Here is a 71,845-nt window from a genome sequence, read left to right as displayed (position 1 = left end):
AAAGCCTGGAATGGCCTGGAGCATACAGGAATTTTGTGTCTTCTGATTGTCTCCAATGTTGGCTTGCATCCTCCACAGCCCCCCTCTTCCTTCTCCTTCCCCCAGCACTCACACAGAGCAGAGGGCACTAAACATTTCCTTTGATCCTCTTAAATTTCAGTGTGAGTGAGCTTGATGAGAACTCTTCGTTATTCAAATCAGTCACTTGAACAGTGATTGGTCATTTTGCTTTGTATGTACAAATCTAGGTAATAAAATTTATAATCAACATGAATGCCTTTTTTTCTTGTTAAGCTCTTATTCCTTCTCAATCCAACTTGCATTACAGCATTACACATGTGTGCATGTGTGGAAGGGGTGAATTAAGACCGGAGATCGTGTAATTGAAAGGAAGATGGGGTTTAAGAGTTACATTTCCTACATTGTGAACATGGCCCGGCCGAGGACATCTACCCTGAAGATGGCAAACAAGGGTGAGCCATGTCTGGCCGAAGAGCAGAGATGTAGGTGTCAGGGATGCTCAGCTTACAGTTGGCAGTTAGCTAAAAAAGGCAGAAACTCCTGCTGAAGACTTTATCGAGTCTGTGAAGAGGGAACAGCCAGGGCAAATCCTGATGCAAACTGGCATTTTGAGGGTGGATGTAAAGCTCAGAGAACATGCTAGGAAGCTCAGAGAACATGCCCCTGCCCTAAGCTGGGACCATTCCACTTCCTACACCATAACTGTTATATATACATACACAGATATATACATATACATATACATATACATATACATATACATATCCTACATTCAGAAAACTGCAATTACCTTCATATCTTTCGCAGCTGGCACCTGATGTCCATCAGATTCCACACATCTTCTGTCAACATTTCAATGAACATAAGCTTACTATTTACATTTGCTTCTTCCCATTCATTTTTCACTCCTCTTAGACAACAGGAAACATAAGGTTGTTGCTGTAACAGAGTAATGTGCAATCTTGGCGCTGTTTGAGTGTTCTCTAACCAGCAATTTGCAGTGTTTCTTGGAAACATTCTTTCTGGAGCTTAGCTTTTCAGCGAAATATAGCGCTTATTTGTTGAATGACAGGAAGGAGGTGGGTAGACTTTCAGACAACGGGACAGCAGGGTTCTGATGCTCACATATTTTTAGTGCTGCTGCTATGTTCATGTTCAAAATTCATGGGAAGGAGTCACCATCACCTAGAGTCGGTGCATGTTCTTGGTAAAGACTCATCAACATCTTTATCAAACAATATATAATCCCGAGACCCAATTTCATAAAGATCAGGTGCAAAACCAACATTAAAAATTCTCATGTCATGCAGAAACACACTTTATTTAAAGTTGTGGATAAATAGGGAGAATCATATATCACTTCCAGTAATACAAATTTAAGTAGCAATAGATCACAATTTAGAATTAGGTTGGCATTAAATACAAAGTATCAAACGTATGAATCAACGTAGTGTAATTAAGAATTCTGTTCTCAAGGAACTGCTAACAGGAACTTTAGGGAATAAATGTAAATGAGTGAATATCTAAAGTGTTTAGTGGAATGCATATACAAAGGGCCTTCAGAAGCTTCTTGGAAAGTGTGCTTTAATTACTTTCATATTTCCATGAACTTCTTGAAGTCACCGCATATATATACATGTCCACGCACCAAAAGCATGCCCAGAAACAATACACACACACATACACATATATATACGCATACACACAGTATTTGTAAAACTTACCTTCTGTCACGCACAGTGAATGAAGGTGTGTGGCTCAGGGGGCTGATAAAACCAAAGATTCTCAAGGGGCTTGGGTGCTGCGCTTGATGTGAATCTCCCCCGAGAGGAGAGATGCCTAAGCCCTGCTTCCGATCCCGCTTTTGCCCCATCACTACGCCTGGAAAAGCACTAGGGCTCCTGCCACCTGTATGGAGCCCAAGACAGAGTCAGAGTTCCTGACTTCAGCCCAGGTATTCCACCTAGCTTAGCCTGCTGTTGCAGCCATCTGATGGCTCTCTGTCTCCCTCTCTGTCTCCCATTCTGGTTTTCAAATAAACAAATAAGTTTTTAAAGAGTCCAAACCTTAATACCTTTGGACTACCATTAAACACAGTTAACCGACACTTTAGAAAGCAAACCCACATGATGGTTTAGGGCCTCGGTTCTCATCTCAACTCCAGGAGTCAGCAGGCGGTGGTAAAATTGTTAACATAATTTCCTTAGTATTTCAATGATAATACTTTGGAGATATTATCTTACAAAATTAGAAACTTTGGCAAAAGACACCCTTCTAGGAACAGTTGCTGTGGCCCACTGAATTAAGTCAAAGCTTGCAGTGCTGACTTCCTATCTTCCAGCCCTGGGAGCTCTGCTTGCAATCCACCGTCCCACCAAGTGTGACTAGGAAATTGCATGAGTACATACATACTGCAGATCACGCATAAGACCTGGCTGGAGTCCCAGACTCCTGACTTTGGCCCTAGTGCTGCAGTGGCTGGGGAAGTAAACCAGCCAGTGGAAGACCTCACCCCTCCAGCTTCTCTCTCTCTCTCGCTCTCTCTCTCTCTTTCTCTCAGTGTGTGTGCACATGCGCATGCCTGCCCTCTGCCACTCCCTTTCTCTCTGTTGCTCTGCTTTTAAAATATAAAAAAAATAGCAAAAAGATGATCTTCTTCAAAGAGCAACAAGTTGGCAGAACAGTGTAGAAATTGCTTCTGCTTCCTGTTCTCAGCATAAGGGAGGGGTCATAGAATGTGAGATGAGTGAAAACCACATCGCTTGGAATTTCAGTTGGAGCCCAAGAATCACAAGCTGCAAACCTGTCAATCAAAATGAAAATTACAGCTCTGAGCTGCATTTCTAGCAGGGGAAACCAAATGTTGTGATTCCTGCACTGAAATCAAATTTAACCAAAATGATTCAATAAAATGATGGTGTCATTATGAACGCTGCACTTTTGCTTAAGGCTTGATTAGTCTAGACACCTGAGTTGAGAAATGATGTTGCTTGGCACTTCAAAGCGCACTTGGCAACTTTGATTAAATATTTATGTTAGATGTAGATGAATTTAATGTTCCCATCAAGAACATTGTCCCTGGCAAGCAGGACAGACATCCTTGTCAATTTCTGAATATGAGCTTGAGGTAGGATAGTGTGCTTTTCCACGACCTCAGTGAAGGAGGGCTCAGACCTGCAGCACTTAGAGGGCTGTGGCAGGTCAGAACCCTGGTCCCCTGGAAGTCGGAAAGATGGGTGAGGAAGCCACGTTGGCCCCCCACCTTCACCATGAAGTCTCTCTCATCAAAATATTTCAAAACACTTTTAGCGCAATTCTGACTCTTGAAAATGCTTTCCATTTCAACTCTCACTCCTAATCCCTTTAGAATTAATATGTTTCTTCAATTCATAATGACCCTGTTGTATTTTCTTCTAAACTGGGCTACATCCTCATGTGTTTGCATTTATATTCAGAAACAGAGGACATTGTCCTTACTAACCTATGAAACTCAAGCTTCAGCTTGGCACCTAGATCTTGAGTCTAATTTGACTTCTCTCAGGTCTATAATTCTTCAGTTTCTGGCTTTTTAATTCTGTATCATGTGCTATAGCGATATGCAAATAGCTGCATTTTCCTTGTATTTCCTGGAAGAAGATCCATCCTTGCTTTATAAAACTCCAGCTTCCCAGGAGTTAGAATTTCCCCTACAATTTCTTGTTGCTCTGCACCCATCATCCTAGTCTCTCTTCACCCAGTCACTCTGCACCGAGTCACTCTGCACCCATCATCCTAGGCGTCTTTCCTCACAGTTCCCTCGCAGGCAGATGAGCACTTGGTGGCGTGCCTGAGCATGTGACCCTATGTGCTGCCCCAGTGTACTCATCCAACCTGATCTTCCTGTTCTTTTCTAGCTAGGGCCTTTTCTTCACAAAGCAACAACAATGACAGGAACTCCAGTCAACCCAACTGGAAACCCATCAACACTTTCTTGCAGAATTATCAGGTTATACAAATACAGAAAGTTGAGTTATGACAAATCCTGTGGCCACAGTTACAGTAGGAGCAGCGTCATTGTCCTCTGTCATGTAGTGGCCGCTTCTGTCTTCTGTCGTTTCTGATGTCCTACAGCACAGACCCCGCTCAAGAGTGAACACACTTTATACACACTACTTCTTATTTTAGCTCATCTGTCTGTACTGATGGGAAAATGGGTCCAGAGAAGGAGACATCACAGCTGCTGGTGGAGGAACCGGCTTTTAGCAGAAGATTCTTACAAAAAGGACAGAGGGAGAGCAGCTGGGAGGGGCTGCTGCGGAGGGAATCAGTCCTGGAAGGGAGGGGACCTGGAGGTTAAGATGGCTGCAAAGCTCATACCGGGTCCTGTGCAATGTGCTTATCCTGCCTTCTGCCTACAATTCCTCCTGGCTGTGAGGGCTACAGCAGGGGAGCAGCAAGTTCTAGCCTGGGGCCTATGGGGGCAGCAGTGGGCTCTTCCACCCTCTCCTGGTTGGCCAGGTCCAGGCCCCTGGTCTTCTGGGTGACCTTGACACAGACCCTGCTTCAACCAAGTCAGTGAACTCTGCACAGGGAGAGCCCAAGGTGGGAGACACAACCCAGGGCAGAAGTGGGCACCCACACATGGTTCTCCCACCCCAGGACACAGGAAATGAGAAGCACCCAAGGGCCTCAAGCTCTTTGGGGTCTGTCAGGGTCAGCAGAGTTATTCCCCATAGTGGACGAGATGCCAAACTCTGGTGAGTTAAGAGAATGAAGAGGGTTTACTTTTCTCATAAGCTCAATAGATTTTTAGCATTTTTAAGTGAACTAGCATTTTGTTACAATAGATGAGTTACACAAAAACCAACAGTAATTACATAAGTGCCATGAGTGTCTCTCCTCTGCCAAGTTCCTGCTCCTTGTGGCTCTTCTGTGCAGTCAGGAACTGGCCTAGCACCTTGGCCTGCCTTCTGCCCCTTTCCTTTCTTCTGCTTTACCCTCACACGGATGCTGCCACTTCATTCCTCTCACACAAAGCATCACAGAGGTGCTGAGAACACATACCAGATCCACCGGCACTCCAGAGCAAACAAGAGGACGTTGCTGATACCTGCATCACTCCACGTGGCATAATCTCATTATCAGCCATAAGTCACTGTTTCCAGGGCTCTTAGAGTGTCAGGAGACAATGACATGTGTTCAACTATTTTGCAACCAAGGCCATATTAGTTTCATATCCTCTCTTGTAATTGCTAGTTTAGAAAAATATTAATTAAATTATTTCTTGCACTGGAGATGGATTGGTACTGTGTAATTATTCTCTTTAGCAACATTTTTTAAATTTCTAAATAACTGGAGAGATGCTTATTTACATCTGAGCACCTGAGAAGGGATTGCTATTTCAGTGATACGGGTTGAACAGCCCATTAATTTGTGACTATGCCCCCAACTGTGTCTAAAACACTATTAATCTTCGTTAAACATTATGAAGAGTGTGTCTGACTGAATGCTCTATCAACTACCCTTTGAAAAATAATGCAATGGACCAGTATTTTTCACAGCATCACATCATATACAAGGGACCAAACAGAGCTTAAAATTCAAGGATACACCAACATCTGTTGATGGGGGAGAGGAGGGTCAGCCAGCCCATGTGCATGAAGTGTCCTGCAGGCAGTACGATAGCCCCCGGAGCTCACATCATCTCTACCTATGGAGGAGGTTGCAGGCTCACAGGTTCTGCCCCGTCTGAGTGCCTGAGTTCCAGTCCTGGCTCTGCTTCTGAGTCAGCTCCCGTTGAGGTGCACCCCAAACAGCAGCAGGGGATGGTTCAAGACCCGGGGGACCTGCCACCCACACGAGGATCCCTGGACTGACTTCCACGCTCTTGGCAGCCCAGTTAGTTGTTGGCATTTGGGGAACAAAGCAACAGATAGAAGAGTCTCTCTCTCTCCCTCTCTCTTTTGTGTGTGTGTGTGTGTGTGTGTGTGTGTGTGTGTGTGTGGGAGTGCACATGTTTGTTTTGTGGGCACCTAAGGTAGCTCAATACGTATTTTTAAAATCGAATGTGATGGCATCTTCAGGGCCAGCACAGCCGCCCTTGCAGGGCTTGTTAGCTAATGCATGATCGTCCTGAACAACATGGTAGCCCAGCCACAGCTGCTTCCACAAGAGGAGGCTGCCCCATAGGAACTTTCCTCAACATCAGCAGACACCACATCCTTACAAGAGTCCAGGCAACTTTTTCTCTTTCTTTAGAGAAACCAAGCAAAAATATTGCTGAAATGGTAAACCTTTTGTCCCTCCTCTTCCCAGGCTACTTCATGGGTCTTTTTACCATAGGGATTCTTTTCCTGTTTATCAGACCACGGGGCTGTGTTATGTGGTGGTATCACACGTGGGTGAAAACCTGAGGTCCACTCAAATGTAAATCACTAGCAATGTTGACTCCTGTTGTGTTATGGCTGGCATGTCAAGAAGCTGAGACTTAAAAGAAATATTGAAGTATAAAACATTTTTCTTCAGATTTTAATACAGGAAGTTGCAGATTGTTTGATAAATTATGTATTGGCTATTGGGTACTCAATAAAATAGAAGTTGCAAAAAAATGCTTCATAGCAAATTGAAGCAGATTTAATTTAGAAGTATAAAACACGTGAATTCTGCTTGCATCTTAACTGGGGAGGTTTAAAAAATTATGAATGTTATCATTTTGCCTAAGTTAATGATGTTTGTGGGAAATACACCACTTATTATGCAAGACCTAATGAATAGAAAAAGAAAATGTCAACAATCAACATGTAATTATCTGGAAAAGTAAAGCAGACCTAGTAGTTTTACTCAGTATATATTCTGTCTTATTCAGATTAATGAATAGACCGTTCTGTTTCTGGTCACTTAAGGATGCCATTAAATAAATAATTTTAATTATGTGTGCTTTGTATGGCTTTTCAACAGCATAATCATTGGCAGTTAATATCCAAGTCTTTCTCGGGCTATGCTTACCTCAGACAGAGTGAAAGGAAACAAAGGTCACCCATGACAACATGCATGAAACTGAACTCTCCAGGCCCTGAGCTCCTGCACAGAGGCCACATGCTCCATCCTGAGGGCGGTTCACATCAGTTAAGCAAGTGGATCAATAATGAATGCTTCCTGTAAATAATGCAAGGGTTTACACTGCTGGCCTCTCCAGCCTGGACTCCCCAGATGCTCACATCTCAAGCAAGACAAATTCTTAACTATGAGAATGCACATGTAATTTGTATAAAAGAAAAATCACAAATAATCAAATACTTTCACTTGTGACCAAAGACATCTTATCTCACAGATCCTCCCAATGCAACCCTGAGCCATGCTGCTTTACTGCACGGACAGGTCACAAAATAAAACATCATGTGACTGGCCAGGTATCATGGACACACTCTTGGGCTTGGGGAGGGTATGGGCACGTGTGGTCCAGGATGCCCAACTTGTTTGAGCAGCAACAGCAGAGAGTAATACAGGGATGGGATCTTGGGCTGCCCTGGCTCTGAAGTTTCCAACAGGAAGAGCCCAGCCTGGAGCTCCCTGTCATTCATGGGAAGGCATCCCAAAAAAGGTGGTCTAGAGCACCCCATCCCTGGGAGAATGAAGCACAACAACAGGCCTACAAATAAACCTGGATGTGGGAGGCTGGGCAGCTGAGAAAAGAAAGTGGAGAGGCCTGCGGCCGGGGTGTGGATCAGACACAGGTGCAGCCGTGTCCCAGCTGTGAAAAGGAAGTGGAAAGGCCTGCGGCCGGGGTGTGGCTCAGACACAGGTGCAGCCCGTGTCCCAGCGTTTGCTCCAGATGGAGCCTCCCCACAGGCAATTGCCACAAAGACTGAGACACATGGGGTTCTCAGCCCTAGTTTAAGAACGGAGCAATGTGACTGACAGGGAGACAAGTTAGGATACCCACACAATGACCACAGTTCCTTCTTCACCCCTTAGGGGCTGCTTTCATGCACCCTCCTCAGAGCCAGGCATATCAGAAACTGAGAGCCAAAGTCCAGTCACTGGTCAACCTAGGCCCACACTCAGGAAGTGTGCGGCTCTGTGAATCACACACAGCCTAGACGCTGGTAAGAGGGGTTTGCAGGAAGGCCCAGGGAAGGTTTGTCTTGCTGTGGGGATGAAGTTTTTCTGCGCTACCTCGGCCTGTGAGAATCCTCAGGGAAGCTCCCATCCCAGGGCAGTTAGAGGAACAACTCACGAAGCGTGAAGGGGGAGAATGGTGTCTTAGATGACGCTGAGATACTGAACTACACAGCTGCGGACCCATGTCTCCCTGTACGGCATAATGCCAACCACCCGTGCCACCGTGCATGCCTCTGATTTGCACGCAGACCTTCTTACCTGTGCCTTAGGAGGCAGTGAGTCAGGGCAGGGCAGTGTCGCCAAGCACAAGGATGATGGTGCGTGGATTCCACCTGACCAGTCACTGCTGGTTGAGTCAGCAACGGACATGAGCAAGGCTGCACATCAAGCACTAATTTAGAAGCAGTGTGTGGGAAGAGTATAACACAAGGAACATTTCAGCACTTGGAAGGCATTGTTGAATATTCATAAAACCCTAGTTTATGGCTTAGTACAAATAATCTTTAAAGTAAAATACAGCGTTGTTGCCATGGCAGTAACAAAGCACCAGGAAGACGTGACAGGCGCAGCATTGGGGGAAGGGGGGTCACAAAGCTTTCAAGAATTTAAGATCTCTTCCAAGGGAGTATTTTTGAATACACAATGAAAAAATTAGCTATTTTGCAGTTCTTACAACAGATATAATGAAATAACAAGAGCTTTTTCTGTCAGTACCTGAGGCCTATGAACTAACTAAATCAAGTTCATCCAGTATAAAAGCTGAGTAGGTTTGAAAACATGAGTGATCAATAATGAATACTGGGCCGAGTTGAGACCTGGCAATAGACAGGGAATTAAAGTTAGCTCTGACACACTTACATCCTCCAGACAGCTGGGAAGCACTGACCAGGCTACACCCTAAGGTAACATGCAGGTGCACACCACGTCTGTGAGGGTGAAGTAAGATGAAGAGTGGAGAGAAGACGTTACTGGATTCAGAAACATAACAAATGAAAGCAAGAAGTGATGCCACAAAGTATGTAGGAAGCCAATGCCAAACTTTCCAAAAATCAGCATTAACAGCTTTGAGAAGGATAGTGTACATAGGGATGTGGACCAGAAGAGACACGTTCTTTAGTTTGCAGTTGAGAGGGTAGGCAGGCACTCACATGGTGGTTGAAACAACAGCCAGAGGACATGCATCCCTCTCAGAAAACACAGGTTTAACTCCTGCTCTGGCTCCACCTCCAGCTCCCTGCTAATGCATGCCCTTCCCAGCAGTGCCGACGGCTCCCAGAACCAGATTCCTGCCATCCACGTGGGAGGCTCAGATGGAGTTTCCAGCAATGGGCTTCTACCCCAGGTTAGCCCTAGTCACTCAGGGCATTCAGGGAGCAAACAAGTGCGGGAGCTATGTCTCCCTCTGTCTCTCTCTGTAGTTCAAGAATAACAAAAAGGATAACAAACTTTTCTCAAAGAGCAAGTATGAGTACTATGACACTTCATGTACCCGTTCTCCAGGCTGAAGCCCCAGCAGAGTCCAAGCACCTTTATTCCATCAAGTTCCCAGTCATGGCATCTCAAGGGCCACACCTCTCCAAGTGGCCAGCGACTACCATGCCACCTCATTGCCACAGGCCATTCCAGCCCCTGCAGCATCTCAGCAGCCACATGGGCCTTACAGATCAGTCTATCTCTGGCCTGTGACACCAGTGCCCTTCCTCTCCCTTCTAAGAGAACTTGGACACAACCCGATGTCCCAGTGGTGCTAATGGAATAATACTGGGAGACAACGAGACATTAAGAGGTGACAATGGGGCCCGGCACGATAGTGTAGTGGTTAAAGTCCTCACCTTGCATGCCCAGAATTCCATATTGGTGCCGGTTCTAATCCCAGCAGCCCCAGTTCCCATCCAGCTCCCTGCTTGTGGCCTGAGAAAGCAGCCGAGGATGGCCCAAAGCCTTGGACCCTGCACCCACGTGGGAGACCTGGAAGAAGCTCCTGGCTGCTGTTTCAGATCAGCTCAGTTGACAGAGAAAGGGAGTGTTTACATCCAGAAAGTGAAGCCTGGAGCCAAAAACTCCATCCTTGCTCCCTATGGGGGTGTCAGCAGCCTAAGGACTTGGACTGTCTCCTGTTGCCTCCCGGGCAAGTTAGCATGACACTGGATGGGAAGCAGAGCAGCCAGAATGGGAACCAGCACTTGGATGTGAAATGCCTTGCAGTGGCTTAACTTGCATGACCTTGGGAAGTCTCATGTTGAGAAACACTTAAATCTTTTAGGTGTCACTAAATGCCTTTTATCCACATGGACTTGATCTGAGTGTATGATGCTGTGGCAAAGGGAAACTGCAGGAATTCTTTGCAGTTCAGCATGCTTATGCCTAGAAATTTAGTAGGCGTGGCAAGCGGGGAGCAGGTGTGAGGCTTCTTGTCATCTCCAGGCGTTCTTTCCCTCCAGGCTTACCCTTGGAGCCTTATCTAACACAGGGGAACTCCCAAGCTCCAACCTGGCCAACTGTCTGGTAGCAATGGTGAGAAACTTGTGTTCTACAAAAGACCTGTGTTTGCTGGGGCTGTCAGGGGAACCTGTGCAGCTGACTGAGTGGGGAAGGTCACCACCTGCAAGCCACTGCCCGGACCATCAGCAGAAAGCATGACTGCTGAATGTGCCACTGTGCTCTGTGATCTCTCTTGCTCTCCACTCTCAGAAAGGCCTGTGTCCAACAGCATGTGATGTTGAGGTTGAAAAACCCTTGGACATTACAGACCAGTACAGCAGATTCTCCAAGTTTCACCAGAGGCTACCGTTGGCAGGCTGGCAAAGAAAGGCTCTCAACTTTAACATCTCTGCGCCTGGCATGGTCTCTGCTCAACCTCACAACAGTGCAACCTGAGAATATAGTTATTCTTTTCACATTACAAATCTTCAAGCAATTTGGTGTGTTCTGGGCAACATGAAAAAATATCCACTACTGTACAGACGAGCCACAGCTGGGCTGAAACATCCTATAACAAGAACCAGAATGGAGTGAAAGCCAGCCAGGTTAAGCCACTGTTCCTGCTTGGACAGGAGGTGAACTGAGAAGAGCTGGCTCAAAATCCCCTGGTATGCGCATAACTTGGCAAAGGGAGAGGCTCAGAGGGAGGTGCCTGGGCAATTCTTCTGGCAAGATACAGACCCTCCAGGTTAGCGCAAGAAGCACAATAGGTAACAGCCCAGAATAGGCCATGGAAAATTTCCCATGAGCATACATTTGGCACGGGACAGGGGCAGACCAGGCTGAATCAGTGCATGTTGTCCACTGGCAAATCAATACACCAGAACAGAGTGTGGGTTGGGCCGGGTTTGGTTGCGACAAAACCAGCGTACAATGTGGAATGTCAGGGCGAGGTTACCGGTACTAGATTTGACTGCAGCGCCCAACCAGCACACGTGAGAACCAGGAGGGGCAGAGCCGGCATGGGAATTTAGGGGCTGGTCCCCTCACTGGACAGCTACTCCCACTGGAGAGCGTGGGTTGGTTTGGGGACAGACCACACTAAGCAGGGTTACAACACCTGTGCGCCGCATGGGAACTAGACCAGGGAAAAGCCAGACTGAGCAAATAATCCCCTACTGGGGCAAGCATAAATTAGAATGGACGAGGGGTGTAAGGATTTAGCCGCTACACCAGCTGGCAGAAGCTGGCTCTGGGGACTAATTCTGTTAAGTCAAATCGCAGAACCACCCTAAATGTGCATAAACCGGGACAGTGAAGGACCCAGGAGGGAAACAATGGGTTCCCCCTTCCTGGGTCACTGCTCCCGTGGGAGGACATGATAACTTGGAAGGGGGCTGGGGTGGCTAGACAGAGAGGAACTCAACAACATCTGTGGGGGCTGGATGGCTGAGCTGGTTAGTTAAAACTAAGCTTTAAAACCCAGGGACAAATACAAGAGCTAAATGGGATGTGGGACAGACTGGACTAGTCTGCTATACACACAGGCAAACCAGGATAGGGGACGGGCCTAGTGGGGGTTACTGTGGGTCACCCCGACTAGGCCGCAGCCCCCACTGGCTGACGCAAGTGCCGAGTACGTGCTGGGCAGAACCAACCTAGTCTGCAGCACCCACTGGTTCCAGAGCAACTCCAGTCCGAAAACAAACCAGCTCAGGAATTGCGCCTACAAGCTGATTGTGGCGATGACCAGCTGGACTCAGAACCCTAGCCAAGAAAAGACAGAAGACAGAACGGGTCAATCAACCATCTCAGATATATGTTGGCAGCGAAAACTGGGCGAATGAAGACTCTATGATGGACAGTGTCAACCAGTGGACTCTGCAACGACCTCATCGAGCTGGGAGTGGTGAGACTGGCAGTGATTCATAACTAGAGAAATATTAAAACCACTAGGGGTTGATCGCAGCTAAATAGTCTCCCCAAGAAGCTCTTCAATCCATCTGGACAATGAGCAGCTGGACTATGTGCTTGGCATCTGTTTGCAAGGGAAGAATCTTGATTGAATTTGAACTGTAATGCTGCAACAGGGTGGGGGGGATCCACCGTGGGGGAGGGGCATGGGGAGGGGTGGGGGGGGGAATCCCAGAGCCTATGAAACTGTCACATAATGCAAAATAATTAATAAAAAAAATCCACTACTGCATCTTCCTCAGACGCTAACCCCTGGGTCAGCAGTGTCCAGGTAGGGCTCCCTTCTGTGTGCCTGGTAGGCTCTCGTCTCAGTCCTAGCTGAGCTCCAGGAGAGATCCGGTAACCTATAAGGTGCAGGAGCCTGCCTTGCTCAGAGTCCTGGAGCTCAGAAACCAAGATGGAAGCAGCAGTGAATCTGTGTCCAGCAGAAACGGCTCTGCCTCTGGACACTGCTTCCTCACCATGTCCTCTGAGAGGCAACTCCCACAGGGCCTGGACCCTCTTCCCAGGAGGACACTTCCCCAAGTGAGCCCTGAGCACCATGACACAGATGACGTGAGAGGACACAGTAAGAGCACAGCAGCTAGTTCCCTCCTTCTTTAAAATCGAACCCAGTGAGTTAATTATCAAGACTTGCTTTTCACACTGAACATTTGCTTCAAGTCTCTCTCCTGTCAGAAATACGGTTCATATCATTTTCCTTTTAAGTTGTGTGGCAGAACTAAATTAACAATCAAATTTTGTCAGAAATTTCCAAAGCGCTTCCACAGTGAATGAAAACACGCTCCTGTCCTGTGCTGTGTTGTCCCAACTCAACACATGTGAAATTCATTTATTCACAACTGTCGTTCAGAAAATAATGTACAGTGTTGCTGATTTGCATTTCCACACTTTGCACCCACGAATTTTTTTATTTGTGTTTTATGACTTAGTTTTACTTTGTTTAAAATTGTTCTCTACTTTGAGGTTTTTTTTCCATTCCCCACCCCCATTCTGATCTACACACAACTGAATCTCCTTCTCTCTTCTACATCCAGAGTTCACTTCCTCGTGGAGAATACACACTGCTCACATTTACGTACTAAAAAAATTGAGATTTGTATGTTTACCCTCAAGGGACATTACACATAATTATCCCATAGCATCCCCAACTTTGAGTTTTAAAAACAACTTGAAGATTTGGTATTCACTGTTTGCCTTTTGTTGAAGATTGAAATCTTTTCTGTTTTATCAATAAAATTACATTTACCAATTGACTGTTGCTTTCACCTCTGTTTAAAATGATTTTCACTTTTGCTTAACAACATCTCCCTGTAGGCTTCATCCCATCCTTACACACTTCATCCCACTTTCTAAAACATGTCCCTGGGGCTCACTCAGCCACGTCAGGGCAACATAACCCTGCTGTACTGAAGACTTCTGTGCTCACACTTCCCCAGATGCCCTCCAGCCAGCCCCCCTTGATCTCCTTGTTACCAATCCAGTGCTCGTTTGTACTTGTCCTCACATCCAACCTGGTCACTGTGTTCACACCCACCCTGATCGGGGTGTTTGTGTGTGGAACGTTTGTCCTTTTCCTTGGAGAAATTTGCTCACCAAGTGTCCAGAGCTCACTCTTGTTCTGACTGGGTCTCCTTGGCTGGTTCTTGGCCCAGGCAGCAAACATCACCTTCTTGTACAATTTCATCAAGAAAATGTCTCATCTTGGCATGTCCACAAATATACTTATTTTGTCATCACATTTAAATAATTACTTTATCTACACAAATTCATTTTCCTCAGTCCAGACCAATGCTTGGACTCTGAGACCATTTATCCCTACACACAAGTTATTTAATGACTTTGTGTCTAAACTCCCTTCCCTGACAAATGGAGCTAATAATAAATGTTCATCTCATCAGACTGTGTACAAAGGACCGAGAACAAAGCCTTGTTAAATGTGTTAATTATCATTATTATTTGATGACTTTATGCATGAAAATAGCAGCTGTCACATGCGCCTTGCTGCTCTGTGAGTAACCTTTCCAGGTCTGCTAGGCTGATGGCTTCAGGCTCCCTCAGGGAGCTGACTCTCAACACAGGTCCTGTTATCCTCGTAAGATGTTTCAGCGATCAGCTCTCTGGCATTTTCTTTCTCGCCGTTTTTAACAGTTTTCTCCTAAAGCGTTCCTGTTGGGCAGACATGGAAACTATTTGATGCACATTGTTTCACATCTCTCACACCATTTCTTATCATCCTTCTTTTATGCTGTGTTCCTGAAATCTCATCACCGTCAGATTATTAATTCTTCACTCATTTCAATGTTGCCAGGGAAATGTACTCTGTTGGAAATTTTGGTTGTAGTTTCCTAAATAACTAATATTGCTTTTCTGTTTATTACCCCCTCAAGTGTATCATGTAGAATAAACTCTTTGGAAAATGCTTCCAGGATATGGCTAACACTTCCATTCAGTGATCCTCTTTCTGTTGTCAGAGAGAAGGTACCCCTGCTAACGGAGACGATGCCTGTTGACTGTGGCTGCGAAAGGGTTCTTGTCACAGGATGCCGCAGATGGCAAGATCTGGGATCGCAAAGGCAAATGTCAGCTGTGTCTGAGATGGCAGAGGCAGCTTGTGATGAGAAGACAGCGTGGTCCTCCAGGCTAGTCACTACTGGAACTCTTACGGGCGGGAGTCTCCAGACACACTGCCTTCCAGGAGCCGACGGCCTCAGTGCTCAGGGCACCGACTCTGGAGGATGTTCCTTAGTCTCATCTGATGGTTGAATTACTTCCTTTCCTGCTGTTTATGTGTCACTAACCCAGAGAATCCTCTGATGTCCATGAAGTACACATGTACACATGGGTAGAGAGTACTGTGCACATGGAGATGGTGTGTCTATGTGTACTTGCAGATGATGTGTCCGTGTGTACAGTGAGAGACAGTGTGTCCATTCATGAATTCAGGGATGATATGCCTGAGTGAAAATGCTTGAAACATTGGCCTCACCACTCATTGTACCTTGGTTTTGTTACAGGGCACCAAACAAACCCAAATCCTCCCATGCTCTAGTATAAAATAGCAAAACGTTTGTACATAACCTGCACATATCCTCTTATGTATTGTAAATTATCTCTGGATTAGATGGAAGACATAATTCATTATAAACAATATGTTAATTATTTGTATACCGTGTTAGTTAGGAAATGCACAAGAAAATGTTTTCTTATCTTTACTACAGATGACGCTTCCCCCAAATATTTCTCATCCACTATTGATACACCTGCACTACTCAAGATCTGAAGGATAGGGGGAGCAGGGACCCCAAAGCTTAACTGCTCAGCAGCTCTGAAGGACGGACTTGCCAACAGCACACTGCAGCATTGACATTTGGAAAAAGGTGTTCCTGTTGTGAGTTTCTGGTGGTCAGCTTAGGGAGGTGGCTCTGCCTCTTGCAGGCTAACAGTCCACCTGGAAGTTCATGGAATCCCCACACATACCCACAATTTTAGCTGCAGCAGCCTGATGTTCCTATCACAAACAACTTTTAAAACCTTAGGACACAGAGAATTCCCTTGAAGAACTGAAGCAAGCAGCTTCCACAAGTACAAAAGCCCAAACAGGCAACTTGCCAGAGAGGTGAGGCAGCCCAGCAGTGAAGAACCAGCACCCGGAGTTTGGGATGTGTTTGCAACCTGGAGCTCTATGTAGGTCAGGAGTCGCCTGAAAAGGGAGGTGGGACACCTCCTGGTACTGCCTGTCCCCAGCCTCTCCCTGCCACTCCCCACATGCCAGAGCTGCCAGAAGGGAGGTGGGAGACTTCATGGCACCACCAGTCCCCAGCCTGGCTCTGACCTTAACACCGCTGGTCCCCAGCCTCTCCCTGCCACACTCCACATGCTGAAACTGCACCAGGACCCTGCCACCTCCTCTACCCAGGGGTGAGGACTCTGACCGCTCAGTGTGAACTGCTGGAGAACCACGGAGACCTGGAACTCCTCTGTGACACCTGAGGGACTACATTCCAGCAGATTTCCAGAGAGGAAGCAGAGCTCTCTGGGACATGGCACAGAACTCAGTGAGAAACTAAAAACCACCCCCCAAGATATGAATGTTTTAATGATGAAGGAATTGATCCACCAGAAAGATGTTACATTTCTTAATCAGTATAAGCCCAGTAACCTGTGTGCATAAGTATAGTTAGAGCAATAGAAAGACAAAATCCACATTGGTATCATATAACCCCTATGGACCTCAATTTAACATGTACATAGAGGACAGTTTAGTGTTAAGTATAATACTAGAAATTTAAAAGAAAACCAAAAATCCATTAGTATAGTATTTATCTCAGGAAATTAGAAACCATGGCAAACATAATCCAATGAAAATAAAAGAAGAGAAACAATGCCTAAATGAACCTAAGAAAACAAATTATAAGAAAATCCACAGAACAAAGTTTGCTCTGTGATGAGACTAATAAAACAATTCTAAAGTTTACAGACTTGTAATAAAACTGCCCAAAAGAGGCAGAAATCACCAGCAGGAGGAATAAAAAGGAAACATCATTATTGATTTATCGACATTATATCATTAATGAGCTCACGAACAATGCTGTTTACATGAAGCAATCTTACCAAAGCAAAATGAGAAAACAAAGAGGAAGTGTGAATAAATTCTTTGATCTTTGAGTAATAAAATCATATCTGTCCCCTGGAAAAAAATCTGTCGTCCCACAAATCCTCACAGGTGTGTTCTGCAAAGCACTGGAAAAGAAGCCCACATGACCGCTCTCCACAGTGACCATGAGGGTCAGTCTGGCCTCTTGTGAGCCTGGAGCACACCTGACAACAGGGAAGAAAACTCACAGGCCAGCCTCTGTGGTGGATATAAAGGACTAAGAATAGAGTCCCAAAGTAACTTATAGGTATATTGTAAGTATACCTGATAATAGCATCACCTAAAAGTAAGTGGTACAAAGAAGATTTCAACTCAAACATCCAACAATATAGTGTAAAAATATTAAAATCTGGGAAAACCAAAGTATCTAGTTAAAATTGAAAAGACTAACATGATGAAAATATGTAGATTTTGCATGTGTCTAGTGACAGATTTAAATTAAAACAAAGACTAAAATACTTGATCTTGATATGAACTACATAGTATACTGTAAACTTTCCAGCTCCACAGAACTTCACAAATTAACCTTGTATGTATAAATACAGATTTAACAACGTGAAAACTAAGCCCATAGACAAGATCTAATAACTGCACAGCATCCTTAGTATGTAAGACAGCCATGTGTGTGTGCCTTACTTTCAAGTATTCTTAGAACATGGAGTATGTGAATGCATGACAGTACCTAAAGTAACTCCAATAACACTATCTATCACCTTTCAATTCAGGGAACCATACCAGACACAAAGCCTGATCACTGAATGCTTGGTGTAGTCATCATTCTGAACTGATGTTGGGGAAAGCATGTCAACCCTGTGTGACCAGGACAGTGTCTTGTGAGTGAGATCCATATGGACATCTGACACTGTAAGTGTTGTGGCACACACAGCGACATCACTGTAGATGAATCTTAAACATGCAGGCACTGCACCATGGACTGCAATGCAGCTGGACAATCGCTTCAGGCGTCTGATTGAGGTAGATTGCCATAGCTGATGGGTTGATGTAGAGAACAAGTGTTTTTGAAAAAAAGAATTGCCCTGATGATTAACCCTTCTTCTTTCAACCCACTAAAGCATAGATTTGACACTTAATGTTATGTTGCTTTGGTGGGCGAAATGGAGAGATATCTGAACCCTGTGGACTCTCCCCTCTCAATAGTTGTTGAACACCAACCATAAGCATTTAGGAATCCGGTAACTAAAAATGTCCCAGGGATCTCCATTAATCACTATCAATGTTTACATTTATCAGTGACATACAATGTCATAATTTAAAACATTTATATTTAAACAATACAGAGAAAAACAAAACATACAACAACTGGTCAAAAATGTGACTAAATCAGTTTCGAACTCTCCAGTTAATATATTCAGTTTTTGCCTCCCTATCTATCACCCTACATACATGCCTGCCAGAAAATTGCTTTGTCACACTGTAGTTGTCAACAGATGCTGAGACGATGTGGTACCCAGGAGGAAAGATCCCTGCACAAACTCACAGCCATGAATCTTTGTCTATCAGCAGCACTCCGATCATCCAGATTTGCTTACATTATCTATTCAAGATCATAGGTGAATAACCTTAGAATAAGATGACAGAACAACACAGCAAGGCCACCTGTGCATCACTGGAGTTTATGATCCTGGACCATAGACAGCAGGAATACACTGATGCCCCAGCACACACGTGAGAGCCGGTACTCCTTGACCAAGGTTTCTTTGACTTGGAACAAACCAAGTGAACCCTGACTGAAGCAGGCACAACCGGGTTACATCAGCCATTGGTGGTTCCAATATCCAGCTCCCTTTTAAAATAAGAACAGAAAAGTCGATTGTAAGTCTTGGCTTGGGTTACAAAAATCAACTGAGCTTCAGGACATGTAAACAAGTAACAGCTTCTCAGATGCTGAGGTCTAATGAAAGATGTAAGAAAAAACTGAAAAGAACAATGTACTCTCCAGTTGTTAAGAGGAGAGGCTGGAAAATGGCTGGAATTGCTCACCTCTGTGGAGGCTTGTAGATGAAATGAAAACAGAAACATCCAAATACCACTTGTCTGGGGGCTGGACTCACAGTCAACCCCCGGTGAGGTTAGCAATCTGAGAAGTGAAAGGAGGAAACATGAACCACATCTCTCATTAGGCTGAGGGAGCCATGTCCAGTGTCCAAGCAGGAAAGTGCAGATGCCTGGGAGGACGTGGCCGTGACCTCAACACCACCTACACCCCAGGCTAGCACAATGACTTGCGACAGATAACAGACTGTAGCCCTGCAGGCAGTGATGATGTGGCTTATATACATGGTGACCCAGGAACTAACAGAAGACTCACAGAGAAATGGCACATGGCAAGACACATCAGGGGTTCCCTTGAACAGACAGGAGGCTCAAGCACACTTCACAGTTCCAACAAGTCTTTGAGCAGACCTCACCGTGGGATGCTGTGGGTTTTCTGATTATCTGGAGCTTGCAGATGCTCTTCATGGAAACTGCAAACACAGTGTCTACTCAATACACATTTGGAAAAGAACTTGACATACTTGGTTCAATTACCACAGTAATCATACCTACCAGATGCTCTTTTCAACTCTAAAGAGGAGAAAAATTAAACATGGAAAATGCTGAAACTTGACCAAACTCACTCACTGAATCCCATTTGAATCAAACTAAGCAGATTTGTGACCCAGGAAGTCAGGTTTCACCACATGTCCACTGAACATACAAATTCCTAAGGGCACTGAATTAGACTGAGACGTAAATACACAACAACACTTCTAACAAAGTCTGGGGCCCCTGAGAACAGATATTGCTAATAAGTAAGTATAAACCATTCCATTATAGTTTATATCTACTTATTTAGTTTCTAGATAAACTATATAAAGGTAAGAGATTATAATTTCCATCTCTAATAAAACTCATGTTTTCTGTATCTCATTTAAAGTTCATACAGTTTGTTTTGCTTAGTCCTGGAAAACTCAGTCCTTACATAAGAAGACACTTACATAGACACATATTTTCAGAAGAGGATATGTGTGTGTGTGTGTGTGTGTGTGTGTGTCCACAGAGGAGGGGAGTACTCTGTGTGTGTGTGTGCACAGAGGAGGGGAGTACTGTGTGTGTGCATGTGTGTGCAGGGAGGGGAGCAGTGTGTGTGTGTGTCCGTGCATTGTGCACGGAGGAGGGGACCAGTGTGTGTGTGTGTGTGTGTGTGTGTGTGCATCGCGCAAGCGGGAGGTGAGCATCTACTCTGTTCTGATTTCATGTTTGACCTGCCTTTCTCCTTTGATTAGATATAAAAGAAGCAAAAACTTTCTTCTATCTTTTCTCTCACTTCCTCTCTCTTCTCTGATTTCTTTAATTTTACATTGTCTGCCTTTATTCTCTTACTTACCTTATCTTTTCCCAGAGAATAAACATACCAAAGTTATTAATATTCAGCCCTTCAAATTTACATAAATTATTTGAATTGTTGCATTTGGAAATACTGAGAATTTCAGTGACACTTTTAACATTTTTATTTGAGAATCAGAGAAGCAATAGAGACAGACAGACACTAATAGAGAAGAGGTAGCCACATATTTATTCACTCTCCAAATATCCACCATAGTCAGGACTGCCACAATGCAGTTGGGAGCAGGGAAGTTGATCCTGGTCTCCCAGTGGCTCCCAGGGATCTCCCAGTGGCTCCCAGGGATCTCCCAGTGGCTGCCAGGGTCCCATCGTCTTCTGCTTCCAGATGCACATTAGCAGGAAGCTGGGTATCAAATACAGGAACTTCCGCGTGAAAAACAGTGTCTTGACTGGCAAGCTAACGATCAGACCAAAGTCCTTCCCATTCTTGGCTTCACTATCTTCTGAGACATGTAAACTTCCAGCATTTGGCAACTTTACGTTTTGTATGAGTATTTCTTTCCTTTAACAAATTCAGTTGACTTATACTTGATTTAATTTAAGTAACAATCTGAAGGTATCAAAATAAGTCATTGACTTAAGAGCTTTAAAATTAAGGAATAATTGTTGATTTGCTTAACACTGAGGGATCAGTTAGCTCATGGGAATTAACTAATAGAGTTAATGCACTCTAAAACTGTTGATCATCACAAACGAAATTTTTCTGGTATGTCGCTGTCCCGCAGCGACGGACTTGGTGCACGGAGCCGATAATAACACGCGTGGACCCCTGACTGATGGTCAAAAGCCGAGGTTTATTAGTAGCATCAGACTTTATATTCTGAGGGTCATATATGATAAGGGAGGAAGTGTTGAGCTTATCAACAAAACCATTAATGCTTGTTTGGAACTCCTTTTGTCTTGTATATTCCACCAGGTGTTCTCATATACATATGCAGATGATATCCAATAAGGTATACAAAAGGTAGCCATTTGGTTATTCTCCTCCAAATATTATCCAACCAACTGTAATCCTGTGCTCACTGACCTATTAGGGTCACAATGTCCTCCTACAAATCCCCCTTCTGTGTTTTGTAAAATTAGGCCTGAATGATGTATGTAGGGGAAACATGCTCTTGGGAGAGCAGAAAAATGGGGAGAAACAATATTATTTAACCGAAAGCAGAGTGGCACAGGAACAGTGTAAAGACCAACATTGACATACATAGCAGCTGAGTTCAAACATAACATCAAAGTTCTTTACAGTTACATCTTGTTTAGCATTAACAGTTTTAAATTGATAAAAGCTTTTCAGGGAGATTCTTAACCCAATTTAAATTTTGCAGTTTATAGAGGTTAAGCACAGTTTTGCATTTAACAATTGAAGAATAGAAAAGTTTTAGGTAGGTGAGCAGGGAAATCCCCAACAACTTAGTGAGTGAGGAAGAATTTAACTCTACATGGGACTCACAAGCAACCCTGATGGTTGGTGTAAGAGAGGGCTGAGAGCCAAGGCTGGAACTAGTTAAGAACTAGAGGAAGCTCCTCCTACAATCCTTTTGTCTCTGAGTGCCTCCCGGGGCTCCTGGCTTAAGTTCCCAGGTCACCAGACCCTATGAGCAGGGTACTGGGCTGCTTCAATCCCTTGTGAGAAATCCAATAGGAAAGGACTGACCTCAGAGTTCTCGGCCTCCAAGGGCACTCATCTTCCTTGTGATCTCCTTGGCAGTCGGGATACTGTTCTCGATGTCCTTGATGAGGCAGATATCCACTGCTTCTGCAGCGAAAGCACATGGGAGGCCTCCGGGGGTCTCCGGGACTAGGATAGAGGGCTCCTCTTATCCTCCTGCTCCACCCTGAGATCCCCCTTGCTCTATACACACAACCTCCTTTAAGAGGGTGTCAGAGTCGTCCTTGGATGCCACCACAAATTTCTATGGCTTTTCTAATGTCTAAGGTCATTAAAATCTATAAATAACAAGTTACACTTAAAGTCTTCCTCAAATATTCTAAGAAGGTGGAGAATTTCTCTGCACTCCTGACCTGTAGTGGAACCAGAGGAATATTAAACAAATTTAGCTTTTCAGTTCTTAGAGGACGCTCCACTGGGGGTTCCATCTTCTCCAGGGGCAGTGTTGAGTTCAAGGGAGCTGCAGCACTTTCGAGGTCAGATGAGCCATAGTTTTGAGGATCCATCAGGAAATTCTAGGGACAAGAGCATAACCTTTCCCACGGATTATTAGTGTTTATCAAATGCATCATAATGTCAAGGACAGTTGCGCTTGATGCACCAATCTCTTAGGATCCCTCATGTCACCCGGTGTTGGGAGGGGTCTGGCCTCCTCCTCCTCCTCCAATGTCTGCTTGATAGCGATGGATCTTTCAGGATGAAGTTGCGAAGTTGTCTTACTGCAGGCGCTTCCTCCAGTGAATGGAGTCCAGGGCTTTATATTACCTGCTGGCACCCACACAGGCTGCAACTCAGTTTCTGGGAAAACACAAACAAACCCTCTTCCCATAGTTAGCAAGGTGCCAGGGCCTCTCCACTTGTGAGTGGCTGGGTCCCTCCATCAAACAAAAGGTGTCCGTGTTGAGCCTGCAAGCAGCCTCCAGTAACGCAGAGCTGGTGCTTACCAGGAGGCAAGATCTGAAGAAAATTTAAGGTGAGTAAGGCCAAATTAATGCATTTACAGGGGTAGCATATTCCCCCCTCTGCTTTTAAAGCATAACTTTAACATCTTTTTGATTTTACAATCCTATCAGAAAGCTCTGGGCGTGGCTGCAGGTTGCCACAGCCCCAAGGCAACCTGCTCTTGATAAACAAACAGCAACACATGATAACAATTTGAAACAACTTTTTACAAAGGACAAAATGTTAAGACATACATGTATGCGCGCACACACACAGACACACACACACACTTTTGGAGACTTGAAAATATTATTCTCAACCAAGCTTAGTAGTAGTGTTCACCAGAAACCAGTAAGTGAAGCACCATTAAATCAATAGTTTTGAACCAAGAAACTCAGACAAAAACATTGATCATGCTATGAAATCCCTCCAATCTAAAATTGCAAATTTCAGTCTTCCCAGCAATACAGCCATGCTAAGAATACATAATTAGCAACGCAAACTAAAATTAAACCTTCACAACTCCATGGATGTATACAATGTTTTGACACAATAAAATTTTACTCCATTTGTTATTTGGCAATAATCTTAGTATAATCCAATAGCCTGGTCAACTGTCTCCACAAAACGGGAGATAAATCCGTTGGCATTCTTGAGGCCTCATAAGAATACCAAGGGAATCCCTAGGATTTGAAACCTTTGAATTCTTAAATGCTTTTTTAAGGATAGCTAAAAATATCTGAAACAAGATTTGTTGTTGACATTAGCATAACACATGATAGATTACAATTGGTTATTGATGCGAGATCATCACTCAAATATCTTTAAAACAAATACAAAACCTTGACACATTAAAGGCAGTGAGAGATTTGATAACCAGCCAAAAACACAAGAATTACATTAATACATGCAATTAATACATGCAAACACTTTGTAGACAATGAATATCACATTAACTTATACCTTGAAATAATCAAATAGTGTTCGAGTTCAATTTTATACCAAATTATTTATGATAAAATTTCACATTTTTATTAAATGTCCCCCCAAAAAACCCTCAGGATTTACAAAAGCCTAGTATCTTCTTTGAATTCCAAGCTCCCAAAAGTTGCAATGGATATACAGATGAAGTCATTTTGCTAAACATCTACCACAACAAAAGACCTTGAAATTGGTGATTATTGTGAAAGCTAGCCACTAAACTGAAGGCCAGCTTCCTCAGCATTATAAAATATTCCAAAAGACATGCGGTTACAATTTGGGTACATTAACAAACAAAACAGCAAACATTCACTTTATAATGATATAATGACATCACCCAAACACTCCTTAAAGCAAGAACATCGCTTTTGTTAATTTTAAACAATGAGAACGTAATGAGGCAGTGAACATAAAAATTAACTTAATATAAAGACTTGTACTTAAAAATTAGTATACATGATTAAGCAATGCTGTATAGGAAAGAGCACTATATGAATAACATGCATACACCACAACTGATTGGCATTTCAGCCTCCAGGATTTATACTTGCAGGGTGAGGAGCACAGGTGGGGCAATGAGACAGTGGCAGTTTTAAATTTGTAGCTTCTCTGCAGATTCCCATTTTGTAAACCTGTGAATGTTTGGGACCTGGGGCTGACCCCTCCCAGAGTCTTCTGGCCACAGGCATCTGCCATCAAGGTCAAATTTGGATTTACATTCTTTTTTCCAGTGTAGGCCTCTTTGGCACTTAGGACATATTCCAGGGGAGTGACTGTTAAAAGTATCCGCAGGGTATTTTTGAGTTGAAGGAAGCATTCTGCAATCTTTTCTAAGGTGTCCTGGCTTGCCACAATTAAAACATTTAGCCTTCATTTGTTTTTGAATAGCAAAAGTTTCAAGTGCTGCTAGGCGGGCACAGTGCTTAAATGTCCCTATGTTGCGACAGGCTTTCAGGTAACCCAGAAGATCCTCTCTTTCTTTTATAGGACGAATAACAGCCTGGCAGTCCTCATTCGCATTATCAAAGGCCAGTTGCTTTAACAACAATTTCCTAGTGCCTTCTCCCCTAACTTGTTTTTCAATGGAGTCTGTCAAACGTCTTACAAAATCAGCATAAGATTCTCTGGCTCCTTGAATGACTTTTGTATAACTGCCTGCAAATTCAGACCCAGTTTCAGTTTTCTCCCATGCCCACAATGCTACGTCTCGTATATGCATGAGCGCAGCTTGAGGTAGCTGTATCTGTTGCTCTGTAGTAACCCACTGTCCATCTCCAACCAACATATCATAAGTCAATTGTCCCCCACCAGGGAGTTGCCGACCTGATGCTCCTAAGGATCGCAGTTTTTCTTTAGCCATATTGCTTCTCCACATTTTCCATTGTAAATATTGAGAAGGAGAAAACCCTATTTTTGCTATTACTTCAAAATCATAAGGAATCCAGTTTGCTCCCTGGCTCCAGCCATTTAAATATTCCCACACATAAGAGGAAGTAGGTCCGTAGGACACGCAAGCCTTTTTAAAAGCTATGATGGCATTAACATCTAGGTTTTCATAGGTAGGTTGATTATTTTCTTGACTAAGAATGATTGGAAAAAGCAATCGGAATTCATGAGGTCTCCGGAAAACATCAGGCATTTGTAAATGTCTTTGATCAGATTTAAGAGCAAGACGGCATGGGCTGATATTTAACTGTTGCTTTATCCCAGCCTCATTTACCTCACTAGAGAAATCCTGTGGTTTAACACTGAAAATTTTCTTTTTCTTAGTTCTGATTTCATTTTCAGTCACATTATGGTAACATCTTCCAAGTTTTCTTTTCCTAATTTCCACATCTGAAGTATAAGGCCTTTCTCTTTTAGCTGCATTACAGTGGCATCTCCTCGTGGGAGGGTCTCTCACACATTCTTTCTCATCTTCATCTGTAGTATAAGCCATTTCTTTCCTAGCCACATTACGGTGGCGTCTCCCGTTAGGGAAATCTCTCACGGGCTCCTCTTTGCTGTCCTCCTCATCTGTACTATGAGGCGTGTCTTTTTTAGCCATATTACAGCGTCCTTTCCTGTTAGGTGGGCCTCTTAAGGATTCCCTTTCTCTTTCTTCCTTGTCCGTACTATGAAACACTTCTTTTTTAGCTACATTTTGGGGGTGTCTCCCCTTAGAGGAATTTCTTGCAGATTCCCCTTCTAAAATTATGATAATAGCTCTAATTAAAGCCGATATAATCCAAAAACTAACTTGAATATCTTCTATCCTTCTGGCCTTTTCACCATTTTTCTGAGTAAAATTCTTAAGTCCAGTTTCTAGTGTCCATTCATCTGGAGACCAAGGATTATATTCACTAACAAGCTCTAAATAAGAATGCAATTGCTGCCTAGTTATCTTCGTTCCACTTTTCACTAAAAAATTCTGCATAAGAGAGATAAAAGACTGTGCCCTACACTGGTTCTGGCCCATTGTCCCACTCACCACTTTCTGTGGGGGTCTCCGCTGCACTTTCTCTTCTTCTTTCAAGTCCCCGTTCAGGCGCCAGTTGTCGCTGTCCCGCAGCGACGGACTTGGTGCACGGAGCCGATAATAACACGCGTGGACCCCTGACTGATGGTCAAAAGCCGAGGTTTATTAGTAGCATCAGACTTTATATTCTGAGGGTCATATATGATAAGGGAGGAAGTGTTGAGCTTATCAACAAAACCATTAATGCTTGTTTGGAACTCCTTTTGTCTTGTATATTCCACCAGGTGTTCTCATATACATATGCAGATGATATCCAATAAGGTATACAAAAGGTAGCCATTTGGTTATTCTCCTCCAAATATTATCCAACCAACTGTAATCCTGTGCTCACTGACCTATTAGGGTCACAATGTCCTCCTACACTGGTATCTGTTAAAGCTTAAGAAAAAAGCAATTATAAAACTCATTCTAGTCCTCTTTAGTGACCTCAGGATTGTTTTTCCTTCCTAATATATTTAATTCATGTGCTAAGAAAACTATTTATAGAGAGGCTGAGAAGCATTAGGAAGATCAATACTCTACTAAAGTTGGTGTTTTTCAGCATGTTCTTCAGTTGATGATTTATAAGGTGCCAGAAGCATTAATGGGATTCTTAACTCTTTGCCAGGTTTCTATTTTCAGTAATTATCTACATTTTAATTATAGTCAATTGCTAACACATTAAATAATGTTTCTGGAAATTTCATACAAAGATTCTCAACCAAGTTGTGGTGGTCACAGAGTTCATTGTGGCCAATATAGACAAAGTACAAACTGTGAAAAAAAAGACTCAATGTAATGGCTATATGACTATTTACATTTAAAATATTAAAAGCAAACATTTCATACACTATGATCTGAACCTACTGAGGATACAATAGTAAATGAAACGTCACATCCAAAAATCAATCCACATTAATTCAAACATGGTACTTAGTAATTGTAATAGTTTCATAACTAATAGAGGAAATTCTAAGACAAAAATCAATTTTTCACTTCTGTTCAAGTACAAGTTCCTAAAATAGAAATATTTAATCTTAATCATGGGATGTGATACACAAAACACCACTGCAGCAGTGTGAAGGTGACACAACAGTACACAACCACAAGACACCAACTGTTAGTGTTAACAGCCTCACATGTCCTACAATCAACATAATGAGCATGACGATGATGAAGTCACACGCACAGTCAAATAATGACCTACCCAGGGAAAAAATGAAGTTGGAATGCTGGCCATATACAAGATGGCAGAATTAGGTAAGGACACGTTTAAACAGATGGAGAAACATTAGCCAGAGTGAAGCAGAGAGGGTACATTCCAGGAAATAGAGGGCAGAACGACAACAGAGGGGCACCTGGAGAATGACAAACACTGAAAAGCAGCAGACACAACTGTGTGGTGCTACAGTGACTGACACCCCAGCGGCACTCAGCAAGCAGCAATCTGCATTGCACTAGCAGCCAGAAATATACCAGCAACAAGGTAGGAAGGGACTTTCACTGGGAGGTCAGGTGGTGAACCCAGAAAAAGAACTGCCCATCCTGCTAGTCTGTTTGATTTGACCAGGAGCAGAGGCACAGTGACAGGTCTGAGACGGGCAGTGTGAGAACAGGGTAGATTTCACAGTCCGGTCTGCCTCCTAGATCCATATCAGATGCCATTTTATTTAAGGAGGCAAGGGCTATGGACAGTACTGTGTATGCACCGAGCTGGGAGTGAACTCATTTCTGGCTTAATGAACTGCAACAACATGGCATCCCAAAGATTCCACCCAAGAAAGTTCCAGGGAGCCCTCAGACCTGATGGCCAGCAGATCAAGAACTCTAGTAGTGGCACATCAGATGCCATTTTATACAGTGTGGAAAAACTTTAAGACTTCAGGGACAACAGTAAGATGTGCATGCACTGAACTGGGAGCGAATTCACTGAGCTCAATGCACTGCTCAGGTCCCACAGGGAAAATAATACTGACTTTGGCATCATATGGGTCAAAATAGACCCAAGTGACCTTCAGACCTAACGACCAACAGGTTGCAGCAAGATCAGCGCCACCAACAACCTAGCTATATAGGACACCTAGTGTCTGCCTAATCCTGGAACCTGCTCCAACCACAAGTGGAAGAAAGCTTGTACAGACAATGGTGCAGGCTTAGCACAGTATCACAGGAGGTGGAGACTTGTGAGCCAGCAGCTGGGGCTATGGAGACCATGGTGGACATCTAACATAAGAACCCAGACCTGAAAAACACTGGAGGGAGTGGCACAAATGACGGGAAACAAAAAGCTGTGTACCAATGGCAATAAACAAAATCGAACTGTAGACCTGTGGGTGACACAGTTTACAAGTCTGCCCCAAGGTAAAGAATCTGATAATTAGAAATATTATGACCAAAAGCAAATGAAGAGACAAAAACACAATGAATATTACTGAAGACTCCCCTGCAAAGGAGCAAAACCTTTTGCCAACCTCAGAATTAACAGAGGAAGACATCAAGAAAATAGGGGATACAGAATTCAAAACACTTATTATAAAGCTTCTTGTCAACAATGAGAAGCACAGAAAGCAGCCATTCAAGGAATTTCAGGAATATGTCACACTGGAAATGAATCAAATGAAAGCTGATATCTCAGAAATGAAGAATACAGTGGAGCACATTGAAAAGCACAGTGAAGAGTCTCCAAAACAGAATGAAACAAGCAGAAGAAAGAATCTCAGAATTGGAAGACATTTCCTGTCACCAGGGGAAAACAAATAAAAAGCTGGAAGCAGAGCTGGATCAGGCCAAAAAAAGTATTCAAGAATTAAGAAACACTATTTAAAGGCCAAATAAAAGAGTTATGGGAGTCCCAGAAGGTGCAGAAAGAGAAGCTGGGTTTACAAATACATTTAATGAAATATTAAAGGAAAATTTCCCTAATCTCGATGAAGAATTGGGAAACAACATCCAGGAGAGTCACTGAACTCCCAACAGAGTTGACCAAAAGCAATCTTCACCATGACACATGATAATCAAGCTCTCTTCAATCGAACATAAGGAAAAGATCCTTAAATGTGCACATGAAAAAAAATCAATTGACATATAAAGGAATGTAATTAAACTCATAGGAGACTTCTCACAGGAAACTCTACAGGCCAGAAGAGAATGGAGTGATATATTCCAGATTCTAAAAGCAAAAACAAAAAAAAAAAATTTGGCCCAGGATAATGTATCTATCAGAACTTTCCTTTGTCTTTGAAAAAGAAATGAAATTCTTCCACAGTAAAGAAAAGTTAAAAGAATTTGTCTTTTCCAAACCTGCCCTAGAAATGATACTCAAAAATGTTCTCTTGACAGATAAAAGGAATAGTGCCCTCCAAAACCAAAGATAAATGCGAAGAACATCCCAGCAAAATAATAACAGAAGACTAAATCAATGAACGATCTATTGCTAAAATACAGGACCAAATTACCACCCATTCATATTAACTCTGAATGTAAATGGCTTAAACTTATCAATCAAACATCAAAAATTAATAGACTGGATTAAAAAACAAAACCAATCTATTTGTTGCCTACATGAGACACAAAACTATATCTCATGGATTTTGATTTTTTTTGTTGTTGTTAGTTTCATCTTTTCAAAACACTTTCTTCTGATTAAATTATTTGCTGACTCATAGTTCATACAGTAGCATCATTTTCTTCAAGAAGTTTCTTGATTTTCATTTCTTCAGCGACACATTAGTCATTCAGTGGCATGTTATTTAACTTCATGGTGTTTTTTAATTTCTTTTTTCTTCATGTTGTTGATTTTGAATTATGTCTTTTCATTTAAAGGGATGTACAGTAGCTGTATAATGGAGACTATCATATCCAGTAACATGTTATTTAACTTCATGGCATTGTGAATTTGTATTTTTCTTCCTGTTGTTGATTTTGTATTGTGGCTTTTCACTTAAGGGGATGTATAGCAACTGTGTGATGGAGACTCTCATATTCAGATGTGAAGATACAATGCAGTATGCATCTCTACTTCCAGATCAAAGATGGACTCCCAATGAAATTGTTTACTGTATCTTGACAATAGGATGCTGGACTCTCTGCCATTGTCCATGCCCACATTGATGGACATATGACTGTGTATGAAGAACCATAATCTAGTAATGATTTAGGAGAACTCAGTGTGGGGGAAGTGATTTGGGGAGGAACTAAGGGAAATCCCAGGGCCTATGGAACTGTATCATGAAATGATAATAATAAAAAGAAGTAAAATTTTAAAAAATATATTTATTTCAACAAGAAAACACAGCAATCATAAATATATATACACGCAAATGTTATTATATTTAATGAAAGAAACACCAATAAAATAAAAAGTTCCTGGTTGTAGAAAAAAAAGTAAAAAAGAAAAGAAATTGGAATTCAAAATCATTTCAATAAAACACCAAATAGCACCACTCATTGAGACAGAAAACTCTCCTAACCACCCATGGATTCCTAATGGTTTCTTAACCTCATGCTGGGATTGCTTTAAGAGGGAACAGTGAGGATTCTGAATGCACCCTTCACTTAGCCAGGCGAGCCCTTATGTTTTCAGAGCCTGAGCTGGAGTGAGTAGTTGCAACTATCCTACAGGGTGAAGACAAGAGAGGCAGGAGGAACCATCCACCATGAGGACCCAGCCCTGACTTCCACTCTGAGAGTCTCAGAATGCTAATAAAAAAGCACGGCTAGTTCTGAGAACAGTAACAGAAGAGTGGAAGGTACCTACTGCTTCAACAACTGTTCTTCTTGGGAGGACACCAGTATAGCTGGGTAAAACGTTATTTGGGACATTCATATCTCACACTAGAGTGCTAATTCATGTCCTGGCTACACCACTTCTAATCTAGCTTCCTACTAATGTACCTGGGAACAAAGCAGATAATGACCATGTACTTGGATTCCTGTCACTTCTGTGGGCGGCCACATGGAGTCCGCAGCTTCCAACCTCAGCCTCGCCAAGGTCTGGTGGTTGTGGGCGTGTGCAGAGTAGACGGCAGATGGACAGTCTCTATCTGCCCCTCTCTCTCTCTCTAAGTATATACATAAATCTCAAAAAGGAAACAACATATTAGTGTTTGACAGAAAGACTGGTTAGTCTCCATTTAATCCATGAGTCACAACAAGGCTCAATAGGTTTAACTTGTCTAAAGGTCACTACTGGAGGTGAAAGGCTGACACATCCCACCACCGATGCAAATTCCAACTAACTCATCAGCTTCTCACAGTCTTTAGAACTAGTTCTGAGTCTGCCTGTGTGCTCCTGACCAACAACTGGCCAGCGAGCTCATATGGTCTGAGCACTAGCACTTGCAGAAACATATTTTTACTATGAGATCAAATGCCCAAATCTTTCCCCATATTGTCTGTGCCACTTAATATTCCCCCCAACAAAAGTGAGAGATTTTCACTAGCACCTGGTGTCACTGCTGTTTCAAACACTAACCACTAAAAATAGATTCTTAGCAGGACTCATTGTGGTTTCACTCTGATGGGTAATGGTGCTGAGTATCTTTCAATAGGCTGTCCTTCAGGAAGAATCTATTCAAAAGTCTTTCATTTTAAAAATTGGAGCCTTTTCTTACTGTTGGGTTTGAGATTCTTTATAAAATCTAGACAAAATCCTTTGTCAGAATTTCATTTGCAATTTTGTTCCCAATGTGAAATTTGTCTTTTCAGCCTCTTAACTGTGTCTTATTGCAGAACATGTTAAATTTTTGGCAAAGTGTAATTTAGTATTTTCTTTCACTCTTCATGGTCTGTATATCCTGAGTGGAGTTGAAAACTTTTTCTAGGCATAATGTCAGCAAGATGGCAAATTAGAACATTCTGTGGTTCATCTCCCCACAAAAGTATTGAACAGGTCACTCACACACCACCTGTCACGAAGACACCTTGCGATGACAGTGCTCAGATTTAGCACAGAAAAGAGAGAAGAAACTTACATACTCAGCATTCCAGACTGCCACAGCTCAGAGCTGGTCCCTGCAGCCCAGGTTCCTTGGATGCTCGGACACAAGACCAGCTACAGCACCCACATCCATAGTCCAAACACCAGGTCATCCCACACAGAAGTGACCTTTGGCCAGCACCTGTGACCTATCGCTCGGGTCAGTCTGCTTGGACCCAGTTGCCATCTGCTGGCTCAGACAGCAGACCCACATGGACTTCCTGCCCCACATCTCCAGTGGGCTCACTCCTAAAGGGCTTGTGCTGATCAAGCTAGCCAATGCAGTCCAGACCAGACACCTCCTTCTTCAGGTACATGGACGCCAACACAGAGCCTGAACAGGATGCACATCACCAGAGCATCACAGCAGTACTAAATGAACACAATGAAACAAACATCAGTAAGATGTGCCTGAAAATGCCTAAAATGGCATTCTAGGGTCTGATGCAGTAGCATAGTGACCAGATCCCACCTTACATGTGCTAAGCTCCCATAGGATCTCCAGTTTGTGCCATGGCTGCTCCACTTCCCATCTGTCTCCCTGCTTGTGGCCTAGGAAAGCAGTCAAGGATGCCACAAAGCCTTGGGATCCACTCTCATGTGGGAGACCTGAAAGAAGCTCCTGGTTCCTGGCTTTGGATCAGTGCAGCTCCAGCTACTGTGCCCACTTAGGGAGTGGACCAGCAGATGAAGGATCTTTCTATCTGTCTCTTCTCTCTGCAAATCTGACTTTCCGATAAAAAATGAGTGAATCTTAAAAAAAAGTCACCACCTACACCAAAAAAAGGCATTCTAACAAGCTGCCTAAAAAGAATTTTTGAATATGATCTTCAAAATCTCAGTACGATATAATCCTTGACATAGACAACAACGAGCATCATGAAAACAATACACAAAAAACTAGAGTTTTGATAAAAGGATGTAAATCACAAAAGTAACCAGAGAGCTAAAATCACATGAAATAACCTCAAAATTCATAGAGAACCAAAACAACAAACTCTACTAAGTAAAAATAAAAATCAGTGAATACAAAGAAAGGCCTTTGTAATTATCCACAATTACAAACATAAAGAAAAAGAGCAAAGAATAGTAGTGGAAGCATGCAGGAGTCCTAGCACACTACCAGAGGAATCAAACAGCGTTCCTGGGAGTCCTGGGAGTCCTGTTCCTGGTCCAAGCCACACAGCAGATCTTATTCAACACCACATGGCTCTAATCTGCACACTAGAATGGGTTGGGGTGGGGACAGGCTTCCCAGTCCACAGACATCTACTCTCTCATTGGCAAGACCTAGAAACAACGATCTGCATGAAAGTGACCTAGTGCAGGCCTGGCACGGTAGCCTAGTGGCTAAAATCCTCACCTTGCACGTGATGGGATCCCATTTCGGCAGCCCCACTTCCCCATCCAGCTCCCTGCTTGTGGCCTGGGAAAGCAGTCGAGGATGACTCAAAGCCTTGGGACCCTGCACCTGCGTGGGAGACCCGGCGGAGACTCCAGCCTCCTGGTTTGGATCAGTGCAGCTCCGGCTGCTGCGGCCACTTGGGGAATGAATCAACGGACAGCAGATCTTCCTCTCTGTCTCTCCTCCTATCTGATTTTCCAATAAAAATAAGTGAATCTTGGGGGAAAAGTGACCAAGTGCAGAAATGTGAAGAAGAGGATGGAGATGCTGGAGGCAGGACAGGGCTCACTGGGAAATCAACGCAACCATGGGGCTTCCGAAGCCCTGGAGAACCTCCTGACCCTGCTGACCCAGCGGGCCTCTGCGCCAGGGCCTGGGTGGGGCGGGGCAGGGGATGGAGTGTGCACCTTGAACTCTGCTGAGACCTGAGTGCACACAGCCACAGGGATCTGGCCTCGGGTTTGTGCAGACATGTGCACCAGTGTAGAATCTGCCTTCCCATGTTACTTCCCTTGAGTGTCTTCTTAAGCTGTCTAAACTGGATCCATGCCCCAGAAACACTTTGTTTTAGTCAAACAAACCAGTGTTTCTGTTTTCTGTCTGCTGACAACATTTGTGCCAACAGCATGTGGGCACCTTGCAGCAAGAAAAGTCATCACAATAAAATTTCTGGATCTGGGAATATATTTTGGCCAATGGAAAAATCACTTAAGAAGTCTAGTGCACATTTTCCTCCATCAGCTAAATTGCTCCCAAACTTTAGGAAAACAAAATGGCATCAGCTGTTGGCATCTATTATACAGCTTTTTGAATCATATCAAAATCACAGGATTGGAGTTGCCATGAGTTGCATTTTATCAGCACAAATGAGAGGGAAAAAATTGCCAAACATTAGAGTGAATATTTCAGTTCAAGCTATGATAGTTCTGAGGAGAATGACTCAACATATTTTTGGAAGCAAGGAAGGAAGGAAGGAAGGAAGGGAGGGAGGAAGGCAGGCCCACAGTGAGAGCCTAGCAGCTGAATCCTTGCCTTCCATGCGCAGGGATCCCATATGGGTGCCAGTTCATGTCCCGGCTGACACATCGTCAGGTCCTAGGTATACCTTCAGTTAGACACAATGAGACACATGTCAAGGCAGGGTCTGTGGTGACTTTGGGGGGCAGGCACAGACTGATCGGGTGGTGGGACAGCCTGTGGCTGTCCTTCATGCCCCCTTCCTGAGCCCAAGACTGAGAAACTGCACCAGGAGGCCACAGAAGCGAAGAGCACCAGCAGCTCCAGCAACAGCTACCAAAGAGAAACAATGAACTTGGAAAACACAGAGGAACCATCACAGAAAGGGAGCATCCAAGAGAAAGATTTAACAAGTTATTTTATAAAATGCATTTCTAGAAACAGAGTTCAAGAGTATCAAGTGAATAAAATAAAACAGCTTAGAAAATCGCAGGACTCATTGCACATCACAAGTATAGACATTGAGACTTCGCATCAGTATTTAAGTTCTAACATTTCTATACAGACTTAGCTTTCGCTAGGTTTTCTCTCAATCATGACTAATTTGGCAAAAATGATACTTGAATAGATTAATAGTTAAGGGTCCTATGGGTTTTTTTTTCCTCTCATGTGAAGAAACTGATTTGATAAGATTCTAACCAATATGATAAGCCTCCTTGAGTGTCCTCGGTTGTAGAGCCTCTCCCTTATCAATCATTGCTTTATGTAGATGCCCATCGGTTTCTGTAACTTCAACCCTGAGCTCCACGACAGGGTAAAGTTTTATCTCATCATTTCAAACTCAAATGATGAGACTTCTCCAATAAAATCATCTCCTGACCTTTGTCTCCAAGTGATAATGCAGACAAAATAGTGATGATGTCTCTGTTGATGGGAGGGAAGGCTGCCCCCAGGAAGAGATACAGTGTACAGGGAAAGAGAACGAAGTGGCGGGGCGGTGCGCTGCCACACTGCCCTCTGAACAGGAAGTCCACTCAGCCCCAAGCTTGACTGGGCCATTTGTGCCACCGCATACCCACCCAGGGCCTTGCTCTGTGAAGACCAGCGTGGGTGAGGTGTTGATAAGCACCTGTGGATGCAGGCATCAGCGATGGTTACCCACATGGCAGCGTCTAAGGAGCAGCTGAGTCCTGGGACAGTGTGCGAGGGCCACAGCTTGCAAGCAGTGTCTGGGCAGAGCTTCTGGCCACAGATGCTGAGCCATGCCCCTCACCCTCCTGGTGAGGGTGGCTGACGTCCACCTAGAAAGGCTACCCTGGGCCCTTGCTTGCTGACTCTCCCAGAGCTGCTGGACAGCATCCTTGTCTGGTCCCTACCAGTTCCTCTCAGTCCCCCAACAAACACCCCTCTAGCTTCCCTCCCCCCCCCCCCACCCCAGTGCTCACAGGTCCCATGACTTTCCGTCTACCCCTACGTCTTAGGCTTCTTCTCCGGAGACAAGCTCCAGGTGTAACTTGCCAGGGGCTCAGCAGGAGGGACTCGTAGCCCACTGGGGCTGCACCTCCTGGCCCTCATTTCTTGGTGCAGGAAGGAGTTTATTACTTATAAGGTGTCAGTGGAAGCTTACTAAACAAGATCCAGACGCTGTGCTGTCCCAAACGCTGTACTTCAGCATTTGTGGTCTGATCACAAGACCTTCAAGCCGGTGAAATCCGATGCAGCAGGCACTGGGCATGTCTGTGTTTCTTCTGCAACCCTGACAAATGCCTGCCAAGAAGTAGTTTAGTCCCTTGCAACAAACCTTGCTGGTTTGGGGGACAATCTTAGTGATAAAATGTAGGTCTGTCTTAAATCCGCCTGCTTCTTGGGACTTACCCAGGGAGATAGATGAGGCATTATACCTTCGGCTGAGGTGTCTGGAAGCCAGGAGGAAAACAGCCCTTTCTTCCTTGAAAAGTAAGGCTTAACCACTTCCAGTCTTAAGGGACATGATTTTGCCAATATCTGACGCACTCTCCCTCTAGGATGAGCCAATCGTTCTCATGCGTATTTTCAAGATAAAATTTGTAAATGGATTAAAGGATAAAGGAACAATTTACAGATAACAAAGCAGAAATGTGACTAATGGAATGAAGAAACAGGCTCTGCCTCAAGTACCTAGTGTAGAAGTTACCCCTAAGAGGGAAATATATTGAAATAGAAACATTATTTATTGCTCCATATGCACCATTCTGAGTGTTTTTATTAATCTGACTATACCCTGCTCATTTACTGGTTCTTGCAAAATGCCAATTTTCCAATCTGCAGAGGCTATATTATGATTATACTTATCTCAACATAGATGGAAGATCCCAAAAAGAACACCTAAATAACACTAAAGAATAATTCTATGCTCCTTAGTACAGTGCTATAAGTAGCATAGTTCTTTTGGGTAAATAAACGTTCATGAAAAATATACTTTGCTGAATATTGGAAAAATATAAATGCCCCATTTTGACTGATGTCACCATGGAGAAGTCCCTGAACAATTTGAAAGTGAAATGCATAATGAAGTAAATTTAGCACTGCATCTCACTGTTCCAAGCATTCAGTTAACACTTTGAAAAATAAATGAATGCATCAATTAAGATGTTTAATCAACAATCTCTCTTTTGAATTTAGTATGAGATGTGGTTCAGCAAAATTAAAATAATACTTTAATTTTATTTTCCCCATCAGTCCTGGAAACTTACTTCCTGAGGTGCTCATCACTACTCTAATTATCAGTCCTGATAAATCAGTCTTAAGTGCCCATCAAATGCAGCCTCTGGAAGCTGGAAGCTGTAAAATATTCCCATGGGCCACCACACAGCCAGGCTCTGAGGTGGAGCTACCACACTGCCGGGGGGGTTAGGAACCTGAGAGTCTCATGAGCAAAATACAGTATATATTTTAATATAGGAAGACAGAACTTCTTTACAACTAGTCTTGCACACAAAACAGAGTAAGTTTTGTGGAGCAATTAGAAGTGTTCTTGCTAGAACATATACTGACAAGGCAACAGGCATGATGGAGGGAGGACATGATAACCATTGCCGAGGCAAAATATTCTCAATCCAACACAACACTAACACTGGGGTAATTAATAAATTACTTGGGAGGATTGCATGAATTGGCAGCAAACCTAACTGGACATACACTTGCAGAACAAGTGTTTAGCTCAGCTGTTCAGGTGCTCCCATTTCCAGCTCTAGTTCCTGATCCAGCGGCATTCCGGTCAAGATCCTGGATGATAACAGAGGTGACCCCAACAATTAGATTCTTGCCTACCCTCAGACTCAGGTCCAGCATCAGCGTTGCCCCAGTCCTGGCCGCTGGGCATTTAAGGAGTGACTCAGTAAATAGGAGCATGAATCAATCTCTCTTTCTCTCTCATTTTTTTGAATATTAACTGTATTGTAATTACATACTTGGAAAGCATGTTGACTGAATTGAAAATAGCACTACAAGTATGTATAGAGTAACATACATGGCTACACTGACCAAGAACACATTTAAAGACAAGACGTTTTCTGAGACGCTACACTAAAACGTGCTTCAGATTCATTGCTGAGCACAATTAAATGAGCCCAATCACCTGTGAGATAAAATTCAAATCCTCTGAGCTACAGCTACCAGGCCACAGCAGCTCAGCAGTTGGAGAGAATTCTTGTTTGATGTGTGTTCAGGAACGCCCTGACTCCTTCATCTCCCAAGTGCTCCCAAATGCTGTGGAATGTGTTTATTTGGAAGCATGAAGTAGATTCATGGTGAACATTTGGTGCGGCGAACACCCATGCATCCTGTTGGAGTGTCTGTTCCAGTCTGACCGCTTCACTTCTGATCCAACGCCCTACTAATATAGATGCCAGGAAGTAAGCAATGATGGCTCAGTAACTGAGTCTGTGCCACCCACCACATGGAATACCCAGATAGAGTTCATTTTAGGAATGGATTGAAGTGAGCAAATTTGCTGCCATCACTTATAGACTCCATTAAATACACATGGGCAAATGTAAACACTAAGAAGCAAACATGAGCAGGAGGATCAACTCTCACTATGCCAAACAATAACACAACCTTTAAAGATAATATACAGGGTAACAACACCCAGAAAACCAGAATTATCACAATCTCCACCGGCATGGTGCTTACCCCCTCTCTGTCAGCTGTATTCCACCAGATCAGCCCTACACTCCACCTCTCAGCCTCCTGGACAGGTGAGGGGGCAGGCCACTCAGCAGCTGGGCCTGCAGCCCCACTCTGTCACAGCTGTGACCCCAAGCCCACAAGGGCCTGGCAGTGAGGAGTAAGGTGCTCTGGTAATTGTCCACTGAGAGTGAGAGGAACCAGAACAGGCTGACATGTGCAGTGTTGGCTTTGAACAAGGTTCTTCCCCATGAGGCTGCCAGGAGTCCCTCCCACCCCCATGTCCTGGGACATTGTCCCCATCTCCCTCCACAGCCACTCCCTATTTGGGGCCCAGTAGTGACACGACACATGCAGGAGACGCTAAACATTCTCCTTCAGTTTAATTTTGTATTACAATTGCATCCTAATTAAAATATGAAATAGTTGAAGTAACTAATTTGCAATGCTTCGGTGAAAAGTTTGCCAACCCTAATTAAGTCCTCCGGTCTCACAAGATTTTTCAGTTGGCCCAGAAACATGTCTGTAGGAACTGTGAAGAGAAATTAAGCCCTATTAGTGCCACAGCTGGTAACAAAGAGGCAAGCAGAAAAACTAACCCTTTACCAAGAGCGAATTTTAACCATGGGGCTGAAGTAATGGCTGTGTGCCCAGAATATCACCCTCATGCGCAATTTATTAGCTCATGCTGCACACACATTCTTTTCTTCAAGTAAATCATGCTTTAATTTCTGAAATTCCATAATATTTGAAACAAAAGTACAATGACCAAAAGCAAATGAAGAGACAAAAACACAATGAATATTACTGAAGACTCCCCTGCAAAGGAGCAAAACCTTTTGCCAACCTCAGAATTAACAGAGGAAGACATCAAGAAAATAGGGGATACAGAATTCAAAACACTTATTATAAAGCTTCTTGTCAACAATGAGAAGCACAGAAAGCAGCCATTCAAGGAATTTCAGGAATATGTCACACTGGAAATGAATCAAATGAAAGCTGATATCTCAGAAATGAAGAATACAGTGGAGCACATTGAAAAGCACAGTGAAGAGTCTCCAAAACAGAATGAAACAAGCAGAAGAAAGAATCTCAGAATTGGAAGACATTTCCTGTCACCAGGGGAAAACAAATAAAAAGCTGGAAGCAGAGCTGGATCAGGCCAAAAAAAGTATTCAAGAATTAAGAAACACTATTTAAAGGCCAAATAAAAGAGTTATGGGAGTCCCAGAAGGTGCAGAAAGAGAAGCTGGGTTTACAAATACATTTAATGAAATATTAAAGGAAAATTTCCCTAATCTCGATGAAGAATTGGGAAACAACATCCAGGAGAGTCACTGAACTCCCAACAGAGTTGACCAAAAGCAATCTTCACCATGACACATGATAATCAAGCTCTCTTCAATCGAACATAAGGAAAAGATCCTTAAATGTGCACATGAAAAAAAATCAATTGACATATAAAGGAATGTAATTAAACTCATAGGAGACTTCTCACAGGAAACTCTACAGGCCAGAAGAGAATGGAGTGACATATTCCAGATTCTAAAAAACAAAACTCATCTGTTTGTCCCCTACAGGAGACATATCTCACCAACAAAGATCAGCTAAAACTATATCTCGTGGTTTTTGATTTTCTTGTTGTTGTTGTTACTTTCATCTTTTCCAAATACTTTCTCATTAAATTCTTCATTGACTCATACATAGATCATACAGTAGCATCATTTTCTTCAAAATGTTCCTGATTTTCTTTTTCATTTCTTTTCTTTTTTTTTTTTTTTTTCCTGAAGGCCGCTGACTTTATTGAGCTAAAAAAGTTTTTGAGGACAGTGACTGCCAAAAAGAGAGCCCAATGGCAAAGAGACCAGAGGGAAGGGTGGGGGGAGGGCAGGGGCTGGGCACCCACTCAGGAAAGCAGGACACTCTCCCTGTGGGACTGGCAGCAGACACTGAAGGGCGACGCATGCAGGTGTGAGAATCCCAAAAACGTGGACGTGGTGAGGGCAGGGCACCTCGCGAAGGCCCTGCAGGCACCAGGGGGTCAACATGGCAGCGACGGCCCACTCCACCCTTCATCTGGGGGCGCTGGGACAAGTCCCCAAGCGGCCGCCAGCCAGGAAGACTGCAGGCTGGGGAGAGTCACAAGACGGCGTCGCACCACTCTCGCAGGCAGCCGAAGCAATCTCGGGACTGCTTGGCAATGGCTCCGCACGTGTCCTTCAGCCACTCCCGGAAGAGGTCTTCATCCTTCTTCAGCACCAGAAACTGCCCGAGGACCACGTAGGCCTTGTCCAAGCCCCGCTCTTCCAGCTTCTTGCCCAGGACCTCGCCGATCCCTGCTAGGCTCCCCACGGGTTTCTCGCCCATGGGCTCGGCCACGAAGTCCCGGTGCTTCTGTGACGTGGTCATCTTGATCAGGGTCACTCGGCAGCTCCGGCTCCTGCAACGGCTCCTCCCGCCCACCTGGCCGCTCCGGCCGCCGTCTCCAGGCCACTAGAACTTTCCTCTTTCATTTCCTCTTTCATTTTTTTTTCATTTCTTCAGTGAGTGACACATTAGTCATTCGGTAGCATGTTATTTAACTTCATGGTGGTTTTAATTTCTTTTTTCCTTCATGTTGTTGATTTTGTTTTGTGAATTTTCCTTTAAGGGGATGTACAGTAACTGTATAATGGAGACTATCATATCTAGTAGCATGTTATTTAACTTCATGGAGTTGTAAATTTCTTTTTTTCTTCCTGTTGTTGATTTTGTATTGTGGGTTTTCATTTAAGGGGATGTATAGTAACTGTATGATGGACACTATCATATCCAGATGTGAGGATACAATATAGTATGCAACTCTACTTCCTTATCAGAGATAGACTCCCACTGAAACTATTAACTGTTCTTTGACAATAGGATGCTGGACTCTCCGCCATTGTCCATGCCACATTGATGGGCTTATGACTGTGTATGAAAACTATACTGTACTAATAATATAGGGTAACTCAGTGGTTGGGGGTTGGAGGAGGGGCAAGCAAAATCCCAGGGCCTATGGAACTGTATCACAAAACGATAATAGTAATAATAATAAAGAAGTGACATAAAATAAAATTCTTAAAAAGAGATAGCAAGAAGATGATAAGAAAATAGACCTTCACCAGACACTAGATATATTGGTAGTTTAATCTTAGACTTCTCAGCCTTCAGAACATTAATAAATAAGTTTGTTTGCTTATGAAAAAAGTTCTCATTTCCAATCTGCTAAATGCTGTTATTCAAGGAACTTCAAAATATCTGCAGAAAACAGAGTTAAAAGCAAGTTACTTAATGTTAAAAAAATTAAATTCGTGAGACTCTTCAAAAAGCTCATGAAAGTACATATGACAATTTTTGTGTGTCTCACCAAAAAGTTTGCGCAAAAAAACATTTTCTGTTTTAATCCCGTTTTCCCACAAACTTTATGAAGTGTCTTTCTGTTGTAAACAGGACGCATTAGTGATACAACTGAATGTGACTTCAGATGGACTCTAAATCAGTATTGCTCCAGACCGTATCTGAAGAACATAAGTTATCTGAGGCTTGTTACAAATGTGCATTTTATGGAAACTGTGCCAATAGAACGGTAAAGGTTGACTTTCCATAACATTGAGTAGCCTGACCAACAACATGCATGGAAAAAAATCTCTCCATTTATTCTTATCGACTTCACACCCTTGAAAATTCTAAAGCCCTATGAATACATTAAGCTAAAGCTAATTCTAACTATTGAATTTATCATTATTTCCTTTTCTATACTTTCAAGGTTTTTACATAGGTCTAGAAAAATGCAAGAAATTCACTTAATTATTCAATTGTCTTCAGTAGTTTTTCCATAATCTTTCCATTTTTTCTGACCCTTCTCCATTTTTCTTTCCAAATATCAAACCTCTTATTCTTCCCTCTGCTCTAAAACAGGCTTGGACTTCCAGCACAGTGCCAGAGGCAAACACAGAAGCGGTGTTGGGTTACAGGAAGCAGTCAGCTTTCTCCCCCAAATGTGATTCGGAGAGGTCTTCAGGAAGCATCCTTAGCTCAGCCTGAGATTCCCAACTCCTAATGGACATACCCCCTAAAAGCACACCACCATTAGTGTAAGCTTTTTAAGATTTCTCCTTAGAACCTGGAATCATAAATTAATTCTTCAGTGCAAATTAACATGGATTCTATTGAATCATTTATCTTGGAAATTAATCTAGTGAGATGCATATCATTGTTTCACAAATGTCATAAAGATATTCATTAAAATTCAATAAAACAGCAACTATAAGAGGTATAGGAATAAAAACATGATAGAAAAAAGCCAGTGTCATGAATAGATATGCAAGTGCTCTGTAAAGGTCATGGAAAATGGAATTACAAGATGAAGCTTTTTTGCTCAAAAGAATTTTGAAACTGGGTAGCTTGGAAACACAGATACCACCTTTTGCTATTTCCCTAAAATTCATGTAATAACCCTAATCCCCAAGAGGATGGTGTTAAGCTGGGTCTTGAACCCCCCTGAATGGCATTAATTCTCTCTTATGAAAACCGTGATCCTTTCAGCCCTGATATGGTGGCTGTTTGAAGAGTGAACCAGCAAAGGGAAGATCTCTGTCATTCTCAGTCACTGTACCTTGCAAATAAATAAAATAAATGCCTTTTAAAAGCCTTCTGAGAACCAATCTCTAAATTTTGCAACATAATATTTAGTAAAAATTGTATTCATGGAGCAGCACACATATAAGTTTAACAGAAACATTTTAAAATATCCCAGATACCCCACTGACAAGAAAATGCATAAATTGTAGTACACACAATGAAATATTAACAACAACATGAGTTTTGGTAACCCACGGTGACAGGAAAGATTTTCCATGTGACAGTGAGTTGAAGAGTTAAATCTCAGAACATCACATAGGGCATGGATACCAGTTTTATGATGCTGACATATGTGCTGTTAAAACACGGGGACCACAGGGCTTTTGTGGCCATCAGCCTGGTGGGATTCCTAGGGGCCCTGGATGCAGGACAGCACACGTGCAGATTTAAGCTGCTTACAATATTCCATCCGTGTGTCGGTGGTGATTTCAAGATGCTGAATAAGAGAAGGCGACGCCTTTTTTTCCTGAACTGTTCAGTGCAAAATCCTGTAGGAAGGCTAATCAAGGTGGGTATCCACCAGTGAGTAGTAATGTGGGGAGAGCAGCAGCCCAACAGGGGAGCTGGGTACAAGCAGTGTTGAAAGGCTTCCGTTGCTGGGGAGGAGGCCAGGAGGGACAGGAGGTGGCAATGGGAACAGCCAGCGCGCAGTGTTGGAATGGTGTGCGGTGAGCCATGTTCACAGTCAAGTGGCTCATCACAAGGTGATGAAGACTGAGAAGATGAGGGAGGCTTTCAACATGGAGCAGAGAAAGAGGAAGAGAGGGAGTGAAACAGAACAAAGAAACCCTTTGCAGCAAGATGGCACTGAATGCAAAGAAAGAAACTCCTTTGCCTCCCAAAGCCCATGTGAAGGCTCTGAAGGCCAGGAAGGCGGTGCTGAAAAGTGTCCACAGCCCCAAGAAAATAGCTCCACATCACCCACCTTCCAGCCGCGGCAGCCCAAACACCCTCAGAAGAGCGCCCCCTGGAGAAACAAGCTTGCCCAGTCGGCCATCAACAAGATTCCTGTGACCTAGTCAGCTGTCAAGAGGAGAGAAAACAGCATACTAGCGCTCATTGTGGATGTCAAGGCCAACAGACACCAGATCAAACAAGCCATGATGTGGCCAAAGTCAATATCCTGAGCAGACCTGATGGAGAAAAGAAGTGCACCTGGCTCCTGATTACTATGCTCCGGATGTTGCCAACAAAATCGGGATCATCTAAACTGCATCTAGCTTTCGAATTTTGTTTTTCACCATAAAAGAGAGGCGGCAGACCATCCCCATGGCATGAGCAACAGAAGGGTGATTAGAAAACCCTCAGTATGTGGAAGTCTAGCAAAAACTTAGACAACCAAGAGGTTAAAAATGGATCCAAATAAAATGCAAAATACTTTTAATGAAGTAATTTCACAAAAATCAACATACCAGGTTTGTGGATATGGCTGAAGTGGTGGTTAAGAGGAAAGGTATGGGTTGTCTTACACGTGTATTTGATAAGTTGGAAAATGATGCATACTGACATAGTTTCATGTTTAGTTAGTAAAAGACTAAATATTAACTGATATGGAATAACTATAAAAATAAGAGAAAATGGATTAGATTGGAGATAAACAACACAGAAACTACAACAGGAAGCTAAAAATTTTGTTTTTAATCAATAAATTCATGGCCAGACCGGGGCTGAAAGAGCAGGAAATAAAGTGGAAATTACAAATTGCAGGAGCGAAGCAGCATTGCCTCCAGAGAGCATGCAGACAGCAAACTGGCAACAGGACAATATTAGCATCAGGCCAAAACAGTGGCACCCAAAGACCCAAGGTTATCCCATCAAAGAAACTGGAAAACAAATCCGACAGCATAGATGAAGTGAAAAACATATTCTCTGAAAGCACAGTTTTGGAAGCAAACATACTAGAAAATAAAAGGTTTAAATATTGCTCTATGTGTACGTAGGTTGCTTCTGAAGATGTTTTCATTGTTTAGAAGTTTTATTGATTGGTCCGAAACAACAATGAGAGTGGGAGATGAAGGGCTCTGCTTCATTTCTGTTTATCCTTTTTCAACAACTGTTAACACTATGACCTGACATTTCTCAGCAGGACAAGTACAATTTTAATAGGATGTATAAAGACCATGAAATAATCAAACATATTCTTAGACCCTTTAAGGTTCTTGAAATTCATCTGCTACTTTTCTTTAAGATTTATTTATTTTTATTGCAAGTCAGATATACAGAGAGGAGGAAAGACAGAGGAAAATCTGATTCTGAGGTAGTCCAATCTGTCACTGAGTGAACACATTGAGATCTCTGTAACTATGGCTTTATCTCTTTTCCATTTTCCCTTTTCTGTTTTTCCTTCTCTGTATTTCAATGTTATTAAAGGTGTAGAAATCCATTATTGTATCAACACTTTCATTACCATAAACTTCTCCTGTTTGTTTCTAGAAACATGTTTCACCTAGAAGTCTGATTTTTCTGATAGCAGTGTCACCACAGAATTATTTCAACAGTTAGCACACTTCGTTGGTTCAGCAATGCTTGCTTTTATATGGTTATATTGAATCTGAGTTCATCCTTAGCGCTCAGTTGTAGATAAATCCTGTACCTTGGTTCTTGGGGATGGTAAGGCAGACGTCAAAGAGCCTCCTGGCACAATCCCATCCCCTGATAAACATGGTGGCTTCACACATGTCTAAAGACACTTCACCTTGTGTATTCCACTGGCCCATGAGCCCTGAGATCCTGGACAAGCGTACTAACACAGGTGAGGACACTCAATCAACGCAGGACTACATCATGGAGTCAGATAGCCAAGAAAACACCACAGGAAATCAGCAAGTGTGGTGAACCAGGGAGCCGTGCCCCATCCTCACATATCCTTTGATGCCTCTGGGCCACAGTGTTTTCTGAGAAATTTTTGTGTATGATGATCTTGGCAGTGCTGAGCACCGTTGGCCAGACCATCGTAAAATGTCTCTTGCATCTGACAGTTTTCTCAAAATCAGACTTGGGCAACGAGGAAAGAGGGCCATGGAGGTAAGAGGACATTCTCACCCACCATATCAAGAGTCCGTAAGAATGAATTCACGTATATTTATCTTATACTCTTAGCTTCACTGCAATAGACTTCACTGGCTTCTTTTCAGATTGTTCCAGCGTTTACTATTGAGAACCTTCCCATGGGACCTGGATCCCTCCAACATGTTGCCACTACAGTTTATTGCTGTTTTGTTCTCCATTTCTGGTGCATAAGATGCCTTAGGTTCATGCAATGTTTTTTGTGCTTCAGTTCCAGGGTTTTTCCTCCCAATTCCCTGGGTGACTATATTGAATAATTCCATTAGAATCTTTATGTTCTGAGGGACAGGCAGGTTGGTTAACACTGTGTTACTTTTGTGTCTGGACCTTCTGGGCTGCAAAGCAAGGACATGCGCACATACACCAAGTCCTGTCTGCTCTCACACCCTTGCTCAAGGCTGTCTTCACCTGTAGCAGTGCTAACCAAGTGAAGACGAATGCATTGGCTGCCTCAGTTTCCCTACTACACGGGTCCCTCTTGCTTTTGCCTGTATTCATTTGTTAGTCTTCCACCCCAACCATGAGAAACCTGGTTCCCAACCACCATCCACACATTGATTTGCACTCCCGTGTAAATAGCTGTATCAGCTAGTGAACAGCATGCATGTATTCTTCTACTTAATCCTGTTGATTCCAGTCATTTCCAGGATGTGTAAGTCAGTGTCATCCTTTCTCCCGGCCTTACGGGGAGAGGTTACTTCACACGTTGGCCACCATGAGCGAAGCTTCTCCAGCACCTTTGCACCCAGGTCTGTGAGCACATTTCTGAAGCAGGTGGCTCAGTACCTATGATGGCAGTTGCTGGTCCAATTGCTTTTAGTGGTAAACAGTATTTTCATGCAATATAAGCTTTGAAGTTGTGTCCCACATTAGCTGTTCCATTTTGCATTCCCACAGGCAAAAACAGAAAGTTGCCATTGGCCTGTTTCCTAACCAGTGATCCGTGTCTTTGGTTTTCTCAGGGCATTCTGGTAGGTGCAGCAGTGTGAAAGACCTGTTTCAGTTTGCATTATCTGCCAGATGATAAACGATGCTGACAAACTAAGCAAATAAGTGCTCAGTTACGATGTTGTATTCTCTTCAGTGTAAACTGTGGACATCCTTTTCACCTTCACAATATTTATTTTCAGTTGTTATAAAATTGGATGATTGGTTTTTCCCTCCAAATTATGATTTTGACATTCTTTTTAAAAATTTGTCATAAAACATATATCTTATAGGCATTCTGTGGTTCATTTTGTATTTATGTCCATTTTCCTTTGGGAGCTGAAGTTTGTGAGTGGTGCAATGTGTATTTCTGCACAGGGAGAGCTGTTAAAGCGGCATTGGTTGGTAACATTGCCCATCCTCACTGCATTGCATTGCACCTTTGTTGTTTCATATATTTTTAATCACTGAAGTGGAACATATTCCAGTACCTCTTGAAGCAATAATAATAGACCTAGTTCTGTTCTATTATTTAAACAAGCAGCTGTTTGACTCAAGAATGGGTCAGGCATTGAATAAAAAAAAAAATCCAAGTCCTAAATAGTCTTTTTGTTTGTACTGTGTTGTCACTATTCCTTTCTTACCTGACAGACACTAAACTAGGGACTGAAGAAAGTACTGAGTGAAGTAATTCTGCATAGAGTGAAAGTTTATCATGAAACACAGATTAAAAACCAATTGCCAAACAGTATCGCAAGTTTTATGAGGGAAATATTGGGTGAATGGAGACAGAGAACAGGAGTATTCCTTCAGAGTAGATAGAAAGGGTTTTCTGAATGGATGTTCAAGTGTTATCTTTATCCTGATCAGAGCAATCCAGGAGGAGGCTGCAACTGGACGGATGGCTGGAAATGTCCAACAGAGAGAGAAGCATCTCCTCACACCTCCCAAAACTCAGAAATCTTCTTTCTTATCCAAATGTGGAAAGGGAGCGTAGAACTAGAGGTGTCGTTTTAGAAATAAGGCTAAAAAGAGAGGTAGGACTCTGGTCCTGAAAGCCCTCACCATTAGAATAATAGCTGTACTGACAATGTGGAAAGAATCAGGTTTTCAGGTTTTGCAAGTTCCTTTTACCTGCCTCCTAGGAAGACATGTAGATTCAGAATCGCATCTCAGGCCTGTGTGGTAACCCAAGTAAGAGATGATGTTGAGGGTAACAGCTGAAATGTAAGCAGTAATACCAGATAAACTAACAGAACTTACTCAATCAGTACAAAGAGAAAAAGCTAAAAGGAGGCACGAATATTTAAGGCTCTCTTAGTTACAGACAATTTTCTTTTTCTTTTTTTTTTTCACTGTCTTCTTAGCTACTTTATTGTATTTTTATGTTTTGGTAAACTTAAAATGCACCCTACACACACACATTTTCTAAGCATTATAGAAGGTTGAATCATGCCAAAGTATAATTAAGAATAATACATACAATTATCACTCATAATTCCAGTCACCTATGGTAAAATACTACATATCTTCTTAACCACGTCATTGCTGTGTTAACAACCAGCAAAACTGGTACTCATCTGGGAAGAAAATCAAGAGGTAAGTCCTGGGCAAGTTGAGTTTGGTGTGTCTGAGGAATAGTAAAGTGGATGCTTCCCAACTTAAGTGGTCCTGGATCTCGGGAGAAAGGCTTTATGTTCAATATTTCAAACTGAGAGTTATCAAGAACATAACTGAGATTGTCAAGGACTAGAGAGAGAATGAAGAGGTGGCTAGGGACAGAATTGCTGGTGGTCCCAGCACTGAACGGAAAGTACAAAAAGAGCTGCTAGGAACAGTCACGGAAATTGGGGAATAAAAGATTAGGAAACTGTGGTGCTCGGAAGTCAGGGGCAAAAAGAGCTCAGAAGCAGGAGGCGGACACCAGCGTTAGGTTAGGTTGAGAGACCAGATCCAACACGGCATTAGCAATGTCCACTGATTATATTTTTCAAGGAAACTTTTAGTCACTTGGTAAAATAAATTTAAGTGAATTTGTGTATCTCAATCCAGCTTACACTGGCTTGTATTAACAAATGTGTGGGGACTGAAGTGTCCCACATGACATTTTTTGTGCAAAAAAATAAAAAATAAAAAATAAGAGGGACCATCCTTACACCAGTGATCTGGAGGTCCCGGAGCCAGCAGTTTCTTATGCAAGTTCTCATGCATAAGCGACAGAGACAGTTACCGCTAGAATCATCCTAAACTAGCCAGTGGGGCAACACGATACCAACAGTCTATGCAGAGTGAATTGCAGAACGTCAGAAAGTCAGAAACCCAGACCTACTATGCACCTGCCGAGCAGGTCTGCCCCCATCTTTGTCTTGTCCTTCAGCTTTGCTGCCCCTCTCCTGTCTGGAATGCAGATGTGGCCGTGTTGAGCCACACTGAGCAGAATTTAATTCTAGCTGATAAGCCTGTCTCCTCTAAATACTTAATATAAATTCAACTCTGCAAGTGAGTGTGTATTTGGTGGCAGAAGATCAGTTGGGCTTTTCCTCTGATAATTTCTACTTAACATTTGCGGTAGTATTAGAACGTATTTGCATATCCCAAAAGGTGAGATCTTAAGGTTGTAAGTTTGAGAAAGCTAGTAAAAGCTGAGAAGTTTGGAGAACCAAGTAGGAAAATACTGTGAAACTAATAGCATTACAATTATTGTTGAGAGCCTATTTGAAGCTGGCAAAAAAGAGAAAATAGGAATGTTCAATGTTATTTGTTGAATACTGATTTTAAATGTCTTGGCTCTTTAACCTTTCATTAAAGAAAACTGCAAAAACCCTAATTGTCCTGATCAGACAGAAAACCCCCAAATAAACAGTCCCCAAGCCAAGACTGGAGCATTTGCTCCTTCCCCACATGGCTCCAGCAGCAGTGTTGAGCTTTAACACCTCACCGACTGACACACTCCCATGACTGCTCACTGTGTCCCACTGCTGGTGCCCAGTATGCACATAGACCTTATCAGTTTTGCTGAATACAGCTGTATCCATTTATTTTCTTTTGTGCTTCAGGTTTCATTATTTAAAGACTACAATGTATGTATCTGTTCTGCTATAGAGAGCTATCAGGCTTATCTCCACTCGTGAGATTATTGTGAATTAAGAAAGGCAATCAATGTGATATCCTTCTATGAGGTCATTGGTGTGCATGTGGGCAAATTCCTGTGTAAATAGTCTTCGGAACAGAACTAGAGCCCATAGCACAAGTGTATCTATCTTACACCTCATAAACATGTCAAACTGAGTACCAACTGCCGGCGCTTGTTCACTTCAGGGTCTGGACCCATTACAAACACCTTGGAACTCCACTGATGCATCGGGCACATTTACTGCTTATTAAATCTTGCTCAAAACACCTATAATGCAACCCTTTTTTCTTCAATAAGGCGAATGCTCTGTAGAAGTCAATGCACATGGATTGCTCAGTTCAACATGGAGTCCTTGAGAAGGCCTAATGACTGTTTTAGAAAAACACTCGCTCTAGCTTTGAAAACTGAAAACACAATAAATTCCTGTGAGGCACTTTCCACAAGGCAAGATCTCTTCCTCCCTCTCTCTCCCGGACAGTGGCCAAAGCGTCTGATGAGCTGACTCAGTCTCCCTGGCCTAAAACGGATGCTGCTGTTGAGACAACAAGAGCTGATGTGGTCGCAGACAACGTAAAAATCAGCCATCGTCTCCGCCAACTGCATTCACCTGCAAGTCCAGGGCTGACACAAAGCTAACAGTTGGCTAGGTGACTTAAGATGGCAGGCAATGATTTGAAGTGGAAGGAAGTGACTTGAGGTGGGAGGAGGTGACAAGAGCAGTAAGGAGTTGAGGCAAAGTGGAAGAAGGTTAAGTCATGCGTGAGGAGGGGGGAGGTTATGTGATGTGGAAGAGGTGATGTGAAGAGGGAGCAGGTGATGTGAGGAGGTGATGTGAGCTGAGGTGGGAGGAGGTGATGTGAGGAGGTAGGAGGTGATGTGAGGTAGAGGTGATGAATGAGGAGACAGGAGGTGATGTGAGGTGAGAGGAGGTGATGTGAGGCGGGAGGAGGTGATGTAAGGAGTGTGTCTCTGAGCAGCTGACTGGGGAAAGCCCGGCGTCCCAGGGCTGTGCGTGCGGTGGCAGTGGAAGGCTCGGGCACCCACAGGCGCACGGTGAAGGCGAACCCACACACCTGCGTAGGCAGCGCTGCGCCAGGACTGCAGCCTGCGGCTCACGGCCTCCGCGCGGACACGGCGATAGGCTTGCCAGCGCGCAGCTGGGGACAGAGGGGACCCGGGAGCGGGCAGCAGAAACGGACCTGAAACCTCAACCCTCGCCACGCAACCACTCCCACCGGTCCTGGGGTTTTGTGCCAAAATAATACTAGCCGTTCACCACACACACACACACACACACACACACACACACACACACACACCCCACCGGACGTTACGTAACATTGTGTTCTGTTGGGGGAAAGCTAAACGAAACTAGAAAAATGACGGAGCCGGGCCCTGCCGACTCTTGACCTCCGTCCCGCGCGCAGACACCTGCGCGCTCCAGGCGCGGGAAGGGCCCCGCCGACGTGCCCGTCCGGGCTTTCGGCTCTGGAACCTTTTACCGGAGCTCACTGGGTCCCCACCCGCCAGCTGCGGCTTGGCGGCGCCTGCGCGGGGCCCGCGACTGTCCCGCTCGCGGCGGCTCACAAGGGGTTAAGCGGTGCCCGCCTCCAGGGCTGCGTCCGCCTCCCCAGCCGGTTCCCGCTCGCTCCTCCCGCCGCAGGCTCCCTGTCCACAGTCCTCGCCGCCAGCCCGCGGCTGCCTGGGCCTCCTGGGCTCGGCGCGTAGGCCCCCCGGCCGGGAGGCTCCGCCGATGGGGATGCCGCCGCGGCTCTCGGCCGGGGCTCCCTAGACGGAGGCGCGCGCGCGGGAGGCCGGCGCGCACAGGGTTAAGGGCGGCGCGGCCGTGAGCAGAGCCGGGCCCCGCGTGCGCTGCAGCCCGCCCTGCCCGCGCCGTGCCCGGCGCTCGGCTCCGGGGAGCGCAGCGGCGCGCGAGGCGGGCGGCGGCGGAGCGCGCGGCCGGCGTGCGGGAGCTCCCCGCGACGCAGCCAGGGCTGCGGCCGGAGCTGCGGGATCGGAGCCCAGCGGCGAGCGGCCCGCGAGAGCAGCCGCCTCCCCGCGCGCCAGGACCCCCGAGCGCGGCGGGATGCTGGCAGGGGCGCGCCCGGGGCGCTGAGAGCCAGCCTGGCGAGTCGCGAGCCCTGTGTTCATCCCGCTCTGCTGGGGAGCTCAGGCCGCTAGCTTCGCGGATGTGACGCCCTTGCCCCGGGAAAGATGGGGGTGTTTCTGGCATCTGTGGGCTTCGCCGTCCTCTCCGCGCTCTGCGTGCAGCAGGGGCTTGCCGCTCAGGGTAAGTCCGTGCCTGGCGGGGCAGCCGCGCAGCCCCTCGCGCCGGGGTCCTGGTGGGGCACACGGGCCGGGGGCGTACGTGTCGCGCTCCTGTGGGCATTTTTCTCCCGAGCTCATGGAAAGCTGGGCTGCCAAGAAGACGGCGCAGCGCCCTGGCGGGCTTTTGTGCAGCTTGCGTGTGCCGCTGTCCCTGTGCGTGCACCGGGAGCCCCAGCTCGCACACAGCCATCGCGGGGGCACATTCGCGGCCAGTCCTCCTGGCTGCGCGCGCACGGCGGGCGCCTCTCCCTCTCGGAGTCCCGCTTCCCTGTGTGCTATCTGGAGCCCCGCAGAACGGGAGCCACTTGTCGCGGACTTGGCCACCTGCAGCGGCTGCGGGCTCTGCTGCGGGAACGCCTCAACCAGGCACAAGCTGAGGCCCTGCCCTCTTTTGGTGGGGCCAGAGAAGTAGCTCTAGCAGCGGACTCCCACCTGTGGGGGGCAGAAGGCAGCTGCGTTCCACCGGACCGCACCTGGGGATTCCTTACTAGTAGGGCAGGGTGCAGGGAGGCGTCCACTCTGGGAAAGTCAGGAGGCAGGACACCGGATACAAGCTTTCCTGCTGTCCTCAAGCGTGTGCCGTCGCCGTGCACGTCCCTGGGGCCCAGAGCGCCCCGCAGCCCAGAGAGGTAACCCCTGCCAAGTGCCCCCTTGATCGCATCTAGACCGACCCCGAGCAGGGGATGAGGTTTTTTTCTAAGAGGGTACAGAGGCCCAGGAGTGCAGGGATTGGTCCCGTAAAGGCCGGAGGACGCCTGTGCGGTGCCTTGGAGATCACCTCGGGCCCGGGGAAAGCTTGGGTGTGTGGGTGCTGCATCCCAGGATCTCGGGCTTCATGGCGCCACCTCCAAGGTTAGTTTCAGGACAGCGACACCGCTTAGAGAGGCGGGGATTACCCCGGGTCCCAGCTGGGATCTCTGAGCACACTGCGCTCTGCTAGGAAGCGTCCAGAATGTGTGTTCCCAGGCGGTGTGGCTTCTCTGAGCAGAAGCATCTAGCTGAGAAACTCGGGGCACCAGGTCTCCTGCACCTGCGACAGGAGGTCTGGACTGCAGCGACCAGGACTGAAGTCCGTGATGTGCTATGATCTGGCCAAGGCAGCCTGGCGGAGAGCCAGTGGTCGCCACATGAGCTGTGTGATCAACAGCAACGGGGCTCAGGCCTGGTTCCAGAAATCTGGGAGCAGGCGGGGGGCGGGGAGAGAAGGGAGGCAGGCAGGGGTTCTGTGGCCTCTGGGGCTGGTGTTTTTAAGTCCCAGGAGGACACGGCGCACGCTCCAGGGAGGAGTCTGGCACCAGTGGCGCGGGCGCGGCCAAAGCGTGCGCTTGTGTTTTGCAGCGAAATTTACGGAGTTTCCGCGGAACGTAACGGCAAGCGAAGGGCAGAACGTGGAGATGTCGTGCGCCTTCCAGAGCGGCTCTGCCTCACTCTACCTGGAGATCCAGTGGTGGTTCCTGAGGGGCCCCAGCGGCCTGGATGCCGGCGCCGAGGCAGCCGGCGCTCAGGTAGCGGCCGCTCCTACCGGGCCATTGTCCACTGTTCCCCACCACCCAGCAGAAACTAAAGCGCTGGAGGCGGCACGTTCCTGCCCCTGCCCACAGCCGCGCGGGGTTCTGCTGGGGCACAGTGTCCTGGGACGATCTCGGGGTGAGGGGTGGAGGGTGTAGAGCCCAGAAGGAAGCAGCGTGTGTGCTGTGCGGGAACGCAGATGTCCTCCCGCTATTCCAGCTCTCAGTGTCCGGGCCAGGTGACTTGGGGACAGGGTGGGGGGGTGGGGGTTGGGGAGGCGCCTGATGGAAGCAGAAGGGCGCACGGCTTGGGGACGCGGGGACAGGAAGGGGGCGCAGAGACAGCAGCGGCTGGCAGGCTGGAGGCGTCCTGCGCCCCTGAGTGGCTGGTGCTTGCCTCTCAGGTGGAACTCCTACCGGACCAAGACCCGGACAGCGAAGGCACCAAGATCAGCGTGAGTGCCGGCGGCCAAGGGGGTAGGGGGTTGTGGGGTCATGTTTTCAAGGGCGCATGAACGTGAAAGCTAGTCAGGCTCCAGCCAGGGAGACACAGGCACCACCACGAGGGGGGCTGCTCAGGGTCGCTGCAGCCTTGGGCGGCGGCACCTCCCACGCATCTAAGGACTAGGGCCGCCGCGAAAGTGGAACGACCAGAGCCCCAGGCCCAGGCTCACAAGCCCCACATGGGCAAAAGCAGAGATGACCGGCAACTCCAATGAGTGACTCCGAACCGGCGACTCTGCGTCATGGAAACTCCCTGCACAGGAAGGGTGAAGTCAGCGGGCAGGGCTTGCCTTGTCACCTGGCTTTAGACTGCTGGGCCCTCATCCAGCCCTGTGCCCCCAAGGCCTACAGTAGCCTTGACCTGTGCTGTCCATGCCCCTGGCTGATGGCATTTGTCTACACTACAGTGGGTAGAACCCCTTCCTAGGTACAAACTGAGGCAGGAGGTCCGGACCATAGCATGATCTGCAATCAGTTTAGTCGCCTGAAAAATGGGGTGGCAAAGCTGAGTTCCTCAGAAACTTCACCCAGAGCATAGTGGAAACGCTGAACTTGCATGGCTCTGTGTGTGCATTCTTGCATCTATGCAGTCACTTGCCTGCAGGTCCACATGGAAGCTTTGCCATAGATACACCTCCCTGGTGCATAACCAGCAGCTGAGCAGTTCTCGGGATTTTTCTTGTAATTACTTAGGACCGCTTGAAAGTCCAGTGAACAGTAGCAGAACAAGTAGCTTTCTGCCCCTCCTGACTTCCAGCTCTTTAGTCCCGCATGTGTGATGATGCTGTGGTTCTGTCAGACAGCAGAGAATGTATGTCATAACTGACGGAGCGATGAAGATGCCTTTACACATAGTACTGCAGAGACTGGAGCATGGAGTTTAAGCTCATTTTGCTATGGCAAGTTATGGGGTCTGCATACCTCTTCACATTTAGCTTTTTACAGTAGGTGTGTCCATGGACTTTTTCAAGATGCCTCACTATGTATTAGATGGTTATGCATAGCCTATAATGCTGGGTAAATGGTCTCGCTCTTCATCTGTGGCAATAATGATTTTGAAAAACTCACAGAGCCAAAGGGTTGCAACTGAGGCCAGTGTTTACTTGGTGCCTTAGCATGAAGTCCCATATCAGTAGGGCCGGCAAGGGGCGCAGTTTGAGCAGAAGTCTATTCCACATCCCAGGGCCTTAGGTATTGGCGCCGAGGCACCATGTGAGCCCCACAGGCCAGCAGGCCGGTGGATGCCCACAGGGTCTTCCGGGTTATTGTGTGCCCACCTGAGTCTGTCAGAAATGGTCAGGCCCACACTGGCAGACAGAGCTGATGCTGCCGGAACATGGGACATGGAGCCCATGTGGCTGAAGGCCCTGGCCCTGGTTGTGTGCACATGGGTCAGGAGGCCCCTACTAGCCAGTTCTGGGTAGCCCTTCAGACCTGATGCTAAGGCAGTGAGCAGCCCCTCTGGCTTTTTGGATGAACAGGAGAGCTGTGCCAGTTCATGAGCCCTTTACTTTCTCACCTACAATTTTCAGACAGTGAAAGTCCAAGGCAATGACATCTCCCACAGGCTTCAGATCTCCAAAGTGAGGAAAAAGGATGAGGGCTTGTACGAGTGCAGAGTCACAGATGCCAACTACGGTGAGCTCCAGGAGCACAAAGCCCAGGCCTACCTCAAGGTCAACACCAACAGCCATGCACGGCGGATGCAGGCCTTCGAGGCCTCACCCATGTGGCTGCAGGACGCCAAGCCCCGCAAGAACGCCTCGGCCGCTGCCCCCAGTAGTGTGCACAGCTCGGCCAGCCAGCAGACACACGCCACCTCCAGCCCTCATGTGGTCGCCAGGATCCCCAAGCAAAGTCCACAATCAGGTATGGAAGCCTGCTTTGAGCCTTCTGGTGTCTCCCGCACTGCCCTGCTGCAGTGTGGCCAGCTGGAGAGTGGAAGGAGGCCACGGGAGACCTGGGCCGACAAGGGGGCAGGGGTGAGACCAAGCACCATTGAGAGCCTGACACAGGCAGGGCCTGCAGTGGGAGGTTGCCCATTCATCCCTGGCAGGGCTTCAAATCCAAAGGACCTGAGAGCTGGCCTCTTTTTCCCCTGTATGTACACATTGTAGGAAAAACAAATCATGTAATGTTGTTACATTAGACATGCACATTCGTTTCCCATACAGATTTATGTGTCAATAACAACCCAAATTACAAAGCTCCCACTTAATCAAAATGTAAATGAAGGAGGCACAGCATCTCCTCCGCCTTTGCAGGGCACACAGTGGGTTGAGGGATCTGTGCTCCGAGCGTCAGCTGCCCATGTTGAGAGAGATGATGGTGGTGGAGGGAGGGCCAGGGGGAATGGCAGTGAACGTGTGGTAGCGATAAGGCAGCTCGGTGATGCGCCTGCAGTGCCGACCTGGCACCTGAGTCCCTTGTCTCCTCAGCTGTGCAAGTTAAAACTGTACCGAATGCATTATTGCTCGCTCTCCCTCAACCAGTAGCTCCTCACATGGTTTAACCTTGAGGTGGGAGGAGGCCTCTTGCAGGAAGAGCCGCTTAGGCTGTGTCAGTCTCCAACGCTGGACAGAATGTCCCAGGACACAGGCTCACAGAGGTTCTTGGTGCACCTTGCTGCCTTTGCTCTAATGTAGCTGTGCTAGTACCGGCACTGGCACTGGGCTGACACAGAAGCCTGTGTTAAAGGCTGGTCACACCATCAGGGGGATTTCTGGGCTGCATTTACATCAGAAATCCTTCAGGTCGGGGTGCACGAGTGTCAGACCTGCCCTCTGTGAGTGGGAACCGGCTTCAGGCTGCACACGCGTGAGTCCGTGCTGGCCTTGAGGCAGCAGTGCCGCGTGTGGAGGCATTGTGTGCTCAGGGGTGTGGCTGTCACACTGAAAGGGAGCTTGACGAGGACTTAGCCACAGAGGGGCAGCTGCCCGGTACAGCCCAGCTGTGCGTCTCTGCACCCCTGGTGTGGCTGTGTCTTATTTTTCTCTGTATCAGTTCTTTTTCTTCCCCCAAATCAAAGTGCAGTGGCCGTGGTTTTTGCTATTACACATGTCTGCACGTGTCAGAGCTGAGTCACCATGTTGTCTCATGTGACAGACACAAGGTCTTGGGAGGCCATCCTACCCTCCACCCTACAGGTTAGGACAGGAAGAAGCAGCATAGCCCAGGCGTGTGCCACATGGTGGACACAGCATGTGGCCTCCACGAAACATCCCAGGCCACTTACTATCATCACACAGGTTACCTCAGGCAAACAAGGCAGCCTAAGCATGAAGGGCAATGCTCTGTTTCTAAAATATTACCTTTGATTTTAGAGTAAGTCACAAACTCTAAGCACTGTGGCTGGTGCCCGCTGGCAGCCATCAGGTTTCCTCCCTCTGCACCCAGCCCCTTCTGCCTCGGGGACCCTCCACAGTTGAGGGGCTCAGAGGGTGGTAGCAATCATGACAAGGTTTTCTCCCAGAAAGTCCTGCTCACAGCAAAGCTCAATCTCAGGTTCTCAAAGTGTCTAACTTGCATTTTTTTCTACCAGTGAGTACTGGAAAATATTCTATATGCTTGCATCAATATTTTCTAACTTCTGTTTCAGAATTCGGGGCACCCCGCAACCCCCAGAGTCTGTGTGTCAGTTTCTGGGCTTCCAGGGCTGTGGTGCAGCACACAGGCCTGGGGTGGGTCTTGCATGCTCATTTCCTGCTCTCTGACGTCATCAGTTTTCTGACTGCATTCAGATGAAGCTTGCTTCAGTGCCATGCTTCATTGAGTCACTCACTCCTTTCTTCTGCACGTTTGGGGGGTAGTGCACCAGGCTGTCGCACACAACCCACTTCTTGTGCTCAGGGAGTTTGTATTTTCTCTTGTGAGATCACAGACCATTTGCAAATGCCATGTGTAGCCTATGTTCCTTTTATGGACAGTTATGGGCAGGACTGGGTGGTGCCAGAGGTAAAAATCTGGGTTTTGTAGGCCAGGAGCAGCCCCAGCAAAGGGACGAGGCCCAGCAGGGCCAGCCTGGGCCACAAAAGTGCTCCTGTTTGCATCGTGGCACCCGCCCTCGCCAACTGGCACCTCACACTGAACCACTCGATTCTCAATTCTCTTTTTTCCTGTCAAAGAATTCAGTATCTTTGAAGAAAAAGTAATAGCTGAAAATCTGAATGAAATCTCCAAATTGTGCAGCTAATGTGACAAGCTTCCCTACAGCAGAAACTCACAGGGACAAGACAGAGGAAGGGACTGACCCTGAGCGCAGCCAGTGCCAACGGGGGTCGTGCCATCACAGCGGCTGCTCTAGAAACCAGCCTAGGATGGACGCCCCTGTTTGAAACTGCTATGCAAATTCTGCCATTAATTAGGAATTCTTACCTCCTGAAACGATGTGTGTTTACCTCCATTCTGTAGTAAAACATTAGAACAAGCAAAGTGGGAAAGAATACAGGCCCCTCGCCGTCCATCCTCCTCTTCCCCCTGGACTGACCTCCCCCGCCAGAGTCCCCATGCAGATGAGCTATGCCCAGCCCTCCTGCCTTCTGCTGGCCCGTCCTCCTGCTCAGACAAGGAAACTGGCTCCATGCTGACCTCCCGGCTCTCCTGGCGAGGTGGACACCATGGATGTCCACTGCCCTCTGCCAGGACCAGTGCTCCCTGAGGCCTCTCCTTGCTAGGCCCACCACAGATGCTCTCCGATGGCCACAGGCCTATTGGTGTCCTCCAGCATCGGCCCCTCCTTCCTGGGCGCCAGCTGTGTCTCCCCTGCTGGCTTCCTGTCCCTGTCTCAAGGGCTTCCCCTCCTCAGCTCCTGTCCTTCCAGCCATATCTCCATTTCTGACTTCTCTGAAGCCCCAGATGTAGCTCACGAACCTTGTGGCAGACTACAGGGAGCTGTCAGCTGCTGAAGCGTCACTGGTTAGGAAGGTAAGAGCCAGGCTAACCTTGACCGCTGAGGCCGATAGACCCAGAGAGGCAAGTGTGCCAATTCAAGGCACCAAAGCCACTGTGAGATGCTCCCTGAGGAAGCCCCATCAAAGCACCACTCCTGCAGGCGAGGAAGATTCCTGGGGGACCTGCTAGCCCAGGTCCAGCCCCTGTCGCAGGCATCTGAGCAGTCCTCCTCAAGTGTGGAACCAGCTGTCCCAGGCCTGACCCCTGCCACAAGCGTCTGACCAGTCCTCCTCAGGTCCAGGGGTGGGACCAGAGGTCTCAGAGCAGGGACGCATTTTTGTCTTGGTATCTCAAGGCAGATAGTACAGTGTTCTTCCCCCATGTTCCCAGACTCCATCCGCATTGCCCCAACAAAACTTCTGAGTTAGCATAAAGTCCTCATGGTCCTTATCTCCTGAAAACTCTGCAGCCCGGCCACTCATGCTCCTGTCAGCAGAGCCACTCATGTGTCCTGCCGTGCCCTGCAGCATCCCGTGTCTGTTCTTACCTAAAGAAATCTCTGGTTGTTCCCAAGGACTACCGCCGCTGGTGTGTTAACATCCGATGTCTGACACTCCTTCTGCATACTGTTTCCAGGTGCTCCCATGAATTCTGTGTACTCCTGCTGGCTAAGCTCCACCTCTGAGGCACAGCCCTTGGCATAGCTCTTCCCTGTTATCCGAGTCAGCCGAGGCTGTGTTTGCCCGTGTGGCCCCTTCACAGCCTTCTGGTGCCTCCCACTGTGGTAGCCACTGCCTTCCCACACCCACCCCACCCGCAGTCCCACCGCTGGGTCTTCTAAATGTCCAGAACAAGTGGAGCCCTTATTTGGGGTAACAGAAAAATAGGCAGCATGCCCTTCTATGTCCCTTCCCTTATCACATCTTTATCAGCAGATAACTTGCCCCTGTTCCAACGTTAACCAAAACTTCCAACAGTATTTCTGCAAGTGTAAGGGCCCCCTGCTCACCCATGCTTCAAGGCTTGTTCAACACGATCTGAGTGTGTGCCTGAGTGGGGAGCCACAGGTGGATGTGTTCACAGCATGTTACAGAACACGCAGCTTTAACGCTTCTTGAGTGAGAGCATTGCTTGCCTTTGACTGTGAGATGAGTCACCAGGCGTGCTGTGAGCACCTGCTGCACTGCAGATCCTGCTTAGAGACCTCGTAGGCTATCGTTTCGCAGTGTTAATGGACTCCTGTAACTTTTGTTACTACATTATTTTTGTTATGAGAAAAAAATAATAAACTTGTAATGTCCAGATTTCAAAATGACAGGCAGGCATCTCTTGAGTGAGAAAGTAGCAAATGTGAAGAATATATTCAGCAAACAGAAGGAGTCCAAGGTCCTCTAGTTATAGATTTTGACAAAATTCGAATGTATATATGCATGTGTTCACACGTTCACCAGGCTGCTGACGTCTGAAGGCCCTGGTGAGGTGGGGACTGGGGGAGGGTATTGTGTTGCTGCCTGTGAGGTCAAGGCCACCCAACAGAAAAGCAGTTTCTGGGTGCCCCCCAAGGTGCCAACATCGCATTTTCATCAGGCTATGAGGCTGATTGGTGAGGGCCATGGCAGTTCCCATTTGTGGAGTCCCAGCAAATAGGATAGCAGCTCTGAGAGGGACAAGTCTGGCAGAGGGCCCTGGAACGGATTCCAGTACTGTTGGGAAGAGGGCACTGAGCAGAATGAGGTGGGACTCCAAGAGCCAGTGTCATTCAGGCGTCAATGTTGACTTCGGTTTAAATGGTGCAACTTGGCAGTTCACACAGGTTAAATTAGTCGTTACTGTATTGTTGGTGAAGAGGCACCATGTAAACCAAGAGTCTATCAATAAGGTGAAAACCAGACTTGAGAACCTTGTTAGGTTTTCCTGCAAGTTGCTTTTAGCTTTTCTCCCTGAAATGCAGTCATTGGTTGGTCTGTAAACTGAAGCCTATCTATAATCCTAACCCTAAACCAGGAAGGAAGTGCAGGTGCTTCTCCCCACGGCTCTGCTTCCCCCAGGGGTGCTGGAGTCGTGATGTTCTGGTCTCCAAAGAGAACAGCTCAAGTGCAGAGGCATTGCCCAGACCTCTGGCTTGGGGGCCAGTGCAGAGAGCCCCAGCAGGTGAGCAGGGAAGAGGTTGCCAGCTCTGCCCATCTCCCTCAGCTTTGTGTGTCTGTTTCTACACATCTCCCATGGCAATCACACTCCAATCCTCAAGGAGTTTTGAGGATTAAATGGAGGACACTTAAGTCTTACACTAAAGCCCTTAGCCAGTAGTAACTGGTTGCTGTAGTAACGTGATTGTTGTTGTATGTGTTTCTAGTATTATAATCGCCCGTGAGCTGATGAAAGTCAGTGATCTGAACTCGTGGTTCTACAAGATGCATGTTTCTGGTTTGGTTGTAGAAGTGATGTGTAAAGAAAAACAAGGTCGTCACTCTCGCTTTGGTCATGTTTGTTGCTTCCAAGGTTTCTGTTGTTCTTGTGAGTGGCATGAGTTGAGGAAAATTTGCCTCGGTGTAACGTGACAGGTGACTAGATCCTTATTGTAAAATAGAAGGGAATTGCTAAGGAAGTTTGATAGTTTAAGCTATGTGACCCAAATAAGAAATGTGCATTTGGAAACCATTATCATAAAACCTCACCCTCCTAATTAAATTAGCTTTCAAAAAAATTCCTCTGAGTTTGTAACATCCCAGTAATTAGAGACACATTTGAAAGCATAAGCATGAGCCGAGCTGTAAAAGCCTTGGGGAGAGCTGAGAACGGAGGCTCTGCTGGGGACTCGGGAGGGCCCCATGCCGGCCTCCGCAGCTCACCTGGCTGTGGGAACTGCAAATGAACAGCCTGAGCTACGCAGTTCCTCAGCCTTGTGGACGTGACGTTCATCCCCATGGGGATGCAGGGCTGCGGATGAACCAAAATGCCGGATTTTACCAGGGTGCTCAACTTAAATAGGTGAAGGAAACCATACACAGCCAAAAGTCCTGATGGACTGAAAAAGCCAAAAATGGACTCTTTGATTAATAAATGCCAAAATGAAAATCATAAATATAGTATATATCCACATGAGCACTAATTAAAGTTAAAAAGCTAAACAAAAAGAAAAATCAAATATAGGAAGATTAACATAAAATCAGAGGTCTGGGGCTGTCACAGTTGAATGTCGCTCATTGATTAACAGGTGAAAAGGACATCTTACTGCAAATAATGTACAAATTAATCTAAATAAAATGTAACCAGAGAGTGAAGCGACCAACAGGGGCATGTCTGTGTCTCACTGACCAGAGTTGCTGAGGCTGGAAAGTCAGCCATGAGGCCCCCCTAGGCCAGCATGTCCCTGAAGTGCGCCTTGGAGGCCAAGACCAGCGGGCTGACCAGCACTTTGCTCGCCACAGCTCTGCACACCTGGACATGCACTGATGGCAGGGCCGAGAAAGCCGCCCACTGCATGTGTCAGATGCACCGGGAATGCTGAGCAGCGTCTCAGCCTAAGGCCTGTGGAGGAAACCCCATGTAGTGCAAACCTACCAAGTCTAAGTGAAAATGTGCATTCTGTAAAATCTGGGTGAGGAGAACCTAAAAATGTACAATGGCGGTCAAGATTTGTTTTTAATTTCTTAACTATTTTGTCCATGTTTATAACACTGGAATGATGATAATTACTTTGTTATGCAAAATAAAAGCCATAAAATGTCCAGATTTCAAAATGACAGGCAGGCATCTCTTGAGTGAGAAAGTAGCAAATGTGAAGAATATATTCAGCAAACAGAAGGAGTCCAAGGTCTTATCGGTTACAGAGATTGTGCCAAAGCTCAAAATTATATATGCATTGTGTTCACATACCCCATGCATGTACACACATGTACAAGCGATGTACTTGGAACTTTCTAGGGATCCCAGCAGGAAAAGACCTGGGCCACTGGACGCTAGAAAACCAGAGACAAAGGGAAATGCAAGCATGTGATGATTCTTCACAAGGCTGGAGCCCTGGGGGACAGCTGGGGCACAGGTCAGCCTCCAGGTTCCCTCCAGAGCTGCCACAGGTGTCCCTGGGACCCAGCTTGGCACAGGCCAGCCTCCAGGTTCCCTCCAGAGCTGCCACAGGTGTCCCTGGGACCCAGCTTGGCACAGGCCAGCCTCCAGGTCGCCTCCAGAGCTGCCAGTAGGTGTCCCTGGGACCCAGCTTGGTTCTTCAGCTACCAGGGCTGTGCCTGGCTTTGGTCATGGTGATCGGCGCCTTCCTGCTGTAAGGTCCTGTGGTCTTGGCTGCCCTCCTGTGGCCAGCTTCTGAATTCCCAGGCAGACAGTTTGTGTTCCCTGAAGCACAGAATGGATACTAGTATACATTTGGTTGTGCTTGGTCCTCTCATAATTACGTCCTCAAGACCTCACGTTGTGGAGCAAGAGTATCCCACGGTGGCAGCGGATTGTACTTAAGACCCCTCCGATGTTCTTCAGCTCGGTGCAGAACAGGACGGCATCGGTGTCTTTCCTTCCCGCCAGTTTTTCTCTGAGTTCCTCAGTAGCCGTGTCCAAGAGCGTGGCCTGTCCTTCCTCCTTTGATAAGGAACTCTTCTCTGATAGGGTTGGAGATGAGGGACTATAACAACAAGGCAAAGAAGAGTGATCAGAGAGATTGTTTATTTCATAAATCAGTAAGCTGTGACTCAGCTACTCAGCCAAACAGGCCCTCGTTCCTCGCTGCAGAGACTGAAAATCCTCCACTCGACAAGAAGCAGTTCCCAGCAACTGTGCTGGCTGCTCAGAGGCGGAGGCTTGGGGTGCACAGTCGCCCAGGGCTGCTGCACACGGCCCAGCTCCCCGACTTCATTCCGAAACGTGGATGCACCTCCATGCGCCCTTGGGGAGCAGTGTGAGCACAACAAAGCCACCGTGATGCGGAAGCTGTGACCCTTCAAATCAAACCTGAGTTAGTACCTGTGTGTGTGTGTTATATAGAAACAAAAGGTTTGCCGATTAAGAGTGAAAGTGCAGGAAGCTTATGGAACAGCTGTGAATAAACAGTTTCTAGCCTTTGGTGGATTGTCTTTGCATAACAGTGTGATGCAAAAGACACATCCTTACGCTGCACTAAAGCCGATGTAAGGTATCACGTATGCAAATGTGCATGCCTGTGGTGTTTCAGCATCATCCTTGGAAAACCTGTGTTTATTTTCCACTTCCATGAATTGTAGTAGGAAGGATTGGGAAAGTAGAGCTTTCAGTGTGAAGAATGACAGACGAGACATCCCAGAGCTAACACGTAGCGTCTTAGCTGGATCACCCCTCAGCTGCCCTCTTGGCCTGCCCTGTCGCAGCCTCCGAGGCCACTGCCTCTGCATGCCATCAGCCGCTTGCATGAAGGACTCAGCGGCGAGAATCTGCTGTGGTGAGGTGTCCGGGGTCTAGCAGAGAGCAGCAGCACTGCGGCTGGGTGCCCATTCTTCCGTGACCACAGGAACATGTCGTGGCGATTCGCGGGAGGAACCGGAATGTTCTGTGGTGAACAGAGCGTGGCCAGGGCGTGGCTCAGGGACCAGCCATGGAGAACTAATGTTGGGGTCCTCACGGGCTGTGACCAGAAGCCTTGGACACAACAGAGCAGTCGACTCGCCGAGGGAAGAGAGGCGGGACAAGAAGGCCGCCTACCTGCTACTGGCCTGCCAGGGCACAGTAAAATGAAGCATGTTTCTCCTCAAAAACTAAAAAATGGACTTCTCCAAAGAACAGTCTCACAGAATAAGAAATAACAGAATAAAGCCCTCCCGTAATTTGGCTTTTCCCTTCAGGCGGTGAGTGAGCACAAGCAGACCAGAATAAAAATGGCATGAGAAGCCAACTAATACTTCCCAGCAGCTGCTCTGCTCTTAGCACAGTGCCTGCCATGGAAAGCACAGGTTTCCGAGGGGCCAGTCTGTGCTGGGAGTGGCAAGGGACAGCCAACTCTTCTTGAACAACAGGACTTGGCCCTGCTGCTCTCCCTGCTGGGAGCCTTACACGTTGAAGTTTGTCCATCTGCTGAACTTCCTCAAAGTCAAGGTCTGCAGAGACCAGGGCGTATGGGCAGGAACTCTGCTCTCACACTGCTCTTCCCTGTAGCCCACCGGTACCTGGGGATACAGGCCTATCCTGAAGATCATGCTGTAAGTGGGGCTGCTGCCCCACAGCTGAGCCCACTGAGAGCTGTGACTGGGCAGGAAATTGTCCAGCAGGGCAAAGCGAGAGGAGGTGAATATTTGAAGAGCTGCTGAAATGCCCAGACGAGAACCTGTGGAGGCTATTGCCTCGGTTTCCCACTTAGCTGAATTAAATGCTCACCTCCTCCTCACACAGGCTTTCCTGGCAGCCACAAGCCTGTTTTCCATTCCCTCCCTGTCACTAATGATGACATCAGAGCAGGTGCCTAACTTCTCTTGGTCCTGGGCTCTCAAATTTTAATCCAAAACTTACAAAAGGCAAGTTCTCAAAAGAGATATATCTGGGCAGGAGCAGGGACACATATCGCCAGAATGTTCTAGTGAATTCCGAAGGAGCTTAACTCTCAACACCTGTTACAGGAAATGCTCCAAATATTGTTGTTCCTTCAGATACAAGGTGTTTCCTAAGGCGAATAGCGCGCTTTATGGTGAGGTTCCAGTATACCAGTCCCATGCCACCTCAGCATTGGGAGGTGTTTCCTCTGAGGTTGGCTTGTCCATGTGTTTTCCTAGAAGGACAGACATACGTCACAGAGAGCCTCAGTGCCAGCACAGTGCTGCTGCCTCGGGTGCCCAGAGGTAGGACCACACTCCCTGCTGGCCTCACTTTTCCTTTTATTCATCTCTGGTCCTCATGGAGCCCAAGGCGTCATTCCACAACACAAGGTGTGTTTCCCAAGCCTGTGCAGCCATAAAACAAGCTGTTGAGAGGAAGGACCCAGATGCTGTCCAAGAGCGCTGCTGTGTGCTGCTTGACGCAGGTATTCCAAGCTCTGTCAATGAACACGAACAGAAGATGAACGCAATTGTGATAAACATGCCAGAGCCTTCCTCTAGCCTCGTGACCCAGGATGCAGTGAGAACAGAAGAGCATGGGGAGGAGTGAAGGCCCTGGAGCAGGGACAGGGGACACCTGCCTGCTGGGGCACAGCAGTCAGCTGCAGCATCCCTGGGAGAGGGCGTCTTCAGGACACTGCTCCCCTGGGTGCTGGGGCAGCAGCCCTGTGAGTGGGTGTATTCAGGACACAGCTCCCCTGGGTGCTGGGGGCGCTGAGTTCTGAATAACCCTGCTTGGATTGCTCCCAGCTTGCCTTTTCTTTGAAGGAACTGGGTGGGATTTCTGTTGTGTTCCTAGCCAACCTTTAAAGACAGCATCTCTGAGCTACCCTATGGTACACCTGTGCTGCAGTCTCCCCACAGGTGGCACTCCTCTCCCCGGTGTAGGAGTGAGGCGGTTGAAGGAGGGGCTGAGTCCTCTGAGGCTCTCTCCCACCCTTCTGTGGCACCGCAGAGATGGTACCACAGCCGTTGGGCACCTTGGCTGTCAGGCATCCTGTAGTGCTCTGCTTCCAGGGCAGGTCCCTGGTCCAACACGGCTGCTTCCAGCCAGGTGCAGTACCTGCAGGCTTCTTCCCAGGTTGGAAAGATAGAATCCGCCTTGCTGTTGTTTCTATGCCTTTTGTTTCGAGACCAAAATTTTAAAGTCTTCAAAGCTTCATTTTGGACAGAAATGGGGAATATGGCTAAAACTCTCATTGCTTGTTTTTAATGGATGAATAATTGTCTCTGCACGTGGAGCCACTGCTGGCCTCAAACTGGCTCACCTGCAGTCTGCTTCTTTGGCCACTGGGCTCCCTGCAGGTGGGCTTGCTACAGGTGGCCTACATACCTTCCACAATGGCCAGCTGACGGCAGTACTGGGGCAGCCTGACAGGAACACTGTGGTTCAAGCTCATCCTACATACCTCAGTTCTAAGGTCAGCTACTTCTCTACACTAACACCCCAAAGGCTTTCAAGGAGCCAGGGCCTTGGCCCCGCTTGCTCCTGTTGCCATGTGCAGCTTAACGTGCTGCGGCAGGAAACCTGACAAGGTTGTCCTCCTCCCTCTTAGCCCTCAGTATAAAAGGAAGAAGGAACACTTGGCACCTCACCGCATGACTGTTTTGTTTCCACTATCAAAGGTATTTAATATATCATTTTTATTAGACATCTGCTTCCTCCCCTGCAGTAGCCCAGGGTTCCTGCCAGATTGCAAAGACAAACAAGAAGGGCCCTATTCCAAAGCCAGCACCCAGGGCACCACTTACCCCCACACACCCCTCCTCCTGCCAGGAAGCCGTGGCTGGTGGGCTTGTTGCCCCTCCTGTGGTTTTGTGCAGCCGTGACAGGAAAGCAGGCTGTGACTGTAGGCACCATTACAGGAGCAACTGTTACAGGTGGCCCGCGAGGAATTAGCTGAGGGAAAGGTTTGGATTTGTTCCTTCCAGTGTCCCCAGCCATGGGATGGCATTGATTAAAAACAGGCAACGCCCCAGCGACTCCCGGACTGAAATACTCTGTATGTGTTGTTGTTTGCAGTGCATGCCAAGACACTCATGAGCACCAGAGCCAAGCTGGCGAGCTAATTAAATTATAAATGTATGTGTTTAAACAGCCTAATAAGGAGCGTTGGAATCTTCAAGATGAGCGAATATCTTATAACTTCTTCCGCAGGTGCGAGGATAGCTACAAGCCATGGACTTTCTGTCCTGCTTCTTGTTTGTGGCTTTGTGAAGGGTGCTTTGCTTTAATCTAAAGTGCTGACTTTTTTCCAATATCACTTTCTCTTCTTAAAGCAAAGAGCAAATCGCCTGTAAAATCTACGGAGCGGACAGCAAAGTTGACCCTAAACTCCAAGCACCACTCTGCACCCACTGTACTCTAATATCCTACACAAGGAGCACCTGCTTCCAGAAGCATAAACGAAGAGGCTATCACTTGCTTTCTTGATGATATTTTCTTTGGCAAATCACCTGGTCTTTTATTTCAAGAACATCGGTGTGATGTGATAGGATGCTTTCCAATAGCAAGATCTATTTTTTTTTCCTTTTCTTTTGGCAACTGAAGTTCTCATTTCGTTAACTATTCAGGATTGGCCATAGTGTCGTGAGGATAAATATTCACTGTGGATACCATTGGTTTCCCACTAAAAGGCCCATTGTCAGCAAGAAGCAAACAGACCAAAAACGAAGCGTAAAGTGCCACCGGCTGAAGCCCTCACGAGGGGGAGAAGAACAGAATCGCGACACCACACGTCAACAAAGGATCACAAAATAAAAGCCTCTTGTTCGTTTTCCCATTTTCTTGGAATTTTCATTTTCATTGTTAAACCTGTTGTCCAGTGGTGACAAGCACTGATTATGGCCAATCCCTTTGGAGCCTGGGAGGTTTCTATAAATACATCTTAAGTGTTCTGTATTTCAGTGTATTTTCATTCATTTGCAATTCCTGTATATGCAAATTCTGTAAATTGCTTATAGTATGTGTGGTATCTCTTCAAAATAGACACACTATGACCCTCATGCAAGCTGATTTTCATCATTATATATAAATATATGCATATGGATATCTACATGTTTGGCCACCAGCCAGTGTTTTTTTGGCAAAGCATTTGTTTCTCATTTATAATTCATGCTGTATAGATTTCGTAATGCATTGTTTTGCTTCACAAGTTCAACAGCTACAGATGGGAAATGCATATTCAAAATTGTGTCAGTCTCCGATAAATGAGTTAATTTTTCTGTGTGCTATGCTAGAATTTGCCGTGTTCTTTAATTCCGTGCGGTGTTCATGGAAGAGTGAGGGTCTTCTGACTGTAGAGTGCACACTGCCGGCTTTGACAGTTTCCCAGCGTTGTCAGCATTGTTTCTGCTGTCCTCAGAGAAGCTTCCCTGGAGGCCGAGGCTGAGACCCCGCGGTCGCGGACTTTGAGGAGGAGCACGGCGGCCACGGCTCCGAGAGCTGCTGCTTTAGGCCTCTGTGGACTTTTGTTGCACTGTCATGCTGTTATTTGCTGCTAATTATATGTTAATGTCTCCTAACTAAAAATTAAAGTGATTGTTGGCTAAATATAATATGCAAAGGTGACTGGAAATCTCTGACTCTGAGGAAGATAATGTGTGCAGATCTCACCTGTTAAGTGATTTTTAATTCTAAGCATTCCATTTTTATTGGCTTTATGATAACTTGGACCTTTTTTCAGAGCCTGTTTGTTCTCTGCTCTAGCAAAAGAGACAGAACTGTTAGTGTGTCCCATGCACTCTGGGATAGACATAGCTTATGAAAGAAAAGACCTGAGTTTTCCTTCCAGAGTGTTCGGTTTTGCTTCCTTGCAAGGCCAGAAGGTCGTCTGCAGGAACCGTGTGCTGCATACCAAGGACCCAGCCTGAAGCTGAAGGCAGTGAGTACTTCTGCTGTCCAAGGTAAACACACCCGTTTTCTGTGATTTGGGCAGAAGCAGAGTGTATATTTCCATAATGCTCTTGACATTACTTTCTAAGACATACTGCCCCACTCTTAATCTTCTGTTTCATATGTCTTGTTCATTTGATTTAAGATTTCAGTCTGATGGGAAAAAATAAAGGTTTTGATTGAGCTATTTTACTAACTTAGAAATGTATTTTCTTTCAAAGACTAATATTCCAAATGAATAAAATAATGGTAGAATGTTTATGAATCTATCATCTCCGAAGTCTAGCAGGCATTTAAAGATTGCATCTATTAAAGCCCAGGTTAGTAGGCAGGTTGAAGTTCACGAAGCTGGGGACGTCCTCTGGGAACAGGCTTTCCACCGCAGCCCCGCCCGCGAGCTGGGTTAGCTCCTGTCCTCCTCAGACTTGCCTGTGTCAGTGCTCTGTCCACGTTAACAACGACCAGATGCGAGTTTGGGGAAAGGTCTTGCAGGACTCATTTTGTCTCATCCAAGGCAATGAGGCTTATTTGTCATTGTACTTCCAACATGATCACTTTGAGAAAGAGCGAAGCACACCGTCTAGTTACCTGGAATTCAGACAGTTGATTTGGAGCTTTAAGTGTTGAAGAAAAACGGTAACGAATTCAGGAGGCTCTGTGGTGGTCTTCACCTTACGCGGAATCCCTGACTGCAAGGTAACTGGTGTAATCCTCGCCCTGCAGTGTTCTGTAATATCTTTACTAGGAGAATCTTTTTTAAAGTTTTATTTATTTATATTGGAAAGTCAAATACACAGAGAGGAAGAAAGACAGAGAGGAAGATCTTCCATCTGCTGATTCACTTCCCAAGTGGCCACAACGGCTGAAACTGAACCTATCCAAAGCCAGGAGCCAGGAGCTTCTTCCAGCTCTCCCACGCAGGTGCAGGGTCCCAAGGCTTTGGACCATCCTCCATTGCTTTCCCAGGCCACAAGCAGGGAGCTGGATGGGAAGAAGGGCCACCAGGGTTAGAATCAGCACCCGTATGGCATGTGCAAGGTGAAGACTTTAGCTGATAGGCTGTCACACCAGGCCCACTAAGAAAATCTTAAAAAGCTGAAATTCTTAGTTGAATTCAAGTATTTTTATTCTTTCTTTAAAACTTTCAGATTGCTTACATATAAAACAATGCAAATGAAAGCCACTGAAAA

General features: G+C 45.9%; 2 protein-coding genes across 5 annotated transcripts; one reads left to right on the top strand and one right to left on the bottom strand.

The window, feature by feature from the left end:
• Positions 1-40,951: 40,951 nt before the first annotated feature.
• On the bottom strand, positions 40,952-41,677 carry LOC101533086 (barrier-to-autointegration factor-like). Its single transcript, XM_036493705.2, has one exon. The coding sequence runs from the start codon at positions 41,583-41,585 to the stop codon at positions 41,316-41,318; it is 270 nt and encodes an 89-aa protein (XP_036349598.2). The 5' UTR covers positions 41,586-41,677; the 3' UTR covers positions 40,952-41,315.
• Positions 41,678-52,760: 11,083 nt separating this feature from the next.
• On the top strand, positions 52,761-70,103 carry VSTM2A (V-set and transmembrane domain containing 2A). 4 transcript variants are annotated; one of them, XM_058678125.1, is made up of 5 exons: positions 52,761-53,254; positions 54,631-54,797; positions 55,205-55,255; positions 56,837-57,173; positions 69,041-70,103. In XM_058678125.1, the coding sequence occupies exons 1-5, from the start codon at positions 53,179-53,181 to the stop codon at positions 69,127-69,129; spliced, it is 720 nt and encodes a 239-aa protein (XP_058534108.1). In that variant the 5' UTR covers positions 52,761-53,178; the 3' UTR covers positions 69,130-70,103. The 4 variants fall into 4 exon arrangements, with proteins under 4 accessions (XP_058534108.1, XP_058534109.1, XP_058534110.1 ...); XM_058678126.1 differs by having other exon boundaries at positions 68,919-69,052; XM_058678127.1 differs by lacking the exon at positions 69,041-70,103 and adding an exon at positions 68,784-68,914.
• Positions 70,104-71,845: the final 1,742 nt, after the last annotated feature.

This window comes from Ochotona princeps, chromosome 20 (genome assembly GCF_030435755.1).
Source record: "Ochotona princeps isolate mOchPri1 chromosome 20, mOchPri1.hap1, whole genome shotgun sequence".
Taxonomy (NCBI): domain Eukaryota; kingdom Metazoa; phylum Chordata; class Mammalia; order Lagomorpha; family Ochotonidae; genus Ochotona; species Ochotona princeps.
Note: the sequence above shows the minus strand (reverse complement) of the source record. Positions and strands in the feature narration are given on the sequence as shown.

What these genes read in the sequence shown, in the direction of transcription:
- LOC101533086 (XM_036493705.2), bottom strand. Translation starts at nt 41,585, where the DNA reads ATGACCACGTCACAGAAGCACCGGGACTTCGTGGCCGAGCCCATGGGC.
- VSTM2A (XM_058678124.1), top strand. Translation starts at nt 53,179, where the DNA reads ATGGGGGTGTTTCTGGCATCTGTGGGCTTCGCCGTCCTCTCCGCGCTC. An exon ending in CCGAGGCAGCCGGCGCTCAG is followed by an intron (nt 54,798 to 55,204) that starts GTAGCGGCCGCT and finishes CTTGCCTCTCAG; the next exon opens with GTGGAACTCCTACCGGACCA. An exon ending in GCGAAGGCACCAAGATCAGC is followed by an intron (nt 55,256 to 56,836) that starts GTGAGTGCCGGC and finishes TACAATTTTCAG; the next exon opens with ACAGTGAAAGTCCAAGGCAA.